The 54,930-nt window shown below is 35.5% G+C and overlaps 7 protein-coding genes across 13 annotated transcripts; all 7 read left to right on the top strand.

The window, feature by feature from the left end:
* The first annotated feature begins 12,129 nt into the window (after positions 1-12,129).
* Positions 12,130-16,203, top strand: LOC132043967 (protein TIFY 6B). Of its 2 annotated transcripts, none has more exons than XM_059434436.1 (7): positions 12,130-12,321; positions 14,285-14,481; positions 14,601-14,884; positions 14,974-15,064; positions 15,151-15,481; positions 15,590-15,647; positions 15,810-16,203. In XM_059434436.1, the coding sequence occupies exons 1-7, from the start codon at positions 12,258-12,260 to the stop codon at positions 15,940-15,942; spliced, it is 1,158 nt and encodes a 385-aa protein (XP_059290419.1). In that variant the 5' UTR covers positions 12,130-12,257; the 3' UTR covers positions 15,943-16,203. The 2 variants fall into 2 exon arrangements, with proteins under 2 accessions (XP_059290419.1, XP_059290420.1); XM_059434437.1 differs by having other exon boundaries at positions 14,790-14,884.
* Positions 16,204-24,381: 8,178 nt separating this feature from the next.
* LOC132043979 (uncharacterized) lies at positions 24,382-25,068 on the top strand. The gene has a single exon (XM_059434456.1). It carries the CDS (start codon positions 24,382-24,384, stop codon positions 25,066-25,068), a length of 687 nt encoding a protein of 228 aa, XP_059290439.1.
* A 5,315-nt stretch (positions 25,069-30,383) lies between these two features.
* Positions 30,384-30,791, top strand: LOC132043988 (uncharacterized). Its single transcript, XM_059434470.1, has one exon. The coding sequence runs from the start codon at positions 30,384-30,386 to the stop codon at positions 30,789-30,791; it is 408 nt and encodes a 135-aa protein (XP_059290453.1).
* Positions 30,792-35,010: 4,219 nt separating this feature from the next.
* LOC132043968 (TPR repeat-containing thioredoxin TDX) lies at positions 35,011-39,686 on the top strand. Its single transcript, XM_059434438.1, has 11 exons — positions 35,011-35,183; positions 35,264-35,297; positions 36,719-36,829; positions 36,914-37,001; positions 37,097-37,177; positions 37,279-37,343; positions 37,459-37,599; positions 37,800-37,916; positions 37,996-38,049; positions 38,135-38,165; positions 39,102-39,686. The coding sequence occupies exons 1-11, from the start codon at positions 35,074-35,076 to the stop codon at positions 39,428-39,430; spliced, it is 1,161 nt and encodes a 386-aa protein (XP_059290421.1). The 5' UTR covers positions 35,011-35,073; the 3' UTR covers positions 39,431-39,686.
* An 821-nt stretch (positions 39,687-40,507) lies between these two features.
* On the top strand, positions 40,508-46,019 carry LOC132043969 (geranylgeranyl transferase type-2 subunit beta 1-like). 6 transcript variants are annotated; one of them, XM_059434440.1, is made up of 11 exons: positions 40,560-40,654; positions 40,907-40,962; positions 41,695-41,751; positions 42,837-42,987; positions 43,132-43,248; positions 43,515-43,581; positions 43,786-43,934; positions 44,760-44,893; positions 44,975-45,073; positions 45,188-45,263; positions 45,688-46,019. In XM_059434440.1, the coding sequence occupies exons 3-11, from the start codon at positions 41,698-41,700 to the stop codon at positions 45,780-45,782; spliced, it is 942 nt and encodes a 313-aa protein (XP_059290423.1). In that variant the 5' UTR covers positions 40,560-40,654; positions 40,907-40,962; positions 41,695-41,697; the 3' UTR covers positions 45,783-46,019. The 6 variants fall into 6 exon arrangements, with proteins under 6 accessions (XP_059290425.1, XP_059290422.1, XP_059290423.1 ...); XM_059434441.1 differs by having other exon boundaries at positions 40,574-40,654; positions 40,894-40,962; XM_059434439.1 differs by lacking the exon at positions 40,907-40,962 and having other exon boundaries at positions 40,520-40,654; positions 41,697-41,751.
* Positions 46,020-47,443: 1,424 nt separating this feature from the next.
* Positions 47,444-49,312, top strand: LOC132043989 (non-specific lipid transfer protein GPI-anchored 3). Its single transcript, XM_059434471.1, has 3 exons — positions 47,444-47,822; positions 48,446-48,505; positions 48,956-49,312. The coding sequence occupies exons 1-3, from the start codon at positions 47,444-47,446 to the stop codon at positions 49,081-49,083; spliced, it is 567 nt and encodes a 188-aa protein (XP_059290454.1). The 3' UTR covers positions 49,084-49,312.
* Positions 49,313-52,873: 3,561 nt separating this feature from the next.
* On the top strand, positions 52,874-53,894 carry LOC132043990 (uncharacterized). The gene is made up of 2 exons (XM_059434472.1): positions 52,874-53,224; positions 53,562-53,894. The coding sequence occupies exons 1-2, from the start codon at positions 52,874-52,876 to the stop codon at positions 53,892-53,894; spliced, it is 684 nt and encodes a 227-aa protein (XP_059290455.1).
* Positions 53,895-54,930: the final 1,036 nt, after the last annotated feature.

A 54,930-nucleotide genomic window follows, 5' to 3' on the forward strand; every position in this document is an offset into this window, starting at 1 on the left:
TACATATAGCATATCATAGTATATCATGTCATGTTATGTAGTGTCATAGACATTTCCTCACCTTCAGCATCATTATTGCCATCATAGAATTGAATTCTTAAAATAATACTTGGCTACCGACATTTCGGCAGCACCTCCCCTGTAAATACTCCATTCCACCAAGTTCAACTTGGCCAATTTCAATCAACAACAATCCGGGAATTCAACCCGGCCAAACTAACAACACAATATCAACAACCATACTAGCAATTTCCATATTCAATCCAAATTATATTATAACAACTCAATCAATATACTACTTCTTTCAAAACCTTCCAACTCCAATAAGAACATTATAATTCATATGCCAACAACACCATACTAACAACATTATCTTTCATACACGCAAGAACATAATATTCAATTTAAATACTTCAATCACAAGTCTCCAACTTCTACAACTTCACAAGACTATTATGCATTCATTAGCAACATAGTATCCACAACACAACAACAACCAAAACACTAAATAAAATTGGCTCATCTTCTTTCATCATTCAACACATATACACGGCTACACATACAATATACAACTCACGGCCACAACATGTTTGCATGGCTACAACCTCTCCAAAAACCATTCAACTTCCCCTATCAACATAACATCCGCAACAATAACGACCAAGCACTAGCTAGAATAATTAAAACATGATTCTTACATACATACGGTACGCACGGCCACACTCACATATCCTTGTTTCTCAAGGATTTCACTCATTTTGCACACTACAACATGCACAACCTCCATAACATATAAGAAAAAGTTTAGACAAATGAATTCTTACCTTTCTCTCTTATCTTCTTCCTTGACTAGAACTTGCAACCCACAAAGTATGTGGTTTGTTTTGCTCCAACAACTACTCCCCCTTGCTAAGGACCCTTTAATTGATAGGGAATGATTTTTGTAGAAATTTTTTGTAAACTTTTCTTGGAATTTTTCACTTGGCCGAATGGCCTCTAACTTTTCCTTCTTGTTCTTGTTCTTCCACTTCTTGAAATTTCTAGAAAATTGTGGGACAAAGATGACTTAGTCATCTTTTATTTTGTGTAAATTAACCCCTTCATGGGCTTAGCCCATGCCTTGGCCGGTTGGGCCTCTCTTTTTTTTCAAAAAAAATAATCCAAGCCCAATTGTATTTCATGACAAGTAATAATTCATAAAATCGTTTTCAAAAATTCCGACTTTACCCCTAGACTCTCTTAATGATTCCGCTTCTAAATTCTTCATAAGCCATTCATATGCTTAACAAGATAAAGATATGGCCTTGCTTGTCGTCCTCCCGCAATTGTCTTAAATCACCCGATTGCTCAAAAATGCGGGATATAACAATGGCGTTACTCCAGCTTACCGACGACATGACCGGCGATAGGAGGGGGTGGAGGTCGAGTATCATGGTAGAGGGCTAGTGGGGGGCCGCGAGGTTTCCTTTCTCGTATTAGGAGTATTTTTATCCTGCTTCTATGTGTTGGTCTTGTCTATCTTTGCTGCTCTATCATGACTTCGTTACTCTTGCTATTTCCAATTTTCGCATTGTTTTGATTTGCTTGTCCGTATCTGACTCTTTTCCCTTATTTTCCTTGTTTCCTTCTGAGCCGAGGGTCTTTCGAAAACAGCCTCCCTACCTTAAGGGTAAGGTCTGCGTACACTTTACCCTCTCCAGACCCCACATTGTGGGATTCAACTGGGTATGTTGTTGTTGTCTTCTAGTAGCGTGTTAATTTTGTTATGAATTATGTCTTGCTCATTTGGTAAGATTGTATAAGAATTGAAAATGTTTTGATAGTTTTCACAACTTGTGGGGTTTTTATGTCTATAAGAGAAAATACAACTTAAAATATTCAAATTGCATGTCCAAACATGGTTTAAAATCATGATTTCAAATCATGATTTAAAATCATGTCCAAACGGCTCCTTAGCCCATGAAAGTATGACTCGTCCAATTCATTCATTTAATAACTTGCCCCATTTTGATTAGGTTAATTAAACCCATAAAAATTGAACTGTTATATAATACAAAACTGACATATGAGAAAATTTATTATTATTTTTTTCTAAATGACCTTTTTGTTTAATATGTTTATAATGGTTTTTTTCTTTTATGTAATTAGACAAATTATAAAAAATAAAAAAATATAAGTAAAAAAATTAAAACTTGGGCGGGTTTGGGGTATGAAGCACATGTTGACCCAATTCATTTTTGCCCAAGTAATTTTTGGACCTAATCACCCCATTTGCTAACTAAACCTAGTCCGTCCATTTGTTAACTCAATCTATTTTGACATCCTTATGCTAATTATTATTGCTCCAGTAGATTTTTTTTTTTTTCTGTCCATCCAGTAGAAATGCTCATTCCGCGTTATTCCTAGGACTTTTCACGCTTATGATTTTCATTCCTTAAAAAGAAAAGGCGGATAAGATTCATCAAAGTTTTTTTTACATATATAATATTTACCAAAGTGAATAGATTTAATTGAATATATACGATAATATATAAAGTCTGAAAATCGTCCCGTCTTATGAATTTTTTCTTTAAAAAGAGCTCTTACTGACGTTCTTTATAGTAAATGGCGATTTAATCATTTCAGCTTTTTAACCCCCAAACATTTATAATAATTAATGTAGAATTTAGCAAATAATTCCATTATATATTTTATAAAATTGGTTCCATGAACTTACAAATGCAGACTTCCAACTTTAACTACCCTGGCTTGGGTCACCTAACTTGTTATTACCGTCTCATTTGTTTGGGCTAACAATTTGCAGTTGTTAATTTTGAAAAAAAAAAATGTCTACTTGTTAAATACAAGATATAAATAACTATTCCACTTAACTCAATTCCTGTCGTATGTTTTATTTTATTTCAATGTCTCTAATGTTTTACCCATAGGAAAAAACCATATTTAAAAAAAAAAAAAAAGGATTCTCTAACTTATTTTAGTTGTTTATCATTAAGTTTATAATAATTGGAATGATACTTGACAATTTGCATCATATAATGAGAGGGACATTAGAAATTGAATTCACGTCTATTGTATAGAAATTTCTCACTAGTCACTAGTGTTGCTAGACTATTAACTTTTGGTAATAGTGATGGACACACCAATTGTGAGTACTCCGCAGATTATATCCACGCTAAGACTTACTTATTAAGTGCTTATTATATTTCGCTTGGGTGCCTAATTAACATAATGCTCTACTGCCCCACCCGAGGAGCTAAATCAATTCAATTTCTTTACTACTAAATATATCACCTATTGATTATTATGTACGTGTCTCTAAGTAGATAATATATTGAGCAAGTGGAGTTGTTTCTTGTAGGTGTTTCAAATATAATTAATTAATTCCTAGTGGTTGAAAAATATATTCCTAATGTGACAAAGGCCCATAGTTTTAGGTACTTTCTGACTTTTGGACCACGTTGATAAGGCATTTTTAATTATAAATTTCTGTTTCTGAAAAAGAAATTGAATGCAATTGTTTAAAGGGACATGCGTTCCAAGGAGAGATGAGTACGAGTACGATATACAATTAAAAATTAAAAATTAAAATAAAATTGGGGTCAAAAGCAAAACTATATTTCTCTCTCTTCACGTTCCTAAATTAAATAAGAAGCGATGTAATTCCTTATACTTCCGTGATTTTCCAGACAATCAAATGGTCCATTTCAAATTCAATTTCACAACATTTATTTAAATTAAATTTTCACTGTTTCCTCATTTATTTTCAATTGGCGCTCTATGCAAACTTAATAGAATAAAACAAATTATAAGTGGATGGAAGTTGATGCCTAAAGTAGTTTCCGAATTTCATATCAAGTCTAACATCATGATTTCATTTTACCCATATTTTTAAAGTTTCTCCTATCCAGTATGATCCGTTTTATTTTCATCTTTTATTTTAGAGTTGTCGTATTTCGTACTCTTAGTCTTATCCCGAAATAAATTTATACCTTCAACCAAATAAGATATAAAATTTATCTCAAACTAATTAGTCTTGAATGTCCCATGTTATCCCATCAAGCTTGGTATTATTTTATCCCACCTCCTAGAGAGGTGGGATAAATTATTACGTGTGTATTATAATTCCAGCACTATAATTCCTGAATAACTTAGTCCACGTATCAAACGACATGTTTAACAAAAGATTTTCTTATCAACACTTTTATCTCCCGTTGTCTGTAGTTGAAACTTGAAATTTGAAAATTTGAGTTTTTGAAGTTGTGTTTGGACATTCATTTTTACTTTTAAAAAAAATTGAAGTTTTGTGAGTGGAGTAAAATTTCTCCCAAAATTGATCTGCGCCAATTTTTAAAACTTGAAATATTTTAAAGATAATTTTTCAAAATTTAATCAAATTTCACGAGGAAACAAATATTTGAAGGTAGATTTTCAAATTTTGATTCAAAATTGCTAGCTTAATTTAAAAGAGGTTCCATATATACATTCCCATGTGCGTGCTGTTGAAAAGCTGGGAAATCTTTTAAAATAAAAAATTAAAATTACTAGTGAGTGCTAGGAAGTACGGAATGATTAAAGAAATTGGATAAGGCCACAAGAGTAACAATCAATTACGCACGAAGTGACGTCCGGTCTCAAAATTTGGGCCCACAGATGGTGGATCTGAGGGGTCCGTGAACGCGGGTCCATAGGGACTATCACACAGCAGCAACGTGATTTTATTATTATATTAATAATTAATAAACCACCTGTCACATGCCTTCAATATGAAAATCATCTCCAATTTTACTTTAAAATCAAATTCCCCACTCAACTTTCAACAATAATCAACCCCCCCTTTATCCTACGCAGTATCCATTTTACCCTTGACATTGCCGATCCTCCATCTACGTAATACCTTTATATATTATATAAAATTTATATTTTTAACCTAGGTATTTATAGATTTTAATTTAAATTCATATGATAAGTAGAATAATCCCTTTAGGAATTTATCACAAGATCTAATGTTAAATTTTATGATTGGTATTTTAAAATTACATGCATTAAGTATATAATATTAAAATCATATGATAAGTTGAATAATCCTACTAAGTCTTTCGGAAACAACCGCCCTACCTTTCAAGGTGGAGGTTAGGTCTGTATACACTCTACCCACCCAGACCTCACAGTGTGAGATTCTACTGGGCTTGTTGTTGTTGTTGTATGCATTAAGTATATGTTATGTATGTACGGGCATGTATACACACACACACTGACTCACATAATACCTGTTATTTTTACATAGATATGTATATGTATATTTAAGTTTCACTTCTCTCTTAGACATTGAGGATTTTAGACATTGTTCGCTTTAGCTTCTCATTTACCTTCAAGTTAATTGAAATGTTTATTGTGTTAACACATCCACTTGTGAATTTCCACAAATTTGATGAATTATTCATTGTTACCATTTATTATTTGAATTTACTCTATATTCCGGGGATATATATTTCTAAAAATAATTTATTTCAAATACATAGTATCAAGCAGAAATGCTTGATTAATTGAAAGTTAATTGTGTTTAGTCATACATATTAAAAAGATGCAAATAAAAAGAATTAACAATAAATGAGGCATAATTAATTGTTGCTTCCGGTTCCCATAGTTAAAACTTACCATCCTCAGATAATTGTGTCGCCAACTAAAGCATCTTAACTAATATTGCCATGAGAATCAATTTATTACTTAAAAGTATGCCCCATCTTTCAAAAAAGAAGTCCCATTATTGAGAATGGAGATAGGAAATTCCATTAGTGAGTTTGACTAGAATATTGTAGCCGAAAACTAATCTGATTATAATACGTGCTTGTGGTCACCCAACCACCACAATGAGAACAAATAGAGTACTAAAAAAAAGGAAGACGTTTTATGTAGTGGTAAAGTTTAATGGTTAAAGAAGATAGGAAAATCATTAGAAACCAATAAACAGTTAAGAAAATTAGCAAACATCAAATAAATGAAAGGCAAATCAACTAAAGGATCATCAATCAGCAAAAGAACAACATAAACAACAAAAGAAGACGATGTCAAAACATAAGAAGTACGAAAAACGGATATCATCTCAAAAATGACATCTATCTAAAAAGCCATACACTTGTAAAAAAAAAAAAAAAAAAAAAAAAAGAGTAATGTAATAATAGAGTTAATAGCTAAAATTAGGCCCATAAAAGGCACTCTCGGAAGTAAGAGAAGACAGGTTTTAAAAACCCTCACTTTCAAAGCAAGGCCTTCCTTAGTCCATTATTGTAAAATTCTATTGTATTGTTTTGCGTTATAATAAGAAGATCATCATTATCCGTGTTTAAATTATTTTTCTGCTATTATTATTATTTGATAATAAAATAGATAATAATTGAAAGTCTAATAATTTGAACCGTTAAAAATGTAAAAATGCCAGATTTACTAACAAATGGACTAATTTATAGAAAAAATATTGAAAACAAATATATGGAGAAACCAACACTTAACAACTAATTCTGTGCTTAAACTATGATTTGTCAAAATATTAAGTTCATGATAATTTATAATTTATAAAATGCTATTTCTATTTTAGAACATGATTTCTATTTTAGAACACGATCCTTCTGTTTAACAGTCCATCGGAATTATTCGTTAATATTATATAGGGTTAGACTTATATTTTTCTATTTATAATATAAAGTCTTATAATTTCTTTTGTTTATTAATACGTATATTTTTAAATTGTTGTCAAAATAGAATCTTCTCACATCTTCTTGGCATGGATGAATTTAAAGCAAAGTCATGGGTGGCGTGTATAAGACCTAAGTTTTTTTAAAATAAATTTTTGGTAGTTAGTGTCACGTTGCCATGTGAATTTATTCTTAAAATATATGATGAATTCCACCTTTTTGTAGCTTGTCCTTCCGTTTAGGAAAGGCAGGTGTCCTATTAAATATGATTTTACTAAATTAATATCCTCCACCCTGTCCATGTAAAATAGTTTATGTCCATTTTCATGTGCTTCGTTGAAATTATTAATTTGTGGATCTCGTTTGAATTAAAAAATTTCAAGATTCCTCGATTTGTTATTTTCCTTTTAATAATATTATGATTAAATAAACATTTGATGTGTGGAGTATTCAACAATTTAATCAATATTCTTTTTCTGATCGTTTGGAGTATTCGACAATTAACAGGCGAAGTATTCAAAGAACCTAACCTTTTTCTTTTTTGGTTGCAAGCTAATATTATTATTTTTTAATTTAAAAATGGGTTTTGACAGGATTCCATTTTCGGGATATTTCTATTATGTTATTTTGGGTCTTTAAAACATAATTTCAATATTTGATGCAATGAGTTTTATCCTGATCATACTTTGGAGAAAATGTTTAACATATTTGGCCAGCCTTTTTCAAAGCCGAAGGTGATTTTTTTTAATACTTACTAACAAAAAGTTAAGGCATTTGATCCAAAAAACTTTTTTATCAAATAAAGTTCGTCCCCCACTTCCTTTGCTCTTAAAAAGTAAAGTTGCGTTGGGAGCATAACTAGGCCTTTAAAAGGCATAAAATAAAATTTCAGGATAAATTATTTTAATAAAAAATCATGGTTATTTAATCTCTAAAAGTACCTAGCTCTATCAAGATAGTTCAGTACATTGCAAATGAGAACATATTGACCTAGTGGGCATCACTTGTTGTACCCTTTTAAAATAAAAAAGTTGGTTATCAGTGTAGTTGATTACTTAATTTAGTAAACAGAAAATTAATAAAAGCAGCGTGTTAAAAGAAAAGTTGTCCTACTTTCGTCTAGTTAGTGGCGAAGTCCAAAAGTTATGCACGCTACACTGTAATTCATTATAGTTTAACGATTTGTAACAATTTGTTGCTCTTTTCTTCATATTATAATATGATTATTAGATTTGTTACGAATAGCTATATTTATCATGCTTAATTCATCTATAACTCATTAAATTTTTCAGTGAATTTTATCTGGACATTCAAATTAAAATTTGTTTCAATTGAGAACCTGAACATATAAATTGTTCCTATTAGCCACTACGATCCAAATTTTGGAAATTTTTTTTGCGCACGTTTTCAAATGTCCATTATGTAGATAGTTTGACAACATAAAATATGTCATCTCTTTTAATTATACACGTCATCCTCAATTCGAATAGGTTGAGGTTTTACAACTTGTTAAGTATAATTAATACTCCCTCCGATCACTTTTACTTGTCCACTTTTGACTTTGCACGCCTATTAAAAATTAATAAATGAAGTATGTATTTTACAAAAATACCTATATTAATTGGTGTATAGTCTCATTGGACTTGAAGAATAATTTGGAAATGAATAATTAATGTCAAGGATAAAACAAGAAAAAAAAAGAATAATTTGGAAATGAATAATTAATGTCAAGGATAAAACAAGAAAAAAAAGTTTGTCTTTTCTTGATATGCTAAAGTGGACAAGTAAAAATAAAAAGTTATTTTTAATATTGTGGACAAGTAAATGTGAACAGAGGGAATATAATTAAAAGAGGTGACATATTTAAAATGGTAAATTTATTTATGTAATGAATCTTTTTTTTTTTTTTAAAAAAAATTATTGTTATTACATAGGGATAGGGAAACTGAACTTTCACATTGTAATGAGTCTTTGAGAGTATGCAAAAAAAAGGTTTTCAAAATCTGAAATGTCTAATAGGAATACAATACCTTATGTTCATGTGCTTAACTGAAACAAACCGTAGTTAATTCATTGTATTAAACTTATTTATTATTTTATTAATAATACAAAGAAGGCCGAGTGCGATGGTGGCACGTATCCTGGTGTGTTGTTGTTTTTCAGCGAGTGCTTGCAGAGCCAGGCTGTCATCGAGAAACTTGTACAATCCACGCTGGTCGGAGTCAATTAATTATTAAAAAAAAAAAGGGATAGAGGAAATGAACATCATATGACGTATTTTATATTTAGAGATGAATACTCACGTGTTTTGCTACGTGTCGTTGCAGGCCTTTCTCTCGTGCTGCCATGGCCAACGTGATTTTAATGACCGGCTATTTCGCTTTAAAGTTTAATCTAACAGGTATCGTTTTTTTTTTTTTTTCTCTATTTCACGTTCTTTTCTTTCTAAATTTTATTTCGTATTTCCATGAATTTATTATTACTGTTCCTCAGTGTAAATTCGTTTGGAGCAAATTCAGGCGAATCCTAACGACTTAGAACAGAATTCAGAAACAACATACCTAGTGTAATTTCACAAGTGAGGTCTCAAGAGGATAAGTAAAATATAGGCAGACCTTATCCTGGTATGGACGGAGTCACCTTAGGCTAAGGGTGGGTGCACACCCTTCGTCAGAAAATAATGCAGCGTAATCACCTCCATACCTTATTATCTAAGGTCATTTTCTCAGTCAACTGAAACTTTGCCTATCATGTGCCTGTCTAATCACCTCCCTAATTCTTTTTCGGCCTACCTCTACCTCTCGTAACCCCTGCTACAACCAACCTCTTGCAACCCCTGCTACAACCAACCTCTCGCATCTTCTCTTCATATACTCGAATCATTTCAGCCTTGCTTTTCTCATCTTGTCCGCCACTAATGTCATTCCCACCTTATCCTGTATAACTTTGTTCCTAATCATATCTCTCCAATATGCTCCACATTCATCTAAGCACCCTCATCTCGGCCACTACCTTATTTGTTTTTAACATGAACGTCCTTGACTGGCCAATACTCTGCTCATATATTTAAATTGGTCTAACCAGCACTCTATAAAACTTACCTTAAGCCATAAGCAATGCCTTCTTAATTATCGCACATAATTCGTTTAAATCAAATGAGCTACAGATGATATATTTCTCATTTCTCTTTCATTCTTTAAAAAGCTTATTTTGAACAAAATTCTGGCCTAACTTGCTATAAAATTCGTGAACTTTTTAGTTGATAGTCATACGCAACTTTTTGTTCTAATTTCCTTTCGTTCTTTTACCCTGTATGAGATGTGCAACTCGTACACATGCGAGAATTAAACTTACACCTAAGTTGTAAGATAAATGTGTAAATATGTGTTCCACTTGACAATACATTGAAAAGTTTAAATAGTTACAATTATATAATGGAGGATCAATTTATATAACGTGAAAGGGTCAAAAATGCCCTTGATGCATTAGAAATGGTTAAAAAAGGTTCTTTCACCTATTGGATCAAATTTTCCTTTTCTTCCGCCTGTTTGGATAAAAAATGTTCTTAACATATTAGAAATAACTCAAAAATATCCTTTTTCACTTATTGGATCAAGTTTATCATTAATGTTATTTTTAGGCTTAAATTATCCCTTTTATTAACGACACAATTATATGACATTTAATTAAACATCTGGCCTCTTTAATCATACTTGTAGCACATTAGTTGGATTCGAAAATATATAGCCTCACTTCCATCACATAGATTTTTGTTAATTTTCTTCTATCTTGATTGTTTAAATTTTGTTAAAGTAGCTTGATAAGGATATCCCGATTAGTTTAAAGTGTGGAGAATAATTTTTTGTTGTTCTGGTATATAAAAATTGTTTAAGTTTCCAGTTTGATTAATTCGAATACGGACCGTAAATTAATTCGAATAATTTCCATGATTTCAATTGATTTAACTGTTTATTTGGGATTTACTTCAAACTACATTGATCCCTGGTTAAATCATAAATAAGGCAAGAACGTGAATTGGTTACATTATGATTTTGTTATAAGGCATTAAGTAAAGAAAATAAAATAAAAATTATGATTTAGCGATACATTTGTATGTGAACACATCTATAATGCATTTATTGAATTGTATAAATTTTTGCCGACCTAAAATAAAACGCTCCAAACTTACTCGCACCGTTGTTACATCAATCTAATGACTGTTGTTTTGGTCCAAACATTTAACTGTAAAAAAATTATTTCATACTTCAAACTTTTTCACATAAATTGCGATAGCAGAAAGCAGAAATAGCAGAAACTACTTCTCGATTTAAATAGGAACCAAACATCTGAGAGTTTTTTTAATATGGTAGAGGCACGTGTGAGGGCACCCTCTACTTTTGACAAGTGTTTTGTGGGTCCCTTTTGTCAGCCCACTTGTTTTCTGCTCTTCACTTGATTAAATTCTCATCCATTCCATATTTACAGTTCACTATTACGTTCTCTTCTTTCTTTTTACCAACACTACTACTCTATTTTATCTGTCTTTTTTCTCTTTCACTTGTGTTTTCACAGCTCTTTTTTAGGGCCTGTTTGTCCATAGATACCAAAAAAGAATTCACTTTTTTTTTGAAATTTTGGAGTTGAAGTTGTGTTTGGCTATAGTTTTTGAAATTATAGTTTTTGTTAAAATGTAATTGTAAAAAAGTGATTTTTTTTGAAAAATAATTTTTTTTTGTTTTTGAAATTAATTGAGGGAAAAGACATGTCACGGTAATGTAAAATGAAAAGAGATAGTAGGATTTTTACTTTTTAAAATAATTTTTTCTTAAAAATAAAGACCAAAATTAAATTAATAATTGTAAAATTGAATATTATACATATAAATAATTATAAATTTTATGTATATAATTGAGTTTGTTATTTATTGTTATTTTTTACTATAACCATAACCAAACCAAAACTTTTTCAAATTTAAAACCAAACCAAAAAAAGTGAAAAAAAATTCGGAATAAAATGAATAATTCTTATGACCAAACGCCCACTTAAACTCCTATCAAAATCATTATTTATTTGTCAACACGACATCACCATTATTTACCTCTCTAACCTTCTCTATTCATACTCATTTTGCTTTTACCAATTTACTTGGTTGGCTGACGAGAAAAATTAAATCTAATAAGGTGAACCGCTCGCACGTCAGAGAAAAAAACAGATCGCATGGGACGACTACAGGTAATAACAGGTAAACTTGGAGGGAAAACTAAGTCAAGAGAAATGAGCGTAATCTCAAGGAATCAACGGCTGTGATGTTATCTGATAAAAAAAACAAAGAAATGACTTCATTTAAAACCTTTCTATTATCCTAGTATTTCCCACATTTCTCCTTTCCACAATATACAAACAAACCTCCTAGCCTCTCCATTCTCTCCCAGCAAAAAAAAAAAAAAAAAAAAAAAAAAAAGGAAAGCAGAGCTCTATATATCTATTGCAATTCTCAAATACTTATCTTTCAACTACTGTTAATTAAAGATCCAAAATCCCTGAAGTTGGAGTTTTAAGTGAAGAAATATGGAGAGAGATTTCATGGGTTTGAAAGTGAAGCAAGAAGTGATTGAAGAACCTACAGATCCAGGTACCCTTATTGTTTTCTCCTTGATATTTCATGTTGTCAACTTCATCTTCGTTCAACCATGAATTATTTAGTACATGCTATTCATGTCTCTATTAAATAGTTCTTCTGTTGGGCGAAGCTACAAGCCTGTGGACGAGTTAGGTAGAGCGTAGAACCAAGTAGATTTGGCTCAAATCCTATATTTGAGTTTTAAAGTTCACTTATGTATGAATAATTTATCCGGAATCCATTAAGCGGGCTTTTATAAAATTCAGAATCCATCTGCTTGAAAAACTAGAGCTTAATAGTATTCGAACTCATATGGGTGCTCAATATTGAACCTACCAGCTGGCAACGTATTAGGTCCAATACTCCAGAATCGAAGTGGGTGTCGATCTAACTAAGAGAAGTTCAAGATTTTAGTTTCATTTCTTAAAAATTCCTCATCCCAGAACAGAAACTGCGTTTGTTTCCTATTCGTCAAAACAAATATTTTATCTTGGTTTATTGTAGGTTGATAACTATATTAATCTTTTAAGCCGTGAGCAACGTACTGTGATCCACGTTGAGTGGGAATACTTCAAATGGCAAATTAAATAAAGGGCTCATATGTGTTGTGGAGTGGGTTCTGCAACTGTAGGGTTTGATTTTTTAAATGAGATGGGACCTTTTAACGAGGCACTGTTTAGCGTAGTCCATGCACCTTTTTGAATGTATCGTGGGGTCGTTTGATTGAGTGTATAAGAATAGTAGTATTGAATAGAATGTATCCGTAATGCTACATTATTTTTTTATCGACTGATTGGTTTGTTGTATTAAATGAGAAGGGTGTATTAGAATAGGAATAGTACCTAATATGATGTATTAGAATAGAAATAGTACTGATATTGCTAATGCCATGATTTACTATGTTTGAGAATAGTACTCCCTCCCGTACAAATAAGTGATCACTTAGTCTTTTTATTTTGATTAAAAATAAGTGTCCACTTACATAATCAAGAAATAATTAACTTTATTTTTTCAGATTGCCCTTATTTCCTCAAGGCAATAAATAATCAAGTGTCTTATTAATTAAGGATAGTTTAGTCAAAATATCAATTTTTTGTAAGAGTCGGTATTTTTTTAAAGTGTGTGCTAAAGGTTAAGTGGACACTTATTTTTAACTGAACGGAGTACTGAATAGAGTATATATATTAGTTATACATAGGTTGAAAACACTACCAAACAAGAGATTAAGTAATACCAGTATTATTTTCTGTAATGCCTCCTGCCAAACGACCCTTTGTGAGCTGTATATACAATAGTAACGTGCACCTGATAAGATCTTTTATTATTTTACTCGTGAAGAATAAACTTTAAATTTAGATGAGTTGTGTAACCCCACAAGTCATCTTCTTTCATGAATAAAATATGGTGGGATATTACCAAGAACATGATTAAAGTAATGAATAAAGTACTTTCGCTCTCCCATTACAATAATAAGGTAGTATTAAAGAAAGCCCAACTGGTATGGCTGTATATATAAACTTTTAAAGTACTATTTTGACTAGATGGTTTTCCATGTTCTTTTATTCATCTTGCATTGGTTAATACAATATTGTATTCTATTATATTGCACATGAGATGCTTAGTAGCTTGTTTTTAAATTCCGAGAAGACTAGAACATGTTCATCCCCTTTTTCAGCTGCGCTTTGAATTATTTATTTGTTCATACTGTCTTATTATTTATAAAGGAAAAAAAGTTCTGGAGAAAGCATAAAGGTTTTAACAATATATAGGTTCGTAGGTCGGGGTTTCGTCTGTCTTTTCTGAATATATACTTAAGCAATCTTACCAAGGAGTTATTTATTATTAGGTAACTACTTAATTGCATTTGTGTATTGGTAGAGTTAAATAGCTGAATTAGGTATTTCTTTTACATCAGAAGCCTGTTTATGCACCTAGTAAATATAATATCTTCTTATCTTGTCTTATGATTTTGCAGCACCTGCGAGAAGTTTAGCGATGCAGTGGTCATTCTCGAACAACGTCTCTGCTCATCCTCATTACCTCTCTTTCAAAAGTGCTGAAGAGGATAAGCCAAAAACTGGTTTTGAGTCTCTTGCATCAACTGGGTTGGTGACTATAACCACAACTGAAGCTGTCGACTCGAGTCATCGGACATACTCTGGTGTCACACAGGTTTGTTATGGATCTTCATAACCTAAAATGCCTAGATGGGATTGCTAAATGGTAACAGAGATCTTGTATGAATACTTTCCCATTTATGTCTTTTCATTAGTTGTTCCTCTAAATGTCAGAAAAATATGATGGTAGAAAAGCAAGGTGGAACACACTACACAACAACTTTCCCTCCTCATCACTTTGATGCACACTCCGTACATCGATCTCATGGAGTCAGAGTGCTCCCAGTTGCGAACCCAACAAATCAGATTTCTGTATCTATGACTATGCCTGGTCATAAGTCTTATCTTTCTCCTGTTGGACAGAATCTAATAACTACTGTAACTCCGGGAGCTCCTGTTGCTAGCCCCATTTCAGCTGTTCCAACTAGCAGTGCTGTCGTGGGCACCACTGATTTAAGGTATGTTAGCTAACATTGATATAAAATGTCTATTGAGAAAACTTTTACCGAAGGGGGATGTTGAGTTTTTTGTGGATCTCTATTGGCAGGGGTGCTCCCAAGACTCCCCCAGGTCCTGCCCAGTTGACCATTTTTTATGCTGGTTCTGTCTGCGTTTATGACAATGTTTCACCAGAGAAGGTAAACACACTAGACCTTTAGGTTCTCTTTGATGTCGATCTCATGAATTTATCTTATGCTGACAATTGTTTCTTCTTTTGGACTAGGCTCAAGCTATTATGTTGCTTGCTGGAAATGCACCACCTGTTACACCAAATGCAACAACATCTACTCTATCTCCACTTCAGGCGCCTATACCTAAGTCGCCTTCTATTGACTCTTTTGTTGTAAACCATTCGCATAATACAACACCTACTCTTGCCAGTCCCATTTCTATGACATCCCATGGTGGCTCACAATCTGCCGGAGTGTCTAGTAATGCAAATGGAGTAACTATTACCAAATCAATAGGAGTCCTGCCATCTCCTTCCCTTAAATCAGAGCCTTCCAAAGTTGCCAGTTCCGTAGGATCTTTTCCTGCCACCATGGTTCCATCAGGTATAATCTCGTGCTTTCAAAACTGAATAGCTAATCACCAAGATTCTTGGCCAATATTTTTACTCGTACATTACATAAGCATAATGATTGGGCATTTCTCGTCTGCAGCTGTGCCGCAGGCACGCAAGGCATCATTGGCTCGGTTCTTGGAGAAGCGCAAGGAAAGGTAATTTGGGGTTTGTTTTCATTTAATTTGAGTGAAGTTTCGCTATTTTATTCAAGTGTAAGAGACCACACACACACACACACACACATATTTTTTTGTATTTCCTTGTAAGTGTGAAAACTCCACTTTTGTGTTAAAAGCTTGTTGTGTTCTTGAATCCAGGGTAATAAGTGCAGCACCTTATCCTCCCAACAACAAGCAGTCCCCAGAATGTAGCAATCCTGGATTTGGCAGAAGCCTTTCTATGAATTCATCAGGCTCTTGTCCTTCCCACGTAATCAATTTGATCAAGTAGACGTGAAATGCCAAAGGTGGCTAAATAATGTAGACACAGGATGAAAGACTGTACCAGAAAGATTATTTAAGCTATTAAATTATGTTCGTTTTGACCTCAATACGTCAGTTTTTTCTTAGATATGATTATTCTTGGGTGTTTTTCTTGTAAATGTTATCGGAGCCTTTACTCTGATGAAAATACTACAAGCTTTTTGTAGGTTTTCCATTTTTGCCAATGTAAAGAAGCTTTTTTTTCCTTTCGAAGTTACGTTTTTATTCTGGTGCTTTTCTTATTGCCATCAGCATGTTGGACCTCAGGTTTAAGGTTTTGGGTTTTACACGCCATTGATCTTTTAGATTTTTTTAAGGTTTAAGGATTGTTTACTCTGGGTTTGTCATTTTGTACCACAGAGAGAAGAATTCCAAAGGCACGGACAGAATTCAGATTTTTTTTCTTTTTTCTTTTTGCCGTAACTGGATTTGGTAAACTTTAGGACTGGAAGAATTTTTTTATTATTTTGTATGCGAATTTGTCCATGTTTGCCAAGTAGAATTTGTGATCCAAAACCTTGAGTTTTCGGTTTGCAAACTCTACTTGTTAAATAAAATCAATTCTCACAAAAAATATGTCAGGTGTGTTGTCACACCCTAATTTCCGATAGGGCATGATGGGCACCCTACCCTTACCTAGGGCCGAGTGCCCATCATGCCCTATCGGAAATTAGGGTGTGACAAGTGTGCTCGAAGCGGTTCGTCCTAGGGTTGTCTGCATAAAGTCGTGTGGGTAGAGTCCATTTATGGTGTGAAGCGCGCCATATTTATAAACGAGGGGTTACGGGGCATCTAGGGTGGTTACTCTTCTTTCACATCTGAGATCGTGCCATAGAGCCAAGTCATAGGAAGTGAGATTCCTTACCCTGACCTTTGATTGCAGCAGAAGGATGACATTGATAGAAGAAAGTGACTAGTGATATTGGAAGTTACAAAGCACGCAGGTAAGCAAAGGTATGAAAGACATATGTTGGATAAGGTACTGAAGTATGATCGAAATGTAAAGTTGAAGATTAAAAGGGAAAGTGAACAAGAAAGGGTAACAGGTGCAGTTTAAGCTGGGCATACAAGGTATGTTCATTATTTTTAAATCTTTTGTTGTTGATGTTGGGAGCTGTGTGTTGTGATATGATATGATATGTATATATGTATGTTGGCCTCTGCGAGGCATTGTTGGTATTTCTGTATGCGTGCAGGTTTTGAGACAGTAAGAGATATAGAGGAAGCTCTGCCGAAATTTTTCCAGAAATAAAAAGAGAATGGGATATAGGTTTGTAATACGACTTGAAAGGTCGTGCCGATAGTAATGGTGAGATTAAGACAAGAGTACAGAGGAAGAGAATTGTAATGGATATGAATGTGTTGATAAGACAGCTTGTGAGATATTAAGGATAAAATTGACAAGAAAAGGGTAAGAAGTTAAGAAGTGTTACGCTATGGGACCGAATGCGAACAGGGCATAATAAGGATTGTTATGAAAATAAGTAAAGCCCAGTGAGAAAGTGGCCAAAGCTGTGATGTGATCTATGTAGTTAGAATATAAAGGCAAGTGTGAAACGGAAAAACAAGTTATGGAACGAATAAAGAAGGGTTTGAGTTAGAGATTAAGAGACGACACGAGATACTGTGCCTAGAATGTTACAAGTTGAGTAAAGGGAATTACAAGCAGGAGAGGTTTAACCCGATATGTATTAGACCTTGTTATGTTGTTCGTAAAGTAAGAAGGTTACGTACTAAAGACATGGCTTTTGTTAAGGTGCGTAGAGAGTAATAACAGGGAGGAAATGATTTGAGAAGTTGAAGAAGAGGTGAAAAAGAAATATGATTGGTAGGTGAGAGTGCATGCTATGGTAATAAAGGAAACCCCCTCCGAGACCCTTATAAGACCCTATGCGATTAGTTGAACATTCGAGGACGAATGTTCTAAAGGGGGGAAGGATGTTATATCCCGTATTTTATACGTTGGAATATTTTAAGTTGGTTGCGACAAGTTATGGACAAGACTTTTAATTTCCGATTTTGTTGATTTTGTTTTAATGCATAAGTTGCATATTCATTTTTTTTTCATTAGGTATGGAGTGTTAAGGGTAAATTTGGAATAAGAAAAATTTGGCGTTAAAAGTGAATTATGGAAAGTTGAACATTTCATGAGAATTTGGGGCTAGAGGTTGAAATTATTTTTCATGAAATTGTGAGCTATGGCCGTGTGGCACATGTGTGGGCCATGGGCCACATGTGTTAATTATATAAGTGAACATAAGATGACTAATTAAGTCATGTTCATCATTTTCACCTTAGAGAAAAATCAAAAAGCTTGGAGAAGCCAAGGAAAGGCCATTCGGCCATGGTGGATGAAAAATTGAAGATCAAAAATCTTCATCACAAAAATATTTTCTTCTAGTTTCTCTACTAATTGAAGGGTCCTTGTTAACGTGGAGTTGTTATTTGAGGCGACAAACCGCTCGTTTTCATCTTTTGCCAACCTAAGTCAAGTTGTGAAGTTGAGAAGAAAGGTAAGGTTTAATCTTGCTTTTATATGTTGTGGATGGTTTATGTATGTTGTAGTATGTAAAGATGGATGAAATTCATGAAATATTGCATGTTGGGGTTTGGCCGTGTGTAGTGTGTGTTGTGTAGGAATGATGGATTAATTGTATTTAGCATGTTTGGGTGTTGTTGTAGTGTGTGGAAATTGATAGAAATTATGGAAGTTGTATGTTGATGTTGTGGCCGAAAATGGGTTGTCTTGTATGGCAAGGAATGAACAAATTCTATGTGGTATTTTAGTTGTTGTTATTATGGATTCTATGATGATAATGAAAGGTTAATGATTCAAATTGAAGTTATAGTTATTTGCGGCTTGTTATGGAAGCTAATGGAATTTTTGTATAGTTTCTTGAATTTATGGAAGTAATGTTATGAACGTATGGATTGATAGTGTAGTTTATGAGTTTTGGAAGAAAGAAATATGTTAAAGTTGTTCATGTTGAGTTGGGAAGGTTTCGGGTTCCATGGTGCATTGGTTGGATGATTTGAATATTTTGTGAATTGTTTAAAGAGTTCTTGAATATTGTTTGAATGGTTTGGATTAGTACTTGAACGTATGAATATTGATGTTGGTTTGATCGTATGCGGTTGATTTGAATGAAAATGAAATATCGTCGAGTTATATAGAAAAGAGTTACTAATGTTAGAATGCGTTTTGAATTCATTATTGATGTTGTTGGAATGGTTGTTGGTATTGTTGTTGGTAATATTGGCCGAGTTGAATTCTCGGGGTTGTTGAACTTATAGGGAGATGCTGCCCAAATTTCTGTAGATAAAATGATGGCTTGGAATTGAATCCTTCGGTGCTTATGACCAATGTTTGGTGTTAATGACGTTATTGTAGCTCTTGGAGAGCCCGAGACTTAAGTTTGGATTGGCTTAGGAAGCGGACGAGGTATGTGAAGCTTATCCTCCTTTCCTTTTGGCATGTCCTAGACGCAAGTAAGTTGTCATATGTTATGAGCCTTGGGGGTAATCCTATTCTTAAAATCCGAACATGTTTATGATTCATATTTGCTTCTTGATGTTGGCATCCTTAATGTGGGCAAGCTATGGACCGTATGTCTTTGATACGATTGGATTTGAAATGCTATGTAACCGGTTTGTTCCGAAAGGATCTTATGTCTAAAAATGTCCGTAACTTTCATAGTATTTAACCGGATTGCTTTGATCGGCTCGTAAACGATTCTTATCTCGTTTCTTCTTGATATTCGTATTCTTAATGTAGTCGAATTATGGTCCTTATGTCTTTTGTATGACTAAATTTCAAAAGTTGCATAAAAGTTTTGTTTTCAAAAGAGTTTTGTTGCTAAACGATTCCGAAACTACGAACGACCGTAACTTTCAAGAAAAGGCTTGGATCGCTTTGATATCTTCGCAAATGATTTCATGACGAGTAATGACTTTAACTTTCATAGGCGGGCCGGATTGGGTTGACGCTCATAGTGGGTCCCGCGACTTTCCAATACGATTCTAACGGCTTTTTGAAAGAACTTAATGTGGCTATGATTCCGACCCCCGAGTATGATTACTTATTTATCTGTCGGGTTTGAAATGAGGATTTTTATGCATATGATTTTGATACGTAACTATGGTTTCTGAAGTTCGGTTTGATATGTTCCCGAGTGATATTCGGAAGAAAAACCTGATTTGACTATTGTTTCGGTTTCGAACTAACAGTTCGTTTTGATTATCCTATTGGGTCTTTGTAAGTGTTTTGCATTGTATATGATTTCCCACGATTCTCGCTCGTGCATTACGTTATTACCTCTTTCGCGCTCGAGTCCCGGCCGATATGTTATCGTGCGCACTATGCTATATTCGAAGTATGATGTGTTTTCCGAAGTATGATGTGATATGGTATATGATGTGATACGGAAGTATATGATGTGTTCGGAGGTATACAATATTCCGAAGTATGATGTGTTGTGGCGCCCGGATGGAGTGGCGACCAAGTTACGTCCATCGGTCCCATTTATGGACCGCGTGATGATATGATATAATATGATATGATATACGATGATATGATGTGATATATAATGATATGATGATTCTGTTTACCGAGTCCCTCACTGGAGGGCCGGGACACGTTTTATGTTATATGTATGGATTCTGGAATATGATCAGTTGGTATCAGATCCGGTGGTGGGGCAAACCCAGTGGTGGGGCAAACCTAATGGTGGGGCAAACCCAATGATGAGGCAAATTCCACATTGGTTTAGGCCAATCCCAAATTGGTTTAGGCCAATCCCACACTGGTTTAGGCTAATCCCACATTGGTTTAGGCTAATCCCACATTGGTTTAGGCCAATCCCACATTGGTTTAGGCAAATCCCACATCGGTTAATGTCAGCTCATATGATAAGTTATGATGTTATGATATCTGGAGTTATGTTAGAGATTTTGCAGACAGAGTCGAGTGTGTGATATGTCAGTTTTGTAAGCGGCTATGTAAGCCGATGTATCGTTATGCATTATGTTACGAACTTCATATGTTGGCAGATTTCATACGGTACTAGTTTTATTTGATTTGATAAAGATGAAAGGCATGTTTGTTTTCTGAAAAATTTTCATTATGTGCTTATGTCATGTTTTGCGGGCCCAGTATGATTATGAGTATTACGAAAGTCAGCGGGTTCGCTCGGCCCTAGGTAAGGGTCGGGTGCCCATTATGCCCTATCGAAAATTAGGGTGTGACATGTGTGAGCCGCAAAATATAATTTTTTGGATATCTAGACCCCGTTTGGATTGGCTTATAAGTAACTTATAAGCTGTTTTCAGTTTTTTTGAGTGTTTGGCTGGTCAGCTTAAAGTCATTTTGTGCTTAAAATAAATCCAAAACAATAATTGGGTCCGTTTGGCTTAGTTTATCTAAAGCAGCTTATAAGCTGAAAATAACTTATAAATTCGCAGAATTGCCCTTCTTTTGGCGTGGTCTTTAAATTTTGCCCCTCATATTTGAAATCTTTAAATTTTGCCCTTCGGCTGAAATCCATGGGTTCCAGGTTCGAACCCCCACAGAGTCAAAATTTAAAAAAAAATTCGCAAGCGAGTTTAAATTTCGCTATGCCCCCGCGGCTAAGATACACTTGTGAAGGAATTACCAAAGTTATGCGGACCGGCATGCATATGTCTTATGGGCGGACTTGGCATAAGTATGCGGGTCGATAACTTTGGTAATTCCTTCACAAGTTTATGCCGGGTCCGGCATAAAAGTTTACCCATTAAAAGTATGCCCCCATTGGCATAAACTTGTTAAGGAATTACCAAAGTTATGCCGGACCCGGCATACTCATGCCAAGTCTGCCCATAAGGCATGAGTATGTCGGGTCCAACATAAATTTGGTAATTCCTTAACAAGAGTATGCCGGTCCCGGCATACACGCCACCCAAACTTTGTCTTGCAATTTTTTTTAAATTTATGCTTGAGCGGGTGTTCGAACTCAGAACCTCATGATTTCTGCGTGAACGCTCAGAGTTGCAATGCGAAGGGCAAAAATTAAAGACCAACAATATGAGGGGCATAATTTAAAGACCACAAATATGAGGGGCAAAATTTAAAGACCACCCCAAAAGAAGGGCAATCCGAGCAAAAAAATGAAAAAAATAAGTTGGACTATCCCAACTTTTTTTTTTTTTTTTTGGCTTATAAGTTGTTTCCGGCTTATAAAGTGCTTTTTAACCCGTCCAAATAGGCTCCTAGTTGTCATAGTTGCTTTGCGAATTGCCCTTCTTTTGGGGTGATCTTTAAATTTTGCCCCTCATATTTGAAATCTTTAAATTTTGCCCTTCGGCTAAAACCCATGGGTTCCAGGTTTGAACTCCCCACACAGTCAAAATTTTAAAAAAAAATTCGCAAGACAGAGTTTAAATTTCGCTATGGCCCCACCGGTATGCATTTGTGAAGGAATTACCAAAGTTATGCCGGACCCGGCATACTTATGCCTTATGGGCAGACTTGGCATAAGTATGCCGGTCCAAGATAAAAGTTTACCACGTTAAAAAGTATGCCCCCACCCGATAAACTTTTTAAGGAATTACCAAAGTTATGCGGACCGGCATACATGCGTACCAATACCTTATAAGAGCATAGTATCGGTCCGGCATAAATTTGATAATTATTTAACAATTGTATGCCACGTCCGGCATACACGCGACCCAAACCTTGCCTTGCAATTTTTTTTAATTTATGCTTGAGCGGGGGTTCGAACTCAGAACCTCATGATTTCTGCGTGAACGCTCAGAGTTGCAATGCGAATGGAAAGAATTAAAGACTAACAATATGAGGGGCATAATTTAAAGACCACAAATATGAGGGGCAAAATTTAAAGACCACCCTAAAAGAAGGGCAATCCGCGCAAAAAAAATGTTGCTTAATGGTGTTTGTAACTCAAATGGAGCTATCAGGGGTCGTTTGGTACGTAGACAAAATTATCCCAAGATTTTATAATCTTGGGACTAATTTATCCCATCTAGGAGATGGGATAAAAGATAAAATAATCCCAGAATTAATGGGATAAGATGGGATACCCATCTTTAAGTTTGGGATGCACTTTATACTTTTTTTGGTACGGTATAAATTTATACCTTCTATCAAATATGATACAAAATTAATCCCACAGTTAGTCTTTGGGATATCCAGCTAATACCGTGTACCAAACGATTCAGAGTATTATAACATTGAGATAAATTTACAAACATTTTCTGAAGGTTTGGATCGTCACATTTATATTACACGTGGTTTGAAGTATTACATGAACCTTTTTTTTCTTTTTCTAATAATAATAATAACGAAAAAGGCTCAAATATGCCATTGAACTATCGGAAATGGCTCATTTATGCCATTCGTCAATAGTTTGGCTCATTTATGCCATCGATCTATCAGAAATGGCTCATCCATGCCATTTTTCATTAACGCAGGTTTTACAATACCAGATATGACACTTGCCCTCCAATTAGAGGTCCATGTCAGCTAATTAAAACCAGCACAGATTTTGAGTCGAGTTTTAGTTTAATTAAGGATTTAATTTGTCTTTGGTTTAATTAAACGACGTGAGCCTCTAATTGGTGACCAAGCGTCATATCTGGTATTGTAAAACCGGCTTTGTTGAAAAATGGCATGGATGATCCATTCCTGATAGTTCGATGGCATAAATGAGCCAAACTATTGAGGAGTGGCATAAATGAGCCATTTCCGATAGTTCGATAACATATTTGAGCCTTTTCCGTAATAATAATAATAATGCGACGAACATTTTTTTTTTTTGAATATCAGGTTGCCAATTGGTGTGGGTACAAGTCGAACAATGTGAGTACCAAACAATATTGAGACATTGAGTTGCGTCAATAAAGTTTTAGTAGAAATTGTTGTAAATATTATATTTATGTATGTCCATTTTGGTTTACTTGGAGACCAAGTTGATAACTTGGCCACCAAGTAGATATCTTGCCCACTGAGTTAATTTGGCCACAAATTATTATGACTTGGCCAACAAGTATTTTTGATATTATATATAGGAGTTCATATGTATTGTAAAACATAGAAAGAAACAATACAATCCTATCTCTCTCTATATATTTCTTCTGTGTATTCACTTTATAATTTTTATTTTATAACACGTTATCAGCACGAAACTCTGTTATCTCAAGCAAATACTTTAAAAGCCTCGAAGGTATTGACTTTCTTTTTCCCTTTACTAATGGCAAATCTTACTAAACGTGAATTTGTAGCCTTAGATATATCCGGCAATAGCTATATGTCTTGGGTTTTTGATGCCGAGATTCACCTTAATGCGATGGGTCATGCCGCGACACCATCAAAGATAAAAATGAGGCATCAAACCAAGATCGTGCCAAGGCAATGATATTCCTCCGCCATCATCTTGATGAGAATTTGAAAATGGAATATCTCACTGTTAAAGATCCTCTTACTCTGTGGAATAATTTAAAAGATAGATATGACCACCTGAAGATGGTCATACTTCCACAAGCACATTTTGATTGGCTCCATTTAAGGCTACAAGATTTTAAATTTATTAAGGCATATAATTTTGCCATGTTTAAAATTATTTCTCAGTTGAAATTATGTGGTGAAAATATCACTGATCATGATATGCTGGAGAAAACATTCTCCACTTTTCCTGCCTCAAGTATGCTCCTGCAGCAATACCGAGAGATGAAGTTCAAGAAATATTACGATCTAATCTCGCATCTTCTAGTGGCCGAACAACATAATGAATTATTAATGAAAAATCATGAAAGAGCCATTTTGTACCGCCCCATTCCCGAAGTGAATGAGGCAAATTTTCGCCATTCTAGGCGTGGGAGAGGTCGTGGCCCCGGTCGTGGTCATGGGCGTGGTCGAGGAAGGAATTTTAATCATGATTCTCGTATTGCACCAAATAATACCCTCATCATCACCGAGTGTAAAAAGAAGGAGGAAAAGCATGAAGTTGCAAAAGAAAAATTCGAGAAAATAAATGCTTTCGATGTGGAGGGAAGGGGCATTGGTCACGTGCACTCGTCGTACGCCAAAGCACCTAGTTGAGTTGTATCAAGCCTCCCTCAAAAAGGCCAAAAAGAATGCCGAAGCAAATTTCATTTCTGAAGATAATGTTGAACTCATGCATCTAGATGTGGCAGATTTCTTTGAACACCCTAAAGGGAAAATCGATCATCTGATCGGTGACGGATCTGTAATAACTTAGATATTTCATACATGTCTTTTGTATTAGCTAATGTGGTTATGTTTCCATAGTTATGTAAATGAAGTGTGTGTAACGCTTTGTTTAATAGTAATATATGTAATAAAGCGTGTGTAATGCTTTGTCTAATCATAATATCTACTTCGATGTTTACTTTGTCTATTCTTTCGTTTTGAAGAATATATGGAAAATCCTCAAATATTATTTGTATCAATGACCAATCATGAAGATATTTGTGTGATTGATAGTGGAACAACGCATGCCATATTCAAAGATGAGAAATACTTTTCTTACTTGCTTAAGAAAAAAAGGAAATGTTAGTACAATTTTTGGCAATTCGAAACTAATTGAAGGCTCCGGAAGAGCTACTATATTTCTACCTAGGGGGACGAAACTTGTTATAGAAGATGCATTATTCTCTTCTAGATCCCCAAGAAACTTGTTGAGTTTCAAAGATATCCGTTGTAATGGGTATCACGTCGAGACATTAAATGAAACAAATGATGAATATCTTATTATTACAAAGAATGTCTCCGGCCAGAAATATGTTTTGGAGAAATTACCAACTTTGTCTTCCGCTTTGTACTATGCGGGACTTAGTACAATTGAAGCACACTCAATCGTAAACCAGAAGTTTAACGATTCAGGAACTTTTGTGCTTTGGTATGACCGAATGGGTCATCCTGGATCAATAATGATGAGACGAATTATTGAAAATTCAAATGGGCATCCACTTAAGAGCCTGAAGATTCTTGAAAGTAGTGAATTTTCATGTGCCGCTTGTCATCAGGGCAAATTGATAACGTGCCATCACCAATGAAAGTTGACGTTGAATCTTCGCTTTTCAGAGCGTATACATGGGGATATATGTGGACCTATTCACCCATCTTGTGGGTCATTCAGATATTTTATGGTTCTAATAGATGCGTCTTCGAGATGGTCTCATGTGTGCCTCATATCGTCTCGCAACCTGGCGTTTGCGAAATTATTGGCACAAATAATACGCTTAAGGGCACGTTCACGATTATCCTATTAAGGCTATACGTCTTGATAATCTTTGGAGAATTTACATCCCAAGCTTTTGATGATTATTGTTTATCAGTTGGGATAAAGGTTGAACATCCTGTAGCTCATGGTCATACCCAAAATGGCCTTGCTGAGTCATTTATTAAACGACTACAATTGATAGCAAGACCACTACTTATGAAAACACGGTTGCCCACTACCGTTGCGGGGTCATGCTATCTTACATGCAGCTCTTATTCGTCTCGTACCGACTCATTATAATAAATACTCCCGTCACAATTATAATTTGGTTATGAACCAAATATTGCTCATCTCGAATCTTTGGTACATGCGTATATATGTAGGCGCACCACGCATGCGCACTAAGATGGGGACCCAAAAGGTTAGGAATATATGTTGGGTTTGAATCACCCTCTATTATTCGCTATCTTGAGCCATTGACGGGAGATTTATTCACCGCCCCGATTTACATTGTCGATTTGATGAAACAGATTTTCCACAATTAGGGGGAGAGAGAAAAGAAATCAAAAGAGAAATTGCGTGAAGAGTTCCATCACTGTCTCATTTTGATCCACGTGCCCCCATATGTGAACAGGAGATCCAGAAGATCATTGACTTACAAAAAATAGCAAACCAAATGCCAGACGCATTTACTGATTTGAAGAAGATAACTAAGTCACATATCCCTGCAGAGAATGTGCCTATCCGAATTGATGTCCCAAAGGGACAATCTACTAGTGTCATAGCCTCTGAATCTCATACACGCCTGAAGCGTGGTAGGCCATTGGGTTCTAAGGATAAAAATCCTAGAAAAAGAAACGCGAAAAATGATCAAAATAACACTATGAAAGAATATCATGAAGATATTCAAGATCTGATTAATCCTGATATTCCTGAAGATATTAGGGAACCCGAGACTCAAGTGAATAAAGAACTATCATTGAGCTCTTCTGGTGATGGGATAGATTTGAATCGATCGAAGATTATGGTGGATAATGTTTTTGCATATAATGTTGCACTACATATTATGAAAGACATTGAGGATCAGGAACCTCAATCTGTCGAAGAATGTCGACAAAGATATGATTGGCCAAAGTGGCAAGAAGCAGTTTAATTAGAATTGAATTCACTTGCCAAACGTGAGGTTTTTGGACCTGTAGTCCAAACGCCTAATGGTGTAAAACCAGTTGGCCACAAATGGGTTTTTATGCGGAAAAGGAATGAGAGAAATGAAATTGTGAGATATAAGGCACGCCTTGTTGCACAAAGATTCTCTCAAAGACCCGGCATCGACTATGAAGAAACGTATTCCAGTTATGGATGCTATAACATTTCGATATCTCATCGGTTTAGCTGTATATGAAACCCTTGTAATACATCTGATGGATGTGGTTACAAATTATCTTTATGGCTCACTTGATAATGAAATTTATATGAAAATTCCTGAAGGATCTAAAATGCCAGAAGCATTTGGTTCAAAGTCTCGGGAAATGTATTCAATCAGATTACAAAGATCATTATATGGTCTAAAACAATCAGGGTGTATGTGGTACAATCGCCTCAGTGAGTACTTGATAAATAAAGGTTATATAAATGATGCCATCTGTCCATGTGTTTTTATTAAGAAAATGATGCCATCTGTCCATGTGTTTTTATTAAGAAAACAAACTCAGAGTTTGTTATACTTGCTGTTTATGTTGATGACATAAATCTCATTGGAACTCCAGAAGAGATCCAAAAGGCGATTGAATATTTGAAGGAAGAATTTGAGATGAAAGATCTTGGAAAGACAAAACTCGTCTTGTCCGCAAATTGAACATTTCGCAAAAGGGATCTTTATCCATCAATGCCTTTTTATATCGAGAAAGTTTTAAAACGGTTTTACATGGACAATGCGCATCCTTTAAGTACTCTATGGTTGTTCGCTCACTTGAAGTGAGCAAAGATCCGTTCCGACCTCGGGAAGAAAACGAAGAGCTACTCGGGTCTGAAGTACCATATCTTAGTGCAATAGGTGCACTTATGTATCTTGCTAATGCTACAAGACCTGACATAGCGTTTTCCGTTAATTTACTAGCAAGATATAGCTCTTCTCCTACACGAAGACATTGGAACAGAGTTAAGCATATATTGCGATATACGAAGGAACTAGCGATAAAGGTGCTTTTATACTAACAAAGGTAGTACGGATCTTGTTGGTTATGAGATGCGGGTTATTTATCCGATCCATATAAAGCTCGATCTCAAATGGCTATCTATTTACATGCGGAGATCTTGCTATATCATGGCGATCCACAAAGCAAGATCCATTGTTGCTACTTCTTCGAATCATCGAGATAATAGCTATTCATTAAGCAAGTAGAGAATGTGTGTGGTTGAGATCGGTGATACATTTCATCGAGAGAAAGATGTGGCTTGAAGTGTGATACAAAAATACCTACGTATTATATGAAGATAATCTTTGCATGCATAGCTCAATTAAAGGAGGCTTCATAAAAGGGGATAGAACGAAGCACATTTCACCAAAGTTATTCTTCACATGATCTCGTAAGAATGGTGATATTGATGTGCAACAAATCCGTTCAAGTGACAATCCTGCAGATTTGTTCACCAAATCTTTACCAACTTCAACTCTTGAGAAGATGATATTCAAGATTGGAATGCGAAGACTCCGACATCTGAATTTTGGTCTTCGTCAGGGGGAGTGAAATACGTGCTCTACCTTTTTTCCCTTAACCATGGTTTTGTCCCATTGGGTTTTCTTGGTAAGGTTTTTAATGAGGCAGCTCTCAAAGCGTATTACTAGATATGTGTACTCTTTTTCCTTCATTAGGACTTTTTCCCACAGGATTTTTCCTAATAAGGTTTTAACGAGGCACATCATCTAATTAATGGACATCCAAGGGGGAGTGTTGTAAATATTATATTTATGTTTGTCCATTTTGGTTTACTTGGAGACCAAGTTGATAACTTGGCCACCAAGTAGATATCTTGCCCACTAAGTTAATTTGGCCACAAATTATTATGACTTGGCCAACAAGTATTTTTGATATTATATATAGGAGTTCATATGTATTGTAAAACATAGAAAGAAGCAATACAATCCTATCTCTCTCTATATATTTCTTCTGTGTATTCACTTTATAGTTTTATCATATTTGCTTTGAGTTGGAAGCTGCTCAATTTATTTACAAATAACGGTCACTCTCTCACATAACGGTCACTGTACGATCCGGCCACTGTTCCGGCAACTGTTCCGATCACTGTTCCGGCCCTTTTTCCGATCGCATTCGGCCGGTTAACGTCGGCGACGATCGAGTAACGCCGGCCACTTTTTCCGCCACTACAACACCTGTGTAACGCCGGTCACTTTTCCCGGCCAGATCTACTTTTCTTTCTTCTCTCTTCTTCTTCTTCTATACCTCTTCTTTTTCCCTTTTATACGCTACGGCGCCGGCCCCGATCCGACGCCGGCGAGTTTTTTCGGCGTTTTTTTCAAAGCCGGTTCGCTCTCCTCCTTCTCCCTCCATTTTCTTTTTCTTTTTCCTTTTCCCCCTCCTCTTTCTCTTCTCCCCTTTCGTGTCTTTGTGAACATTACTGCGGCGGTGAACGGTACCACGGCGGTGAACAAAGAACTCCGGCGGTGAACGGTGTTTTTCGACGGCGAACGGGTTCGTTCAATTGAGTTGTACCTCCATTGCTCGTATCCATTCTTTGTCCATACACCTCGTAGTTATATTTTGCGGGTGACCGTAGCCCTTTTAATAATTTATTAGTTCATACTAGCTTTTGTGGCTTTGGTTATTGATGGTAGACTAGGGTCATGTTCTCGTCCTAGGGAGGGTTGGGAGTGGTAAGTGGGTTAGAGGAGCGTCTAGCTGAGAGTAGGTTCTTGGAACATTGGGACGTTAACGGGGAAATCCATAGAGCTAGTTAAGATTCTTAAGAAGAGGAAGATTAATATAGCTTGTGTTCAAGAGACCAAATGGGTAGGCCTTAAAGCTAAGGAGGTAGACGGGTATAAGCTTTGGTTCTCAGTGCAGGTCGAACTATAGGAATGGGGAAGGCATTTTAGTAGATAGTGATTTGAGGGATCGGGTGGTAGAGGTTAGGAGGGTCGGGCGATAGGATGATGTCGATTAAGGTGGTCGTTGAAGGGCTTACTTTGAACATCATTAGTGCGTATGCGCCGCAAGCGGGCTTAGGCGAGGAGGAGAAAAGGCGATTTTGGGAGGATTTGAACGAGGTAGTGGGAGGCATACCACCTACTGAGAAGCTATTCGTGGGAGGTGATTTCAATGGGCACATCGGGTCTATTTCGGGGGGTTATGATGATGTGCATGGAGGTTTTGGCTTCGGGGACAGGAATGGAGGAGGAGTCGCACTTTTGGATTTCGCAAGAGCTTTTGGGTTGGTGATAGCCAATTCGAGTTTTCCAAAGAAGGACGAGCACTTGGTAACCTTCCGTAGTTCGGTGGCTAAGACTCGGATAGACTTTCTACTCCTTAGGCGGGATGACAAAGGTCGTGCAAAGGCGTAAGGTCATCCCGAAATGACCTTACAACCCGACATAAGCTCTTGGTGATGGATTTAGGGATCAAGATGACGAGAAAGAAGAGGGTCGTGGGTGTTCGGCCTAGGATCGGATGGGGAGTTTGACCATGACTAGTGCCCGGAGATGGGAGAGAAATTGCGCTTGTGGGGGCGTGGGATAGTAGTGGGGATGCGAAGTATGTGGGATAGAACGGCTAGTTGCATTAGGGTAGTAGCTAGGGAAGTCTTTGGGGTCTCGACGGAGTAGTCGGGGTGGGCATCGAGGGGATTGGTGGTGGAATGGAGAAGTGCAAAGGAAGGTGGAAGCAAAGAAGGTGGCGTATGCGAAGTTTATAGAAAGCGAGGATGAGGTGGAGAAGTGGACGAACGAGAGAACTTTATAAGATGGCGAGGAAGGAGGCGAAGTTGGCGGTTTCGATGGCAAAAACGGTGACTTTTGAACGCCTTTATGCGGAACTAGAGGAAAAAGGCGGGGATAAGAAATTGTTCAGGCTAGCCAAGGCAAGGGAGAGGAGGGCACGTGATTTGGATCAAGTGAAGTGCATCAAGGACGAGCATGGAAAAGTATTGGTAGAAGAGGCTCACATTAGACGGAGATGGCAGTCATATTTTCACAAACTCTTGAATGAAGAAGGGGACAGGGACATTGTGTTGGGAGATTTAGAACTTACAGGGAGGCGTCGCGATTTTGGGTATTGCAGGAGTATTAAGGTTGAGGAGGTTAAGGGTGCTGTTCGTAGGATGCGCAAGGGAAGAGCGACAGGACCTGATGAGATTCCTGGAGAATTTTGGAAGTTTGCGGGCTCGGCAGGTTTGGAGTGGGCGACTAGGTTGTTTAATGTCATCTTTAAGACGGCAATGATGCCGAAGAATGGAGGTCGAGTGTAATGATCCTCTATACAAGAACAAGGGTGATATCCGAGTTGCAACAACTATAGAGATATCAAGTCGCTAAGCCATACTATGAAAGTGTGGGAAAGGGTGGTGGAGATGAGGGTGAGGGAGAGGTGTAGCTATTTCGAGAGAACCGGTTTTGGATTCATGCGGGACGCTCAACTACGAGGCCATCCATCTTGTAAGAAGGCGGTGGAGCAAGTATAGGGAGAGGAAGAGAGACTTACATATGGTATTCATCGACCTAGAAAGGCTTATGACAAAGTTCCAAGGAGATCACTATGGAGATGCTTGGAGGCTAAAGGTGTACGTGGCGTACACTAGGGTGATTAAGGACATGTATGAGGGAGCCAAGACCAGGGTAAGGACAAGAGGAGGAGACTCGAGCACTTCCCGGTTGTGATGGGGTTGCATCAAGGATCGGCTCTTAGTCCATTTTTATTTGCCTTAGCGATGGATGAATTGACGCGGCATATTCAAGGCGAGGTGCCATGGTGTATGCTTTTCGCGGATGACATAGTCTTGATCGATGAGACTCGTAGCGAGTCAACGCTTCATTCGGAGGTTTGGCGTCAAACTTTGGAGTCTAAAGGATTGCCGAGTAGGATCAGAGACGAGTACTTGGAGTGCAAGTTCGGTGAAGCACCTCAAGAGGCCGTGGAAGTGAGGCTTGGTACCCGGTCATTCGGAAGACAAGTAGTTTCAAGTATCTTGGGTCTATTATACAAGACGGTGGGGAGATTGACGATGATGTCACACATCGTATTAGGGCGGGGTGGATGAAATGGAGGCTCGCTTCCGAGTGCTATGTGATAAGAAAGTGCCACCACAACTTAAGGGCAAGTTCTACAAAGTGGTGGTTGGGACAGGCCATGTTGTATGGGGCGGAGTGTTGGCGATTAAGATCTCTCACGTTCAAAAGATGAAAGTTCGAGATGAGAATGTTGAGATGGATGTGTGGGCACACCAAGAGTGACGAGATTAGGAATGAGGCTATAGGGACAAGGTGGGAGTGGCCTCGGTGGAAGACAAGATGCGGGAAACGAGGCGAGATGGTTTGGACATGTGAAGAGAGAGAGGCACGGATGCCCCGGTGCGGAGGTGTGAGAGGTTGGCCATGGATGGTTTCGAGAAGAGGTAGGGGTAGTAGAAGAAGTATTGGGGAGAGGTGATTAGACGGGATATAACGCGATTCTGACTTACGAGGACATGACCTTAGATAGGAGGGTATGGAGGACTCAGATTAGGGTAGAAGGCTAGTAGATAGTAACGTTTATCCTTTCATATTAGTAGTCACATTTGTGCTTTAGTTTCTGCTACTATTTGTTATCCTGTACTTTGATTATCTTATTTTATCTGTGATAGCTACGCTCCTTTACAAGCTCGCTTCATCATGGCTTAGTCGCTTTAGTTATTTGCATTTCCATATCGCTTTGAATCTCTTGGCCTTATACGACCTCGTGTTATGCTTTTATGCTTTTATGCTTTCTATTGAGCCGAGGGTCTTTCGGAAACAGCCGTCCTACCTTAGTAGGAGTCAGGTCTGCGTACACTCTACCCTCCCCAGACCTCACGTTGTGGGATTTCACTGGGTTGTTGTTGTTGTTGTTGTTGTTGTTGTTGTATTCACTTTATAGTTTTTATTTTATAACAGAAATGAAAATTTAACTTCGAACATCTCTTTATTGTTTGAGTTTCACTAAAGATACTTTGAGGTTTAGGTGTGATTAATTTGAACGTAAGGTTAAAGAGGATATTGATGTTGGAGGTGTTGAGTATCAAAGAAGATGATGTTGCCATCGCCAGAATAATGTCCCATTGTTCAAAATGTAAGGGCAAATTTTAGCAATTTCTTATAGTTTTTAATGCAAATGTGGTAATTTTTCTTTGTAGAAAAGGCTCAAATATTAAAAACTTTCCGCCGCTATTACTACTATATCTAAGGGAGAATTCCCAACTTTTGTAGTCCTCACATGATTTTATTTTGTCAATTTTATCGCCACTTGAAGCTTTAATTACCTTAAAAGTTATTACCTATTTTGGTAAATTTGAATAACTATATGGGCTTTTTAATACTACAAAGAGTGATGATGTGTAAAAAGTGATAGCGAGACTACAAAAATCTATTTTCAACCAAATTTAAATATTTTTTTATCCATTTTACCCCAAATTGAAATTTTAATTACCTTGCAAGTTCTCATTTATTTTGATAAATTTGAGTAACTATATCGGCTTTTTAATGCTACAAGGAGTGATGATGTTGAAAAGGTGATAGTGACACTACAAAAAAATCTATTTATTCAATCAAATTTAAAATTGATCAAAAAATTTGCTGTCTTTCTTTTATGTGGAAATGATTATTAAACTTGTTTCAATTTTTTATTTAAAATTTCTTATAGACAAGTAAAAAATTACCGTGACATTATCTTTCTACCTTAGTACATGCTTAATTATTAAATTAAAAGTTATATAGTTAAAAATATTTGAAAAAGGTAACATATACACGTTTAAAAAATTACAATATAAATTTCTTATAAATTAAGCAAAGAAAAAATAAAAAATACTCCATTTCTTAACATACTTTTTTAAAGGAAAAGGAAAGATTAAAATAAGAAAAACAAATAATTTCATTAAATTTTCAGTTCCTTTTGTATGATTTAATTTGATGGAACATCTGCAAAAGTATTTCGTCATATCAAGACTTTTATCTATTTAATTTTAAATGAAATTTTTATTTATAAGTTAACTTCATTGACGTCATCATACAACAATTTGTAGCATCAATTATTTTTATATTACCCGAATACAGTAATTTTTTTCTTTTTCAAAAATGGGTTAGCCAATAAATAAGTTAATCCAACATAAGGTAAAACTCAATTTAAATCATTAAAGACTTTAACCCCAAAAATTTTAATATAATATAAAGGAGAAGGACTTTGGTGCATGCGTTTGTTTGAAAATAAAAATGAAGTCTAAATATACTCGAAAAATGTTGTTTTCTAACTTACAAAAAGTTTTATATGATTCAATATTTTAGAAACATTGAGAAATTATCGAACTACCTTTACAAATAATATAGTCTTACAAAAAAACAAAATAAAAAATAAGAGTAGGAAACAAACACACAAAAAAGGTTGTAAATATATATTTTAATACACGGGCCAAATGACACTAGTATGAATAATAATGATATATTTGACCCTAATTGATTGCAAATTTGGATCATTTCACAAAGTTGAACCTTTGAAATGGACAAGTTTGCCCCTTATATGTGGAAAAAATGTTTTAAAAGAGGAAAAACCCTGGCTATCCTCGGACAAGGCTGTGGAAATTGACATGTTGTACTAGTGCTAAGAGAGAGAGTGGACTCGATCATGGATAACGAGAAGCTTCAACACCTGAAGCATTTTGTGGAGCTTTGCAAAACCAACCCTTCAATTTTACAAGATCCTTCTCTTTCCTTTTTCAAGAACTTTCTCGAAAGGTACTCACTCTTGTTTTCGTAACTCATGGGCTTTACTTCAATGTACCAACAATTGATAAACTGTTTTGAATTGATTACAGCTTGGGTGCTCAAGTTCCTCCATCTGTTAAATCTGTAAGCAATTCGCCCTTCTTACTGCTTCACCAATTGCCCTTTTATGTTTTTGTATACGATACTACTATGTCAATTTAATGGATTTGTGAAGGTTTTGTCACTGCTTTCTGCTTTGAGCAGAATATACTTAATTTTGACAATAATTTGAGCTAAAGAGAATTTTATGCCAGAGGATTTATTTTACCAATTGGCACTTTGGGCAGGAATGTGGATAGAGTTCTTGATAGAGCATCAAATTTGATAGAGTTCTTTCCACTGATTTGTTTCATTGTTTGCTTTCATTTGCTGGGAACTTTTATTTTTCCATTTGTTGTAGTATATTCAAAATAATACAATGGAGTAACTTTATGCAAGATAAATTTAAAGAGAGAAATCATGAAAGAGATTTCAACGGAAACACGGAACGAATAGGCAAGGCGTAATTTCCCCACACTGTGCAAGTGGTTAACGGGAAAGTCCATCCCCAGGATACAATGCCTATTTTGAAAATCAAAGTTGCACTCTTTGATTTCTTTTACCACAAGAACTCAACCCAATAGGAAAGGAGATTTTTGGAAGAAGACCACAAAAGAAATTAAGAGCAAGAGAAATGAAGGAATGATTAATTAGAAGATGATAAAATATTGTTCATTGTTCAAACAGAGATTACACCAAAATGTGTTTTAGGCTTCTGTCAAAGCCGTTTATTAGGGAAGATTAAGTCACCACCCAATGGGTGCTTGAAACTCAATTTAGAAAAGCAACGTTTGGATTAAAATTTGAAACAACACAATTGTTGGTTTTGTAACCAACTTAAGGCAACAGTAGAATCTAATTCAAACTACTATTCCTTCTCTTTTATTTATTTAAATGTTATTATTATTAAATAATACTCATATATATAACACCATTTTCATCATCCAACTGGAAAAACTTGTTTGGTATTTTGATAAAGGATCCCTGACGACCGATAATTGATGTTCCAATTTGATCCCCTTTCAGCGAATTAACTTCTGTCAACTTTCTTATCCGTAAAATTAGTTTCTAAGTAATTAACACAACTGTTCTTCCCTTAACCATTCTGGATTATAATCCCTGCTTTACTAGGATTTAAGGCTTGCTTACTCAAATGTTAAATCCACTTATTTAGTTATGGCCGTAACTGCTCAATTCTTTCTTAAATTTTCTCTGATAAGCGTACAAAGCTACATAACGGCTTTATGGATTGTCCTGGACTCCTGGTCCTTCTTGGCTCAAGCTACTTGTCTTTAATAATGCGTCACTTGAAGCTTCCCAGGCGTTGATTATCAGTTTTCTGGTAAAATAGCACCACTATAAAATGTGGTAATCAATGTGAACATAGCTCCACTGCAAAATAGATATAGTGAAATGGGTAAATGTTGTTTATTTTCATGTATTGATACCGAGCAACGACTTCGCAGGAAAAAGGTGAAGAGGAAAATCTTGATGAATTAGATGAGGACATTATAGAGTCTGATGTTGAGTTGGATAACACTGATACTGTGGAACCTGATAATGATCCTCCACAACAGGTCTGTCATGAAGGGGGTTAGGTGGATGCAACTTTGGCGTGGTCTTTTATATTTAATGAGTTTTTCTTTGTTGTCTTATTGCAGATGGGAGATTCTTCAAGTGAAGTAACAGATGAAAATCGAGATGCTGCTCAAATATCAAAAGCTAAAGCTCTGGATGCAATATCTGAAGGCACGCTAATCTTTACCTAATTGTGTAATGAAGATCCCTTTTAACAATATTGATTAGGGAAGTTACACCTTACTTGAACTGTATATTCCTGGCAGGCAAGCTCAATGAAGCCATAAATCATTTAACTGAAGCTATTTTGCTGAATCCAAATTCTGCAATATTATACGCAACAAGAGGTTGGTGTCTGGCCTATTTACCGTCTTAGTGTTTTTTTAATTTTTGGCTTTGTATTATGACATTCGTCTGTTCTTTTGATGAAATACTAATGTCTATGCAGCTAATGTCTTCATTAAGCTGAAAAAACCCAATGCCGCGATCCGTGATGCTGATGCTGCTTTAAAGGTGTTTTAGAATTTAAAACATGCTTACATTAGCTAGAAAGAAAGTTTAGGTTCATTTATGCTTGTGATCGGTTTTTTGGGGTCCTAAGTCCTAATGACACATCATTTCTTTAAAGGTCAACCCTGACTCAGCAAAAGGATACAAAGTGAGGGGTATGGCTAGAGCAACGTTGGGCTTATGGAAAGAGGCAGCTAAAGATCTTCGTGTGGCTTCCATGATAGATTTTGATGAGGAGATTGCCGAGATACTTAAGAAGGTTAAATATTCAAACTTCTTATCCATTACGTCCTCTCCCTGGTTTACCCCAACCATGTGATTCAAATATTGTATTGATGGTTCAAACGGCTTTCTACTAGAGTTCAATTTTCATTGTTTTTACTTAACTTTAGAGTTAAGACAAGGAAAAAAAAATCCCATAAACTTTAAATTGAGTTCTTTGGCCTTGAAATATGGCAGGTTGAACCTAATGCTCACAAAATTGAAGAGCACTGCCGAAAATATCAACGACTGCGAGAAGAGAAGCAATTGAGGAAAATTGAGCGTGATAGGCAGCGGCGTCAGGCAGAAGCGAAGGTGTTTTTAAGTGCATTGGAAGTATTTAGTCACTAGCGGCTGCTTTTCTTTATTCTTGACATTATAGTTTGAACTGCAGGCAGCTTATGAAAAGAGTAAAAAGAAAGAACAACAATCTGAACGTGAAGCTTCTGTAAGTTTTCTTGGGTATATTTACTCTGTTTATAGATTCATTTCTTCTCCTAATGAGTTACTCTTTTTTCAAAAATATGATGCAGGATCCTGACTCTGCTTCTGCTTTGAATGATGGTATGATCTTTGTTTTTCGGGTTCACTACTCATTTGACATTTGATGGTTGCAATTAAGTGTGTCTAGAGTTTTTTTTTTTTTTTTTTGTCTGTCATGACTGATATTTCATTCTTGGCAGTAGTCCTTATGTTATAGTAGTAGTTCCCAGCATTTGATATTATAATATTGACTAGAGTAATACGCCGTTATTCTTTTGTCAGTAGATAGTTGCTCATGATTAACATATCTATCAAGGCGATTATCCAGGCATTATGAACCTACTGGTACACGAACAATGTAAACTGAAGTGATAAGAACATCAAGACTAATATGCACAATGCTCAACTGATGACCACCATAGTCGTATACTAAGTGAACTGGTAAATGACCACCCAATTGCGTGGTGAGATGGTGTGGCTGGTTATTTCTAGGTTTTATTAGGTACCTTCTGGGAATTGCCTAATATTTGGTCATATCAAGGAGATTGGGCCAGTATTAAGAGCACTCCATGTCCAGCCAAGAGGTTGGCAGTTTTCATCATCATGGGAAAAAATGGGAAATGTTTTGTTGATGATTGTTTTTTGGGGGGGTGGGGGGGGGGGGTTGGGTGGGGTGGGGGTTAAGGGTTTGGGATATGATGGTGATTATGTGCTGTGTGAACTGAAAGAGAGGGGGAAAAGCTGCTGGTGGCAGCTAGAGCCTATGTTTTGTGAAAGCTCTCGAGTATTTGGTTATATATTGAAGCTACAAGGCATGTAATCTTTGCTTTCGGGAACTTTCTTATGTTAATCTCTTCTGGAAAACTTGTTTTACTCTCATTTTCCGGGTGCTGTTTGTCATTTGGGTTTTCATAAACAATATGATGAATAAAAGTGTGTTTTGTGCTCCATTTGATAGGTCTAGAATGAGGAACAAGTGTACATATTTATGCAATAATTTAACTTTGTTTTGTACAGGGAAAATTATCGGTATCCATTCTGTGAGCGAACTAGAGACGAAGTTAAATGCTGCTTCAAAAGCATCATGCCTAGCCATCCTTTACTTTACTGCGACATGGTGTGGACCATGTCGTTTTATTTCTCCAGTTTATACAAGCCTGGCTGGGAAATATCCAAAAGTGGCATTTTTGAAGGCTGATATTGACGAGGCAAGAGATGTGGCTTCAAAATGGAATGTCAGTAGTGTTCCAGCTTTCTTTTTCATAAAAGACGGCAAGGAGGTTGACAGGGTAGTAGGTGCTGACAAGAGTTCACTGGAAAAGAAGATTGCCCAATATGCAGGCTAACTTGCATATTGATGGAATTTGTACATTAATCTCTATTTGCAAATAGTCTGATAAATTGTGAAGTAAATGCCTTTGTTTGTTGAAACAAAAGGCACAGTTTTTTAACTTTCCTTTGATGGAGAAGTGTTTTCAAGGTTTACTTAGCACATTGTTGTCAAAATTTCATCTGATGCAACTTGATTCAGGGAGACTTCTGTAGTTTCCTGGTTCCCCAAAGTTTCTTTTGATGAATCTAAGCTGTTATTTGAATAGCTAATCCTATTGATCTTACTAAAATTTGGTAGTTTGCTGGTACTGAGTTCTTTTTCTTGGGTCCAAATGGTAATAAGATCAAATGGCTTATAGATGCATGCTCCACATTGATAAAAAATTACAAAAAATCAAAAAATAGGCGTTTTATTCGACAACTGAAAATAATTTCTGAGACGAAAAAGCCAGCCATTGGTAAAAAGAAAAAGAAGACAAGTGATTTGTGAGCCAATTTACCGTAGATTTACCTTGTCTTCTAAAGCTCTAGTATTTTGTTTTTCTTTTCTCTCTATTGTTATAGTTCTGAATTAAAATCACATGCAAGCAATCAGTTTTGTAGTAGCAAAGTGTTCCCCTTAACCTTAAGACGTCACCAATAGAGAAATCGTAAGTTGCTATATTTAGGGTAGGTCCAAAGTAATACTGAATTTACACTTGAGCAGTTTTAGTCGTTTTAAATTTTACATCAAATATTCAATAATATATTAAACGGGAAATGCAATAATAATAACAGTAGTAATAATTAAAAAAAAAGGGAATTTACATTTGAATAGTTGTGTAGTTACAATCTTTCAGGTATTTTGATTTATTTCTTTAATTTGGTGCAACATTTTGAAATGCAATGTTAGTGTATTTCTGGTGTCTGATGCGGTTTTTAGTGTTGTAATTTCTGAGATTTAATGGACTCTCTTGATATTTCCGATTAATTTTCTTTTTATGATTTCAGTTAATTTTAATGGTCATAGTTTAGTAAATTTTTTTTTTTATAGAGATAAAAGACACTCATTTTTTATTTTTTTTGAAAAGTAAAGACAGTCATTTTTTAACAAAATAAAAGACTAGAACTGGGTCATGTATATATTTAATGGACAATTTCCTCACTCGAGATTAGGGACTGATCGCGAAAACTCAAAGGAAGTCTAATTTTGTTTCATTTGAGTCTACCCCAAAGTCCTCGAATTCAATTTGTAACAGGTGATTATTTGTCAAAATTCTTGCTCTAGTTTCTTTTTTTCTTAATTCTTAAGATCAACTGTTTTCTTGAACTGTCATTGATGTGCATGTTGATTTTTAAGAAAAATGTGTTCTTTTTAGTTTTCACATTCTCAATCTAAGTAAAAATTACTTGTAATTATACTAATAGAGATCAGAACTGCAACAGATAAATGTCTTGGTATTCATGTAAAAATCACCTTTACTGAAATCAAAATTAGCTTTTTATTGCAGAGGGAGGGAGGGTACTTCATAGTTCTGTTAAAGGAAAAGTGTGCGAAAAAGGGACAAGTTATATTGCTTTTTCGCTTTCGTTATTTTCATTTTCATACTGCTTTGAATTGCCATGTTTTCTCTTGAGCCGAGGTCTTTCGGAAACGGCCTCCTTACCTTCCAAGATAAGGGTAAGGTCTGCGTACACTTTACCCCCAGACCTCACATTGTGGGATTTCACTGGGTATGTTGTTGTTGTTGTTGTATATCCCTAGTCAATCTCTTATTGTAAACAACAGTGCATGAATGGGAATGTTGTGCCGATGTTGTTGGAGACTCTTTATGGTATTAGTTTTATGCTACTTATTTTCGTTTTTCTCCTGTATTTTGTTTGCTCTAAGACCTAGTCAAAGTTCTTTTATGGGTTCACAAGCTCCCAACAGCTTATGAGTAAAAAAAGAAGTCAGAACACTACAAGGAGTAATGTTAATGTACTCCGTGCAGCTTAAACATGGAGATAACTCATGTTAATTCTTGCTGACTAGCCTAGTTTTAAGTGATCCTGGGCTATGGGCCTCCGGTTTGTCGTTCCTGTGCTCTTGCATAGTTGCAGTTCCTTGGTGATTTGTCATATTATTAACATGGTTCAAATACTACAAAAGATTGGTTTTGGCAGGGATGTGTTACAGCCTTACAGGTCTGAAATGGGGTATAAAATAAAAGCAGGACTTTGTATTAATACAATCATATTCATTTTTCTTCGACTTTGGCCAGTTTTGGTAAGTTGAGTTCTGAGCCATGATGACTGCAGGATGGGGGAGCTGCTGGTGGAAAAGCATGCTAAGTACATTATAACAGTTGAGAAGGTACTCAACCAGTACTATTTTTTCGGTATTGTTTTTTCACTAGGAATTTTCATTTTGCATGCATCTTTGACTTGGCACCCTGTCAGTACAATTCAGCAAGCTCTTAATGCGTCAACCAAACTTCCGACCTTGGAAACTACCTTAGGGTGTCTTTCTATCGTAGTGGAGTCTTAAAATCTGCTCACGGGCTATATAATTGAGAAAGTGAGGAATAGACTCTCTGATTTGATATCTAGAAATCTGAGCTTAGGTGGTTGGGCCACCCTGATCCTATCTGTCACTCATATACTTGTGTACTCTAACCAAAAAACTAGGCTCCTTTCAATGTGTTTAATACTTTGAACAAGTTAAATAGGATCTTCTTGTAGGGAGATACTCTTGAAGCCAGGAAAGTACATCTGGATGGTTGGAAGAAAATTGTGAAGGAGAAAAGGAAAGGGTTGTAGGCATTAGTTCTTCTCGCGATACCATTTCTGATCTACTTGCTAAGGTAGGATGGATCCTTCTTAAGCATCTTAGTATCATTCGGTTAGAGTACTCCAGAGAAGTATTTTAGGAACTTCCAGCTGTTGGATTGTCTCAACTGTCAATTCCAAATTTATGGTTATCAAATTTGGAAGGGTATCATAGCCAGCCTTATAGAAGTGGTACATGATGTTATTTGGAACATAAGGAATGGCTCTGGGATTCCCTTTTTGGTCTTGCATACGTTGGCTTTATAGGGTTTATGATATGATTGACTGCGGGATTGATCCTTGAGATTTAATCCCTCACTGTTAGCGACACCCTTGATACCTGAAAACAGTGGGATTTCACTATGATATATACTTGTTTGAGTGGGAATATTAGAACTTGCATTTCTACTGTTTTGGTTTCATCTATCATCAAATCGAAGAAATGTCACTTTGTGCAAATGCCCTTATACTTCCTCCCACTATTTTCATGCTTGTGAGATGATTCCGTCATGCATATCCATTGTGGCGTTTAAGTACTTGATGGGAGTTCCATATTTTCCATCACCCACCAAAGCACTTTTCTTGTCACTCTATCATTTGCTTTCTCTAATACGTTCCTATATACCTCAGAGAAAAGATGATTTTGAATCCGTGGTGATGGAGCATTTGAGATTAAATGGGGCATACTGGGGATTGACAACTCTGGATATCATGGGCAAGCTTCCTGCTGTGGAGCAAGATGAAGTTATTTCATGGGTCTTGCAGTGCCAACACGAATCTGGTTTGTATCTTGCACTTCTTTCTTGCTTTCTCGCAATGAATTTATTGAGTGTCTCCAAATGTTGCAGCTACACTACACCTACTGCTTTTTTAGTGGATGTTCTGATCTATTTTAGGCTCACTTTTCTATTTGTATAATATGCAGGTGGATTTGGAGGTAATATTGGACATGATCCGCATGTGCTATATACACTTAGTGCTATTCAAGTCTTGGCGATATTTGATAAATTACATGTCCTTGACATTGAGAAGGTGTCAAATTGTATCCTACTTTCATGTCTCCTGACATTTACAATTGATTTGGAGGTTCTGTGTACATTTCTTTTAGATCTATGTTATACATCCTTGAATTCTGCTGCAGTGCTAGTATTTACTCAGTATCCGATTCTAACCTCAGAAAACAAGAAATGTGGTCAAGTTGACATCGAGAGTATTCCATCACAACAGTGACGTTCTCGACATTGGCAGTGTGAAGTACTATTGAGAAATTTGGGTGTTGCCAAGTGGTGAACTTAACTTTTCAGTCAGATATTGCAGGCCTTCAAAATGAAGATGGATCATTTTCTGGTGACGTATGGGGTGAAGTTGATACACGGTAGCAGCTTCTCACTCTGTTTGCTGTTATAAATTTAGGATCATTTATCTGATTTCTCGTTTTTAGATATACTTATAATGCCAAGAATTAAGCCATATATCCTTTTTAAGAAATGCATATACCTTTGGATACTTGTGTTTTCTTTTGGAATGTAAGCTCCTTTTGAGAATTGAAAATATAATGACCTAAATATACCTTGTGTAGGTTCTCATACATTGCGATCCTTTCACTTGCATTGTTGCATCAGTTAGATAAGGTTGATGTTGGAAAAGCAGTGAAATATATTTTAAGTTGCAAGAATGTGGATGGTGGATTTGGTTGCACGCCGGGAGCAGAATCTCATGCTGGGCAAAGTATGCACTTATAGAAATCCTGCATTTTGTCATTACTTACAGACGTACAGTGGCTTCTTAACTGAAAAGCAATTGAGAGCGTCTGTTCTAATATAAGGCCTAACTATATTGATTTCATAGCTGGAGCCTGGAAAACTTTGACATTGTTTTTTTTTTTTTTTTTTTTTTGGAATTTACTGCTACTAAGGGAATCCATTTCCTAATTGTTCTAATTAATTCCTGTAATATCAAAGAGAGGCTGCCCATTATCCACGGACTTTGACCGCGTGCCACTTGTCCTCAGAGATTTCTCGATTATCAGAAAAAAAAAATATATATAAAAGCTCTCATCAGCAACCTAGGATTACTTGGAAAGAACCAAAAGGTTAAAAGATAATGCCATAGATGTGATATGCCAAGTTGTCTGCAGCTTTGACATAGTCACGAGGGGATGAAGAATAATTTCATCCTTCAGTGGGCAAGGATCTGCCTGTCCGATAAACATATTAATGGAAGTTATCAGTTTGTGGTCCTAGTTTGATGAACAGCTAATGGACATAATCTGAGAATGCTTTGGAGAAAAATCCTTACTTCTTTGCTTTTATCTTTCTTTCACATGAAAGGTACAAGTTTTGAAGAAGGAATATGTTCCTTTGCTATGAATACCGTTCTATGACGGTCAATGTCATAAGTATTTGTTAGTGAAAAGGAGCAGAGGTTTTGGCCCTTTGTTGGTTTTCAACTTGTGTGTTCCACTTAGTGTCCATCTTTCCAGCAGTCTTCTTATTATTTGAGTTGCGTATTGCTGCATTACTGAAAGCAATTTTGACTGTGCTACCATTGCAGTTTTCTGTTGCGTGGCAGCTCTCGCAATTACAGGGTCTCTACATCATGTTGATAAGGACCTTCTTGGTTGGTGGTTATGTGAAAGACAAGTCAAATCTGGGGGTCTGAATGGGCGCCCGGAGAAGCTTCCTGATGTTGGTTACTCCTGCTACATTAAAATTTCTATCGACAAGTCATTTTTAAGTTTTATTGATGGTCATGTTGTTGCTTCTCAGGTCTGCTACTCTTGGTGGGTTCTTTCCAGCTTAATTATGATCGACAGGGTTCATTGGATTGACAAGGGGAAGCTTGTAAAATTTATTTTGGACTGTCAGGTATCCTAATATAACAACTCCCTTTCACTTGAAGCTTGGTATTGGATACTATATTTTTGTGTAGTTGTCCGGCATTTTCGTATAGCATGAGTTATACTGCTTTCACGAATGTAGGATAAGGAGAAGGGTGGAATTTCAGATAGGCCAGATGATGCAGTTGATGTCTTCCATACCTACTTTGGAGTCGCTGGTAAGGGAGATATAACTTTTTGTATTGTTAAATTGCTATTTGTTATTTTCTCCCGATGATACGATGGTCCATAGGACTATTGGAAAGGATGTGTTGTGGCACAGGGGTAAGTTGCTGCATATCTAATTTTGTCCCTGAACAAGGTTTTCATACTGTGGAGACAATCCTACAGAAGCAGTGCTTGTATGTTTATCAACTTTATTGTCCAAAATAAGCATGATGGCCCTTGGCCTTTCTAATATGCTATTTATTGAAGTGATAAAACTATATCAAGTAATAAAAATAGAAGCAAATTTAAGGGATGTTCCTGGAAATATTCTCTAAGCTCCACTACAGTTATTTTCTATTGATGACAACAATTTAGATTGGCCTTCAACGACCCAACTGTTTTTACTTATTCCTTTGATTTCTTTCTGCAATGCAGGGCTTTCGCTTCTTGAATATCCAGGAATAAAGCCGATAGATCCTGCTTATGCCTTGCCTGTTGATGTTGTAAACCGAGTTATGCTTGGCAGATAATCTCTGGGTTTTGCTCCATTCTTGCTCATAACAGTGTTATCTTGATATGAGATTACCAGAAACAATTTCACATGAAAAGCGGTTTGCCTTACTAATGCCGCAACATTTTCATCACAATGACTCTTTTAGGAAGAAGCAAACCAGAGGCGAATCCAAGATTTAAACTTGATGGGTTCAACTTTTGTAGTTTTTAGCACTCAACTCATTATAAATTTAAAGTTACGGGTTCAAATTTGATATTTGTTGGTATTTTAGTGATTTTTCGCTTATATATTTATAAGATATGTTGAAACACTGGCTTTAGATGAACCGGAAGACTACATCTTGAAGCAAACCAGCAACAAAAACTTTTGGCCATAAATGCCAAAAACTTTTTCACTTTTTTTGGAATTTTTGAAGTTGGAGTTGGAGTTGTGTTTGGTCATAGTTTTTGAAATTGTAATTTTTGGTGAAATGTAGTGTAAAAAAGTGAAAAAAGTTGAAATTTTTTGAAAAATAAGTTTTTCTTGTTTTTAGTATTCCGGAATACAACTCCGGAAAAAAGTGAATAATTTTTATGGCTAAACGCTAAAAGTAAGGTGCCGTTTGGCCATAAATACCAAAAACTTTTTCACTTTTTTTGGAATTTTTGAAGTTGGAGTTGGAGTTGGAGTTGTGTTTGGCCATAGTTTTTGAAATTGTAATTTTTGGTGAAATGTAGTGTAAAAAAGTGAAAAAAATTTGAAAAATAAGTTTTTCTTGTTTTTGGTATTTCGGAATGCAACTCCGGAAAAAAGTGAATAATTTTTATGGCCAAACGCTAAAAGTAAAAAAAGTGAAAAAAATTTCCGGAAAAAAGTGAATAATTTTTATGGCCAAACACCCACTAAGTGTTGTACCAACTTCTACAACGAAATGGTTTACACTGGAAAGTTGATTTCTTTGTTGCACCAGATGCTCCTCGTAAAATAAAGTTAACTAACTTGGTGCAATATATTTAGTGGGATAACCGTTTTTTCTTTCGTGTATCTGGCAAGGTCATCCTTGATTAGAATCGTGAGCTTGGAATTGCAGGAAGATCGTAAAAGATCTTATTCGCATTTGGTGTTTGCACTATACTAATGAATGCAATACTTATGTTTTTGATCTAAACATGAATCTTTTAATCATGATTAAGACATGTAAATTTATTTTAACTTGTGACCATTAATGTTAAATTCCTTGGTTTAGTGTAAATATCGAGTTTGATTAATTACTGGCAGGCCATATTATTTGGCGAAGTTAGATTGAAGTATGGGAAGTTGTGAACCAACCCTTCATAAACTTTGGAGTAAAAAATGGCAGGTCCGGATCAAGAATTGCCTAAATTTTAGGTTCAATAAGTTTTTTGTAATATAAGGAATTGGTCACTGCAAATAACGAAAATTACGGAATATTCTAGACACACGGATAATAAACGAAGAATAGATTCAAAAATAGGAAGTGGTTACGGACAAAGTACTTTTGAATTGAATGATTAACATTTTGTAACTGCCTGAAAATACGGTTCCAAATAAAAATAGCAGTTAACATTACATCTAACATTCCCCTGTATATATGCTCTTCTCATTTCTTCATCATCACAAATTCATAACAGACACAAATTTTCCTTCTTACATTGAGAGAATCAAGAAAAAGAACCCATGGCATATTCCAAATCTTTCATTATTGTAATTTTCTCATGGGTTTTTGTGGGCTTATCCCTTGGCATTGATCTTGATAAAAATGCGATCGGAGCGTTTCTGGCTAGTGGTGTTGTTGGTGGAGGAAATGGGGCTATTTCTGCAATGCCATGTGTGCAAAAACTATTACCATGTCAACCAGCATTGACATCGCATACGAAAAATCCTCCAGCAACTTGCTGTGTGCCATTAAAGGAAATATTTACAAAGGATGCACAGTGCCTTTGCTCTGTGTTTGGTAACACTGATGTGATGAAGAGTTTAAATGTTACTCAAGATCAAGCTTTAGATTTTGCAAAAGCTTGTGGTGCTAAACCAGATCTTTCCCTTTGCAAAAATGGTAACAATTGTTTTATTTTCATCTATGCGTTCAATTAAATCCGTTATGTTTGATTCAAAAAAAGACAGTATATTTCACAGCTTTAAATTCTAGATTCGCCCATTCTGTTTTTTGCATGACATTCTTATTCAATATGCACTGCATTTGGTAAGGATGATTGAAGCAAAAGTGCGTTACATGTGAAGAATAGGTGCCACATGAAAAGATCTTTTTATACGATTATATTTTTGCATAAATTGAATAGTCTGGTTTTTTAGCAATTTAAGATACAGTGGATGAAAGATCCATTGTAAACGAAATAGACTTTGTTGCCTATTCTGCTTGTGCACTATCTTGGACGCAATTTCATTCTCTTTGATGTCATTTACCATCAATTGTAAATAATTTTTACGCCACCAAGTCATATTTATCTCTTTTGTATGAAATATTTTATCTTATCCATAAAAAATTACAAATTTCACATTTTAAGAAAATTTACTTGGCTTGATAATGTAAAAATTAATTATATTTTTACAGTATATATAACTTAAACTCTAGTTTGTATGGTTGATGATAATTCACACTAATGATTCTATTAAATTTTCTTGTGAGTAACATGAGTATTTTTTTAATGTGGATTATAGCCGCTGCATCACCTGGTTCAACTGCAGCGCCATCTGTTCCCACTCCTTCAGAGTCTAACAGTAAGTATTCTCTCTCTATATGCAAACGTACTTGGAAAAATTAATGTTCACAAATATTTCTTAAGAAACAACATTCGTACATTGACATTAAATGAAGTTTCAAATGGAGGCTGCATCAATATTAACCCTACACATTTAATAAATATCAAAAGTTCTAATAAGCTAGGGTTTGTAAGTCAATTAATGAAAAGCCCTAAGTTGATTGTCCTTAACTTATGACCTTTCAACTTATAAACACTTTTTGTTTAACCAATATTTATTATTATATAATATCTCGATTTCTTTTATAATTTTCAAATTACGTTCTTCAAACAAAATATCTAAGTCTCTCTCCATTCAATTTTCTCTATTAAGTAAACTTTAATTAAGGTCATATTGCATATTATATTTTCAATCAGCTAAGTCACACGGGCTCTTATATTAGTTTACATAATGTTGTTGTTTTTTCAGGTTCGACTTCCAGTAACAAAACTGCCAGTCCACCAGAAGCAAACACAGCAAGTGTGACATCCAAATTTGGAGGATTTGTTGGCCTTGCATCGTTTATGAGTTTAGTAATGATGTTGTTAGCATTTTAAGCACACAGCAGGACTAATTTGCTTATTGGGAAAGACAATGCCTCAAGGATTATCGCCTTAATCATTTTACTGTTTTAGTTCACATCACCTTCATTTTTTTCTCTCGAATGTCTGATGACATGTGTGATGTTTAGAAGTTGTGTTTGACTTGTTTTTGTTATAATTGTCAACAGTATGTTCTATCAGATATGTTATACCTTTAAGCTTTAATATAATCTTTGCTCTTGGAGTTGCCCATATCTACTGCTATACTTTAAGCTTTGATTAAATCTCTTCTCTTTGATATAATTTTAGACAAATAAACTTGAAAACTTACTGTTAATCAAGAATAGGTTGAAGCATTTTCATTGTATATGTTGGGTATATGTTGGGAAGAAACAAGCAATAACCAAATTGCACGACGAGGTAACATCGGAAGAAAAACCAAGTCAAAAACTTCCCACACTATTTGAACCAAGAGAAGACAATATACACTAACACAAATGAAAATCCGGACAGCAATTATACCAACAACAAAATAGCAAAGCAAGCAAAATAAATCAATTTGCAAGAGACACCAAATTTACGTGGTAAAACCCCTTCAAGATGAAGAGGAAACATCCACGGGTCCAAAAGCTCCACTATATCAAATGAGAGAGTTACAAAGTTCTCCAAAATGGCTACAATATGAATGCCAAATGCGGAGCAATAATAACAATAAGAACAACCATCAAACAAGAGAAAATAGGGAGAAAGTCACCCAAAAACGCAGCTACTGTTCACCGACGAAAATTTGGAGCTAGGGGTCTCCAAATCCACCTCTGTCAATTCCCAATCAAAGATTAAGATGAAAGGAACACGCTGTCCAAAAATCAGCTCAATCGGACAAGAAACGAAGCGGGAATCGACAAAACAAGTTGGCTGCACAAGCTGATTTTTAAGAAGAAAAATCTGCACTTTCTCTCTCTATTTTTGGTTGAAAGGCTGCTCACTCTCACTCTATTACTTGCCCCCAAATCAGACCTAATAGGTCTTTTAATGTATGGGCTGAAAAATATATGTGGGCTGGACCAAGTTGGGTATTTATTTAGGTAAAATTTCTCAAATGACTACCTTATTGTAGCTTCCTACCATTTGTAGCTATCCTTTTTAATATTACCATCCGTAGCTAAAAATCAGCTGATTTGTGTATGTTTTCACATGTATTTGTTGCCAGCAAATACATGAGCATAAAAAAAAAAAAAAAAAAAAAAGAACAGGCTCCTTTATTTTAGCCTGTAACGGTGGTGGTATTAAATGAGAAATTAAGATATTTTTTACCTTCTTTTCCACAAAATCAGCTGCAATATTCCCTTTCCTTACACGTATCTCTTCTTCCATGCATTCTTCAACATTCAAAACGTAAAAATTCAAATTTCAAATTAAATTTCAACACCTCTGAAAATACATTAACAAAACAAACACGATCAATCATCAGGTAATTCGTGCAAAAACACCGTTTTGATTTCACAAATTTCATCTATTCAAGTTGTATTTATGTGATTTCAATTTTTTTCTTGGAGCATAATGTCAAAGTTGTTTTATTCTTCTGAATTTTTTTTGATTTCTATCTTTAGAACTGATATTCGAAAATAATATGTAATATCATTGTAAGCGTGTCAATGAATGAATAATGCTCTTGAAAATTACGGTTGAAAGTATTTTAATGTACATGAATGGTTAGGAATCAAAACAAAAAAAAAACTCCAGTTCATATCTTTTATTTTTCTGAATCTAAATGGCATAGTATAATGCATGATCAGCTAAACTACGTATTTCTGAAGTGTAATTCAATATATGCATGTTGTATTTGAATTATTAGTGAGCTGTAAATCTAATTTGTATAAATTGTTCAAATTTGAACGTGAATCTTATGTAGGGCATACATATTACAGGTTTTATGTTGAGACAGTGATTCAAGGATTTTTTTTTTTTTATAAAATGGCCAATATTTCATCGTTGATTAGACACTCTGGTATTTGGAACGACGAGAATAAATACGTCAATTACAAAATCGATGCTGTGACTTTCAAGGAGTATTCGACGTATGAGGAATTGTTACAAACAGTTGCAACCCAATTGAATTTGGACAAGAAAATGAAAAACATAAACATAAAATACATGGTTGAAGGTGATTATATTCCAATGGAAATTCACAATGATATGGGTGTTAGGGTGTATGTGGAACTGAAGAAAGAGAACAAAGCATTACCAATGTACCCATTATGTATCATTACAACTGATAGAAGCATGGAGATATGTATATCGGGTGAGAGTTGTGTTGAAGGTGATTATTTGCAAATCGGATACACGAATCAAACGAATATAATGGAAACGATTGGTTCCGTGATTTGTCATCATCAAGTTGTGGAAAGGCTGATTTGTTATTCGAAAACAACAAGGGTATGGTTATTGATGACAAGAACCAAAAAGTAGTTGCCGTCGATCAAGTATACAAGGATAAAGATACATTAAAAGCTGTGATGGTGAATTATGCAATTACAAACAGGTTCAACTATCGGACAGAAAGGAGCAATGCAATAAGGTATTAAAATGTGCATTTGTTTATGTATTTGCAACTGTGTGTTGTTATGTATTTGAACCGTGACAATGTATGTTTGTTAATTTGTACGAGTGGAAGTATTTCTCAGCATGTGTATGTTTATTATAAAGTAGAATCAAAACTGATTTGTATGTATTTGTACTCATAAATAATGTATTTGGCCCGGGTTGCATTTGATTAACTTATTTACATATGGTAAAATTACTCATCTGTCCTTTGTATTAATAATACAAGAATAAATACATTACTGATGTATTTTACATTAATGTGTGTGTTTTTTTTTTTTTTTTTTTTTTTGTAGCTACACACTTGTGTGCGTATCAGGAGAGTGTGATTGGAAATTCAGGGCGTCAAGTGTAGGTAAGTCAGGAATGTTTAGAGTTAGGGAGTTTCAAGACAAACATACATGTCCGTTAAAGGAAAAGGTTTATTCCCAATGCCAAGCTACAAGTCGGTTGATAAGTGGGATTGTCAAACCAAAAATATCAAATCATAAGAGGAAATATACGCCTAAAGACATTGCGGACGACGTCAAAAATTATTTTGGAATGGATGTTTCATACATGGTTGCTTGGCGGGCCAAAGAAAAGGCGATGAACGATTTAATGGGTGAACCGGTGAATCTTATAAAAGACTACTGGATATCTATACATATTGGATAAGACTTACCGGGTTCATATATCGAATGCGTAAAACCCGCGAAAATGAATTTACGTATGTTTTTATAGCATCGTATGCATTTATCAAAGGCTTTGATTATTGTCGGCCAATTGTGGTAGTTGATGGAAGCCACTTAAAAACACCATACAATGGAACATTTGTCTCGGCAAGCACATTAGACGGTGCAGGTATGTCAAAAAAATACATATTAATTTATTACCTCAATATATATTTGTTTTAGACAAATACAAAATGTATTTTATTATTTTTTTCTTCTTAACTGTATCTCCAGGCAACATACTTCCCTTAGCATATGGTGTGATTGATTCTGAGAATGACAAATCATGGACGTGATTTTTTGAGCGTTTCAGAGAAACATATGGAATTAGAGAGAATATGTGTATCGTATCAGATAGGCATGAAAGTATAAACAAGGCTATTTGTAGAATTTATCCAGAAGTTACACATTATGCATGTATTTGGCATCTGTGGGGTAATGTATGTAAAAAATACAAAAAGAGCCATGATGTCGAGTCCGTTTTTTATTCCATGGCAAAGGCATACACGCAGGATGATTTCGATGAGTTGATGGGGAAGGTTCAAAAGGTAGATATGCGCGTGGCAGAGTATTTCGAATCGGCTGGTAGAGACAAGTGGGCTAGATTGTATGTATCTGTTAACCGAGGGTGGACAATGACTTCTAACATAGCAGAGTGTATTAACCGACATCTTCTAGTAGCTAGAGAACTGCCTATATATGACTTTCTCGAAGAAGTTAGAAGGATGTTTGGGATATGGAATTACAATAACCGGAGAAATGGAACATACACATTCACTACACTCGGTAAAAAGTTTCAGGAGATGCTATCAATCAACGAGTATCTATGTCTACGAATGACGGTATGTTTCAGTTTAATGCTTGTTATAATTTATTTGACAAACTTGTACTTGTACTAATCTGGTGTTTCTACACATTATATAGATGTGTATTTGGTATCCATGAACAGTTAGTATTAATGTAAATTTAATATATGCTTCTTTGAAAATTGATATGTATTTGTTTAATGGTTTGTTCATTTATTTTAAAATTCTGATTGGTTCAATAACAAATACATATAATATTTATTTTTTCAGGTAGAACCGTCAACCGAATTCGTGTACACAGTATATGATGGAGGAAGGCGATTCATTCTTAATTTGAATAGCAAAACTTGCAGTTGTCGTATGTTTCAACTAGATGAAATCCCCGGCATGCACGGGCGTCATTAAAAAGAAAAATCTGGTTGCTGATGATTATTGCTCTAATTTGTTCAAACTGGAGACCGTGTTGAAGACATATGATGTACCTGTGGATCCTCTGCCCGACGAGCGTGAATGGAACATTCCCAAAAATATCTTGGAGGATGTAGTTTTGTCACCAAGATACAAGAGACCGCCTGGTAGGCCAAAGAAGAGGCGTGATAAGCCTTTAAGTGAATTGTTGTTTGGAAAGAGCAGACATGCTTGCAGTACTTGTGGACAACTTGGGCACAACAGACGTTCATGTAGTTTTGAGCCTTTAAGGAAGTGAATTTTTCTTGTGTTCCTATCCATTTAACTTTATTAGCGAAGATAGATTGGTTATTTAAGTATTTGAACACTTGTGTCAAAAACTTCTATTGACACATGTTGTAGTATTATAGAAATTTTTGCTATGAAATGAATGTCCCATTCAAACTGATCTTAATTGAATTTTTTTTTCCGATACGTATGGTGTTTTTTTCAACTTCAAAAAATACTGCGTACTTGGTAAAATAACATACATATTATATCTGTAAAAATGATAAAGTTGTTTTTATTTTGGAATTTTTTTGGATTGGAGGCTCGTAGTTGTGCTGGTAATGTCAACTAAACATTATGTATTTGTTGGCCTTCTGAAAATTGTATAAACTATAATAGAACATACATGTTTTTTGTGATCCTGGTGTCTGAAATTACACGGTAATGTTCATGTATTTTTAACACAGAAAAAAGGCAACCCATGTTTCGGTTAGAAAATGGTGTTGTCTATTCAACTTCATAACACTGCATATGTGGTATAAAAACGTACGTATTGTTTCCGAAACTGATGAAGTTGGTTTATTTTTTGCAATTTTTTTTTTATTGAAATCATATAGTTGTGCTGGTCATGTCAAATACGCAAGATGTGTTTATTAAACTAAAACAAAAATGAATAAACTTTACTAAAACATACATATTTTGTGAACATGGTGAATAAATGTATCTGTGGATTCATGATGTCACATTTTACTGTATTTTTTCCAAACTTTAGATATATTTGACAATATATAGAACTAAGTACATCAAACATATGGAATATAAACCCCCTGAGATTTCTTTGGTTAAATGATAATTATCCAACATCAGTCAAAATACATCTAAAAACATCAGATTGTTTGCTCTAATGAAAAAAAGGACAAAAAACATCGAATGCACGAATAGTATTTATCAAACATCAATTGCATCTACAGTGTTGTAATCGATTGCTGGCCTAATCGGTCTTGGTGGAACTTCATTATCACTCTCGGCTTTGTCAGCAACCTTGCGTTCAGCGTAGTCCCATAAGA

The sequence above is a fragment of the Lycium ferocissimum genome, unplaced genomic scaffold (assembly GCF_029784015.1).
Source record: "Lycium ferocissimum isolate CSIRO_LF1 unplaced genomic scaffold, AGI_CSIRO_Lferr_CH_V1 ctg32, whole genome shotgun sequence".
Classification (NCBI taxonomy): domain Eukaryota; kingdom Viridiplantae; phylum Streptophyta; class Magnoliopsida; order Solanales; family Solanaceae; genus Lycium; species Lycium ferocissimum.

What these genes read in the sequence shown, in the direction of transcription:
- LOC132043967 (XM_059434436.1), top strand. Translation starts at nt 12,258, where the DNA reads ATGGAGAGAGATTTCATGGGTTTGAAAGTGAAGCAAGAAGTGATTGAA. An exon ending in GTGGGCACCACTGATTTAAG is followed by an intron (nt 14,885 to 14,973) that starts GTATGTTAGCTA and finishes CTCTATTGGCAG; the next exon opens with GGGTGCTCCCAAGACTCCCC. An exon ending in TGCCACCATGGTTCCATCAG is followed by an intron (nt 15,482 to 15,589) that starts GTATAATCTCGT and finishes TCTCGTCTGCAG; the next exon opens with CTGTGCCGCAGGCACGCAAG.
- LOC132043979 (XM_059434456.1), top strand. Translation starts at nt 24,382, where the DNA reads ATGATATTCCTCCGCCATCATCTTGATGAGAATTTGAAAATGGAATAT.
- LOC132043988 (XM_059434470.1), top strand. Translation starts at nt 30,384, where the DNA reads ATGTCGATTAAGGTGGTCGTTGAAGGGCTTACTTTGAACATCATTAGT.
- LOC132043968 (XM_059434438.1), top strand. Translation starts at nt 35,074, where the DNA reads ATGGATAACGAGAAGCTTCAACACCTGAAGCATTTTGTGGAGCTTTGC. An exon ending in TTCAAGAACTTTCTCGAAAG is followed by an intron (nt 35,184 to 35,263) that starts GTACTCACTCTT and finishes AATTGATTACAG; the next exon opens with CTTGGGTGCTCAAGTTCCTC. An exon ending in ATAATGATCCTCCACAACAG is followed by an intron (nt 36,830 to 36,913) that starts GTCTGTCATGAA and finishes GTCTTATTGCAG; the next exon opens with ATGGGAGATTCTTCAAGTGA.
- LOC132043969 (XM_059434439.1), top strand. Translation starts at nt 41,698, where the DNA reads ATGGGGGAGCTGCTGGTGGAAAAGCATGCTAAGTACATTATAACAGTT. An exon ending in CATTGAGAAGGTGTCAAATT is followed by an intron (nt 43,249 to 43,514) that starts GTATCCTACTTT and finishes CTTTTCAGTCAG; the next exon opens with ATATTGCAGGCCTTCAAAAT. An exon ending in GCCCGGAGAAGCTTCCTGAT is followed by an intron (nt 44,894 to 44,974) that starts GTTGGTTACTCC and finishes GTTGCTTCTCAG; the next exon opens with GTCTGCTACTCTTGGTGGGT.
- LOC132043989 (XM_059434471.1), top strand. Translation starts at nt 47,444, where the DNA reads ATGGCATATTCCAAATCTTTCATTATTGTAATTTTCTCATGGGTTTTT. An exon ending in TCTTTCCCTTTGCAAAAATG is followed by an intron (nt 47,823 to 48,445) that starts GTAACAATTGTT and finishes TGTGGATTATAG; the next exon opens with CCGCTGCATCACCTGGTTCA. An exon ending in CACTCCTTCAGAGTCTAACA is followed by an intron (nt 48,506 to 48,955) that starts GTAAGTATTCTC and finishes TTGTTTTTTCAG; the next exon opens with GTTCGACTTCCAGTAACAAA.
- LOC132043990 (XM_059434472.1), top strand. Translation starts at nt 52,874, where the DNA reads ATGGCAAAGGCATACACGCAGGATGATTTCGATGAGTTGATGGGGAAG. An exon ending in ATCTATGTCTACGAATGACG is followed by an intron (nt 53,225 to 53,561) that starts GTATGTTTCAGT and finishes TGTTTCAACTAG; the next exon opens with ATGAAATCCCCGGCATGCAC.